This window comes from Mustela putorius, unplaced genomic scaffold, assembly GCF_011764305.1.
Source record: "Mustela putorius furo isolate JIRA1106 unplaced genomic scaffold, ASM1176430v1.1 tig00002131_pilon_pilon_pilon, whole genome shotgun sequence".
In the NCBI taxonomy this organism is placed as follows: domain Eukaryota; kingdom Metazoa; phylum Chordata; class Mammalia; order Carnivora; family Mustelidae; genus Mustela; species Mustela putorius.
The window spans coordinates 97,610-169,698 of NW_025421953.1; the positions used below are offsets into that span (position 1 = coordinate 97,610).

Here is a 72,089-nt window from a genome sequence, read left to right on the forward strand (position 1 = left end):
CGTGAAAATAATAAGAGACCCTATGACAAAGGGATGGGAGGATAGAATATGCTAAATAAGCAGGTCAGAATCAACATCTCTGGGGTGATTACTGAACAGTACTTGTTAATTGTTAAGAGTGCTAGGGTTCAGTGGAAATGGTTCAGGAACTCCTCACTTTAACCAGAGAGCCCCAGTTTATATGATTTGTATTGAATTTCCACAAGTAATTTTATTTGAAGAATAATAAGAATATTAAAACTACTGGCCTAGTGTACCACCAGATGTCGATTCTGGCGTTATGTGTATAACGTAATTATGTATATGGGAGGTTCAGTTTGTTTGTGGGAATAGAATAAAACACTTATTCCCCTCACTTGGTTTTCCCAGAATTAGATGAAATCAGTATATCGCTAGATGCATTCATCTTTTGGAATACAGCATACATTCTGGGATGTTTGGGAAGTGAGAGGTGGATTCCCATGATGACATTGAGCTTACCATGGTATTACTGGGAATTCAAAACTGACTTCTCAATAAACTCCAATCTGTCATCGAGGGTTTCTATGACAAAGCACAGAGGGTGTCCGGAAGAGAAGAGGCCTGAATACTTTAAAACAGAGCAATGACATGATAGAGATTATATTTTCCTTAGATTAAATATTTCTAAATCTCATCCTTAAAAAAGAAACACTTAAAAACAGTAGTTCAATTCTGTAAAAAAAGGAAAAAAGAAAAAGAAATAATGAGGGACAGCTCTACCAAAACTAAAATAAATAAATCCACAGTAATTACAAGTTTGATACAAGTATTGGAAATAGTCTAACAGAACTGGAACAGACAGAGATCTAAAACAGATCTCGCTTTATATAATTAAATATGCATAAAAATATATTTCAAATCACTAAGTAAAATATGAAGTAAAAAATTATTGATATTGAAACAATGAGCTGACCATTTGAAATAATTAGTCTTTTAACTTCATTTGTTGCACTGAAATAAATCCAGATAGTAAAATATATTTTATTTATTTTTTTTAGTTTTATTTTTAAATTTTGATCCCAGTTTAGATAACAGTGTTATGTTAGTTTCAGACAAGCAATATAGTGATTCCACAATTCTATACATTATTCAGTGCTCATCATGATAAGTATACTCTTTAGTCTCCATCACATATTTCACCCATCCCCCACACACCTCCCCTTTCGTAACCATCAGTTTGCTGAGTGTTTCTTGGTTTCTCTCTCTCTCCCTTTCTCTTTTTTCCCATTGCTTGATAGCTTTGTTTCTTAAAATCCACATATAAGTGAAATTATATGGTATGTCTTTAACTGACATATTTTGCTTAACATTATACTCTCTAGATCCATCCATGTTATTGCAAATGAAAAGATTTCATTCTTTTTATGGCTGAATAATATTCCATTGTATATATAAACTACATCTTTATCTATAAATCTATCATGAACACTTGGGTTGCTTCCATAATTTGGTTATTGTAAATAATGCTGCAATAAACATAAGAGTGCATATATTCTTTCAAGTTAGTGTTTTTGTATTCTTTGGCTAAATACCCAGTAGTATAATTAATGGGTTATAGGTTAGTTCCATTTTTAAATTTTTGAGGAACCCACATACTGTTTGCCAGAGGGACTTCAACAGTTTGCATTCCCACCAATGCTGCAAGAGGGTTCCTTTCTATCCACATCCACACCAACACCTATTGTTTCTTGTGTTTTTTTTTTAATTTTAAGAATTCTGACAGGTGTATGGCAATATTTTATTGTGGTTTTAATTTGCATTCCCCTGATGATGAGTGATTTGCATTCTCCTGAAGCATCTTTTCACGTGTCTATTGGCCATCTGTATGTCTTTGTGAAACGTCTGTTCATTTCTTCTGCCCATTTTTAATCAGATTATTTGGAGGGAATATTAGCTTGTGTAAGTTATTTATATACTTTGGATAGTAGCCCTTTATCAGATATATCACTTGCAAATGTCCTCTCCCATTCCATACATTGACTTTCAGTTTTGTTGATTGCTTCCTTCACTGTGCAGAAGCTGTTTAATTTGATGTACTCCGAATAGTTTATTTTTGTTCTTATTTTCCTTGCCTCATGAGATGTGTCTAGAAAAAATGTTGCTATAGTTGATGTCAGAGAAGTTACTACCGGTGCTCTCTTCTAGGATATTTATGGGTTTAGGTCTCACATTTAGATTTTTAACCCTTTTTGAGTTCATTTTTTGTGTATGGTGTAGGAGAGTGGTCCAGTTTCATTCTTTCTCATGTAGCTGTCACATTTTCATAATACCATTTCTTAAAGATAGTGTTTTTTTTCACGCTGTATATTCTTTCCTCCTTTGTTGAAGATTAATTTACCATATAACTGTGGTTTCGCTTCTGAGTTTTCAGGTCTTTTCCATTGACATGATGACTATTTTTGTGAATTACTGTACTGTTTTCATTACTATAGCTTTGTAAGAGAACTTGAAATCAGGAACTGAGATAATTCCAGCTTAGTTATTTTTCTTCAACATTGCTTTGGCTATTTGGTGGTTCCAAAGATTAGGATTGTTTGTTTGAGCTCTGTGAAAATGCTGTTGGTATTTTGATGGGGACTGTATTAAATGTGTAGATTGCTTTTGGTATCATGGTCATTTTAACTCTGTTTGTTCTTCCAATCCATGAGCAAAAGTATCTTTCCATTTGTTAGTTATCTTCAATTTATTTCATCATTGTTTTATAGTTTTTAGAGTACAGGTCTTTCACACCCTTGTTTAAGTTTATTCCTAGGTACCTTATTATTTTTGATGCAATTATAAATGGAATTGCTTTCTTAATTTCTCTTTCTGTTAATTCATTGTTAACATATAGAAAGCAATGGACTCTCAAATAAATAAATAAAATCTGAAAAAAAAAGAAATGAAATGGATTTCTACACATTCATTTTGTATCCTGGAAACTCACTGAATTCATTTATCAGCTTTAGTAGTATTTGGGTGGAGTACTTTGTGTTTTCTTTATAGAGTATTATGTCATCTGAAAATAGGAAAGTTTTACTTCTTCCTTACCAATTTGGATGGCTTTTATTCTTTTGATGTCTGATTGCTGTGGCTAGGACTTCCAGTACTATGTTGAATAAATGTGGTGAGAGTGGATTTTCTTGTCTTGTTCCTGATCTTGGGGGGAAAACTTTCACCTTTTTCAAAATTGAGTATAATGTTAGCTGTGGATTTTTATATGTGACCTTTATTTTGTTGAAGTTTGTTCCCTGTAAACCTGTTCTGTTGAGGGTTTTTATCATGAATGGTTGTTTGTCAAATGCATTTCTGCATCTTTTGAAAGGATCGTATGGTTCCTATCCTTTCCCTTGTTGATGTGATGTATCATATTAACTGATTTCCACACTTGCATCCTGGGAAGAAATCATACTTGATCGTGGTGAATGATTTTTTTAAGGTAGTGTTAAATTCAGTTTGCTAGTATTTTGTTGAGTATTTTTATATTTATGTTCATCAGAGATATTGACCTGTAGTTCTCTTTTCTTGTGGTATCTTTATCTGGTTTTGTATCAGTGTAATGCATGCACTGTACCAGAAATTTGGGAGACTTCCTTTCTCTTCCACTTTTTTGGAATAGTTTGAGAATAATGGGTATTAACTCTGTAAATTTTGATAGAGCTCACCCGTGAAGCAGTCTGGTCCTGCACTTTTGTTGGGAGGTGTTTTTTTATTATGATTTAATTTCATTGATGATAATCAATCCATATACATTTTCAGTTTCTTCCCAGTTCAATTGTGGTAGCTTATGTTTCTAGGAACTTATCCATTTCTTATAGGTTGTCTAATTTGTTGGCATATAATTTTTTACTATATTCTCTTATAATCTTTTGGATTTTTGTGGTGTCACTTTTTCCCCCCCCCAATTCTTTAATTTCTGATTTTGTTTATTTAAATCCTCTCTCTCTTTTCTTTTGATGAGTCTGGCCAAAAGTTTACCAATTTTTTTTATCCTGTCCAAGAACCATCTCCTGGTTGTATTTGTCTGTTGTATTTTTTTAATGCCTATATCATATATTTCTACTCTCATCTTTATTATGTCCTTCCTTCTTTTGGTTTGGAGTCTTATTTCTTTTTCTTTTTCTAGGTCTTTTAGCTGTAAGGATAGGTTGTTTATTTGAGCCTTTTCTTGCTTCTCGGGGCAGTCCTGTATTGCTTTAGACTTCCCTCTTAGGACAGCTTTTTTAGAATCCCAAAGATTTGGGGCTATTTTGCTTTCATTTTTATTTGTCTCCATATGTTCATTTCCTCTTTGATCGCATCCTTGAACCATTTATTGTTTAGTAGTATGTTGTTTACATCTATGTATTTGTGCTCTACCCAGATTTTTTCTTCTCATTGATTTCTAGCTTCATAGTGTACTGAGAAAAAATGCATGGAATGTCTTCCATCCTTTTAAACTTGTAATACTTGTTTTGTGGGCTATTATGTGATCTATTTTGGATTATGTTCCATGTGCACTTGAAAAGAAGGTGCATTTAGCTGGTTTAGGGTGTAATGTTCTGAATATACCGTTAAATCCATCTGGCCCAATAGGTCATTCAAAGCCACCATTTCCTTGTTGATTTTATTTTTTTAATTGTTTTATATAAATTCAATTGGGTTAACATAGCATTTTATTAGTTTCAGGGGTAGAATTTAGTGATTCATCAGTTACATATAACACCTAGTGTTCATTACATTAAGTATCCTCTTCAATGCCCATCAACCAATTACCTCATCCTCCCACCCACCTCCTTTCCAGCAGTCCTCAGTTTGTTCTCTATAGTTAAGAATAACATGATCTCAGTCTTTTTATACCAGTTGAGACCTTATTTATAACCCAGTATGTAATCTATTCTGGAGAATATTCCATGTGCACTGCAAAAGAATGGGTATTCTAATTTAGGGTGAAATGCTCTGTATATATCTATGAATTCCATCTGATCCAGTGTGTCATTCAAACCTCACATTTCCTTGTTGCTCTTCTGTGTAGATGACCTGTCCATTGCTGTGAGAGGTGTTAAAAATCCTCTACTATTATTGTATTATTATCAATGAGTTTCTCTAATTTTGTTACAAATTGGTTTATATAATTGGCTGCTCCCAAGTTGCTCCCAAGTTGGGGCATAAATATTTACAATTGTTAAATATTCATGTTGGATATACCCCCTTTATAATGATATTGTGTCCTTCTTAATCTCTTATTAGAGATCTTAGGGTCTCTGCTCAGCAGAGGGCCTGCTTCCCCCTTTCTCTCTGCCTGCCTCTCTGCCTACTTGTGATCTCTCTCTGTGTGTCTAATAAATAAATAAAATCTTTAAAAAAATAAAAATAAAAATAAAAAATAAAAACTGAAAGACTAAGGAATAATAAGGAAAAAACCCATGAATGTTATGTACTGTTTTCCCCAAGAGCTGGAGTTTGCAGTTCTTTATGATCGGTAAACTTGGTGTTAGCTGGATGTTCCTGCTGGTCTTCTAGGGGAGGGGCCTTTTGCGCTGATTCTCAGGGGTCTTTCCCAGGCCAGAATTGCACCCCCTTTGCCAGAGGGCCAGGCTCAGTGTAAGCAACCCCGATCACACTATGTGATGCTATTTTACTACCTGAGGACTTTCAGCATCAATGGGGGTGATAAAATGGTGGTGTCCCTATCTCTAGACCAGAGCTGAAAGTTTCCACACCCAGTGAGCCCTCACAGAAAAGCAGTCACTCACTCTTGTCTTTCTGGTTACCATCCAAATTCTGTGTTCATCCAGCCTGTGACCAAGCGTTTTTATCTGAGACAGGTGACCCATTTGGAGTCGCAACACTGAACAGAAAGTTGCCGCCTAGCCTCACTGTTTTCAGCCAGCTTTTCAGCCACTCCAGTGCTTGGGAACTCTGTCACTTTTTGTGTCCCATTTTTTTGGTTACTCCATGGACCCTGAGACCACCTCTTCCACCTGCACTTCCACCCTGCTTTGCCACCTGGGGCACCTTAGACGTCTAAAAGTTCTGATTTTGTGCTCCATTCCTTATAACACTTTCCAGTACCCAGTTTATGGGAGCTTCTTCCCCAGCAGTTTATCTTCCGATATATTGCTTTGGAGTCACTTCTCTGTACCTCCTACCCTGCAAAAAGTGGTTGCTTTTCTATTTGTAGATTTGCAGCAGTTCTTTTCTCAGATCTTGTTTAATTTTTCAGACGCTTAGGAAAATCATTTGGAAATTATAAAATCAGATAACTATCTAACTAAATTCCAAGGACCAGACAAACTTAGGGTCCCCTACTCCTCTGCCATTTTAACTCCTCCTAACATTAAATCTTTCTTGCACGTGGTCATATCTGCTTTTGAAGCTTTCTTTTGAATTGTTCAGTTCAATCATTGTGTTTTTTAGCTCTAGAATTTCTGGTTTTGTTGCTTTTATTGATGGTTCCTACTCTTTTTTGTTCATGCATTGTTTACTAATTTTATTTAGATGTATGCTTATTTTTTAGTTTATTAAACTGTGTTTAAGGAATTATTCTGAATCCTTTGTCTAAGAGTTTATAGTCTATTTCTTTAGGAGCTGTTATTAGAGCTTTATTACTTTCTCTTTCTAGTGTCATGTTTACCTCATTTTCATGATCCTTGATCACTATGTTGGTATCTGTGCATTTGAGTAAGTGTTGTTCTCTTCCAGACTTTGCAAATTCACCTTGGAAGAGACAATTGTTCACTAGTCAGCTCAGTGTGGGTTTCAAAAGTGTCTTCTGGGAATGTCCTTTGGCAGGTGGGTCTTGCTATTAGAGTCCGGTTTTGGGCAAAGCAACTGTGAAGTCAGTGGTTGTTGGTGTGCCATTGGCTGCGAACTGTTGGATAAAACTATTGGCTTGGTTCCCTGCCCTGGTGAGGTGTTAGGATGGGCTTTACCGTTGCTTGGATTTTCTGGTCAGGCTTACTACATGGTCAGGACTGAGTACTATGTGTACTCACCAGTAGGTGGGGCTGTGACTTAACTTACCTGCTCTAATTAGGCATCTGGACTGAATCCAGGGTCTGCTGGGCTCTGTCTGGGAAACCAGAATTAGGCAAGAGCTTTCACTGAATATCTTGATCAGATGAGGTTATTAGTTTTGCTTAGTATACAAGAAAAGTCACAGGTTGTGCTCTCTATTTAAGTGTCCCTGTGAGCAAGCTGATGGATAAGCTACACAGTTTCCTGTGTGCACTGGTTAAGGTTCCCTACTGGTGCAGGCTGTATTGCACAATAAGTGGAGTTATGAATTAGCTTTCTTGCCCAGACATGGGAAAAGCAGCTCCAAGGGCATAAGGCTCTTTCTTCTCCTGACTCAAGACAACCCATGCCTCACTTTCCCTGGCTGAACAGTGCCACTGCCATTGCTCAGTGGTCAATTAGTCCTGCCCCCCACCTATTGGTCTAAGTGTTTGGGGTTTTTCAGCAGCTTACAAGTGTTCTCATTAAACTTCCCTGTCAGATGAGACACTGGGAACTATGCTCCACTACAGGTGGGATTATGTCTTGGTTCTCTGGCCTGGGCAGGTCTTGAGACTACTCCCAAATTTTCCTGAACAAACTTTTCAGTTGAGAGAGGCTGAGATCTATACTCAGTAACAGGTGAGGTTATGTGTTTACTACCTTCTTGCATAGGCATAGCAGGAGAATCCTCCATGCCCAGTACTGGCTTTGCTTTGAGGACAAGCAGCTCTTCCCACCTGCTGCTAAGCCCCATGTTTGCCTGATTATACAGATTCCAGGTGTTCTTTCTAGTCCTCCTTGTCAGATGTGCCTGGGCCATCTCTTCTCAGTTCTTATCCCTGGGTAGGAATGGGAGGTCCTGCTTCAGGCAACTCCCCAAACTTCTTGTATAGGTTTTCTAGTTTGAAAGGGCTGGGAGAGAGTCTTCACAGTAGGTGGGACTATAAATTAACTTCCCCACCTGAGTGTAGCAGGGGGATTTGCTATGCCCAGAGAGCTTGGCTCTGAAGTTTATCAGTTCTGCCCACCCTTTTCTTGCCTTGAGTATTGCTGGGTTATGCAACTTACAGGTGTTCTCACCAGCTTTTCCTGCTATATGGGGATGGAGGTCACATTCCACAGTGGTTGGGGCTATGGTTTTGTCTGGCTTCAGTATTGAGGTAATACTGACTTTTTGAAATAACTTAGAAAGTATTTCCTCTGTTTCTATCTTCAGAAAGAGGTTGTAGAAAATTCTATATTTCTTCATTAAATTCTTGGTAGAATTTTACAGTGAATCCACTTTGGCTTGGTGCTTTCTGTTTTGGTAGGTTGATTCAATTTCTTTAATAAATGAAGAACTGTTCTGATTGTCTATTGTTCTTGTGTGAATTTTAGCAGATTGTGTCCTTCAAGGAATTGATTCATTTACTCTGGGTTATCAAATTTATGGCCATTGTGTTTTTCATTGATAATAGTTTTAATGCCCAGGGAATCTGTAGTGATGACCCCTTTTTCATTTTTGGTATTAAGAATTTGTGTCCTTTCTCCTTTTTTCTTAAATTGGTAGAAGTTTATTGATTTTACTGATGTTTTGGAAGAATCAGCTTTTGGTTTGTTTGATTTTCTCTATTGATGGACAACTTTATTTTATTTTGTTTTATTAATTTAATTTAATTTAATTTTTCTCAGTGTTCCAAAATTCATTGTTTACGCACCACAACCAGTGCTCCATGCAATACATGCTTTCCACAATACCCACACCAGGCTCACCCCACCCCCCACCCACCCCTCCAAAACCCTCAGTTTATCTCTCAGAGTCCACACTCTCTCATGGTTTGTCTCCCAATCCAATTTCCCCCAACTCACTTCTCCTCTCCATCTCCTAATATCCTTCGTGTTTTTCCTTATGCTCCACAAGTAAGTGATACCATATGATAATTGACTCTCTCTGCTTGACTTAGTTCACTCAGCATAATCTCTTCAAGTCCCATCCATGTTGATACAGAAGTTGAGCATTCATCCTTTCTGATGGAGGCATAATACTCCATTGCATATATGGATCATATCTTCTTTTTTTTTTTCAGCATAGCAGTATTCATTATTTTTGCACCACACCCAGTGCTCCATGCAATCCAAGCCCTCTATAATACCCACCACCTGGTATCCCAACCTCCCACCCCCCGCCCCTTCAAACCCCTCAAATTGTTTTTCAGAGTCAATAGTCTCTCATGGTTCACCTCCCCTTCCAATTTCCGCCAACTCCCTTCTCCTCTCTAACTCCCCATGTCCTCCATACAATTTCTTATGCTCCACAAATAAGTGAAATCATATGATACTTGACTCTCTCTGCTTGACTTATTTCACTCAGCATAATCTCTTCCAGTCCCGTCCATGTTGCTACAAAAGTTGGATATTCATCCTTTCTGATGGAGGCATAATACTCCATAGTGTATATGGACCGCATCTTCCTTATCCATTCGTCTGTTGAAGGGCATCTTGGTTCTTTCCACAGTTTGGTGACCGTGGCCATTACTGCTATAAACATTGGGGTACAGATGGCCCTTCATTGCACTACATCTGTATCTTTGGGGTAAATACCCAGTAGTGCAATGGCAGGGTCATAAGGAAGCTCTATTTTTAATTTCTTGAGGAATCTCCACACTGTTCTCAAAGAGGCTGCACCAACATGCATTCCCACCAATAGTGGAAGAGGGTTCCCCTTTCTCCACATCCTCTCCAACACATGTTGTTTCCTGTCTTGCTAATTTTGGCCATTCTAACTGGTGTAAGGTGGTATCTTAATGTGGTTTTAATTTGAATCTCCCTGATGGCTAGTGATGGTGAACATTTTTTCATGTGTCTGATAGCCATTTGTATGTCTTCATTGGAGAAGTGTCTGTCCATAACTTCTGCCCATTTTTTGATATGATTGTCTGTTTTGTGTGTGTTGAGTTTGAGGAGTTCTTTATAGATCCTGGATACCAACTTTTTGTCTGTACTGTCATTTGCAAATATCTTCTCCCATTCCATGGATTGCCTCTTTGTTTTCTTGACTGTTTCCTTTGCTGTGCAGAAGCTTTTGATTTTGATGAAGTCCCAAAAGTTTATTTTCACTTTTGTTTCCTTTGCCTTTGGAGATATTTCTTGAAAGAAGTTGCTATGGCTGATATCGAAGAGATTACTGCCTATGTTCTCCTCTAGGATTCTGATGGATTCCTGCCTCATGTTGAGGTCTTTTATCCATTTTGAGTTTATCTTTGTGTACGGTGTCAGAAAATGGTCGAGTTTCATTCTACTACATATAGCTGTCCAGTTTTCCCAGCACCATTTATGGAGGAGACTGTATATTTTCCAATGTATATTTTTTCCTGTTTTGTTGAAGATTATTTGACCATAGAGTTGAGGGTCCATATAGGGCTCTCTACTGTGTTCCACTGCTCTATGTGTCTGTTTTAATGCCAGTATCATGCTGTCTTGGTGATCACAGCTTTGTAGTAAAGCTTGAAATCAGGTAACGTGATGCCGTCAGTTTTATTTTTGTTTTTCAACATTTCCTTAGTGATTCAGGGTCTCTTGTGATTCCATACAAATTTTTGGATTATTTGCTCCAGCGCTTTGAAGAATACGGGTGGAATTTTGATTGAATCTATCTATGAAAGACCCACAGCAAACATCATCCTCAATGGGAAAAAGCTTGCAGCCTTCCTGGTGAGATCAGGAACACAACAAGGATGCCCACTCTCACCATTATTGTTCAACATAGTATTAGATGTCCTAGCAACAGACATCAGACAACAAAGAGAAATAAAAGGTATCAAAATTGACAATGAATAAGTCAAGCACTCTCTCTTCGCAGATGACATGATTCTTTATATGGAAAACCCAAAAGACTCCACCCCCAAACTACTAGAACTCACACAGCAATTCAGCAACGTGGCAGGATACAAAGTCAATGTACAGAAATCAGTGGCTTTCTTATACACCAACAATGAAAATACAGAAAGGGAAATTAGAGAATCGATTCCATTTACTATAGCACCAAGAACCATAAGATACCTGGGAATAAACCTAACCAAAGAGGTAATGGATCTGTACTCGAGGAACTACAGAACACTCACAAAAGAAATTGAAAAAGACACAAAAAGATGGAAGACCATTCCATGCTCTTGGATGGGAAGAATAAACATTGTTAAAATATTTATACTGCCTAGAGCAATCTATACTTTTAATGCCATTCTGATCAAAATTCCACCGGTATTTTTCAAAGAGCTGGAGCAAATAATCCAAAAATTTGTTTGGAACATATCTTCTTTATCTATTTGTCTGTTGAAGGGCATCTTGGCTCTTTCCACAGTTTGGTCACTGTGGCCATTGCTGCTATGCACACTGGGGTATAGAGGGCCTTTCTTTTCACTACATCTGCATCTTTGGGGTAAATACCCAGTAGTGCAATTGCAGAGTCATGTGGTAGCTCTATTTTAAATTTCTTAAGGAATCTCCATGCTGTTTTCCAAAGTGGCTGCACCAACTTGCATTCCCACCAACAGTGTAAGAGGGTTCCCCTTTCTCCACAGCCTCTCCAACACTTGTTGTTTACTGTCTTGTTGATTTTGGCCATTCTGCCTGGTGTTAACGTGGTATCTCAATGTGGTTTTGATTTGAATCTCCCTGATGGCTAACATTTTTTCATGTGTCTGTTAACCATTTGTATGTCTTCATTGGAGAAGTGTCTGTTCATGTCTTCTGCCCATTTTTTGACGTCATTATCTGTTTTGGGCATGCTGAGTTTGAGGAGGTCTCTATAGATCTTGGATTATCAGCCCTTTGTCTGTAGTTTCCTTTGCAAATATCTTCTCCCATTCCGTGGGTTGCCTCCTTGTTTTGTGGACTATTTTCTTTGCTGTGCAGAAACTTTTGATCTTGATGAAGTTCCGGAAGTTCATTTTCACTTTTGTTTCTGTCGCCTTTGGAGACATGTCTTGAAAGAAGTTGCTGTGGCCAATGTCGAAAAGGTTACTGTCTGTGTTCTCCTCTAGGATTTTGATAGATTCCTGCCTCACCTTGAGGTCTTTTATCCATTTCAGGTTTATCTCTGTGGATGGTGTAAAAGAATGGTCAAGCTTCATTCTTCTATACATAGCTGTCTAATTTTCCCAGCACCATTTATCAAAGAGACTGTCTTTTTTCCTCTGTGTATTTTTTTCCTGCTTTGTCAAAGATTAGTTTGCCATAGCATTGACGATCCTTATCTGGGCTCTCTACTCTGTTCCACTGGTCTATGTGTCTATTTTTGTGCCAGTACCATGCTGTCTTGGTGATCACAGTTTTGTAGTAAAGCTTGAAATGAGACAACGTGATGCCCCCAGGTTGTTTTTTTTTTTTTTCAACATTTCCTTAGAAATTCAGATTCTCTTCTGGCTGTTGGACACTTTTAAATTTCATTGATTTCTGCTCCAATTCTTATTATCTCTTTTTTCTGCTTACTTTAGATTTAATTGTTTTTTTTTTATTTTCCTTAGGAGGTAGCTTAGTTTATTGATTTTAGATCTTTCTTTTTTCTTAATATATGCATCCAAATAAGTTTTCTTCTATGCACGTATTACACTGCATCTCACAATTTTGGTAAGGTGTAGTTCCTTTTCAAGTATCTCAAACTACTTTTAAATTTCTCTTCAGATTACCTTGTGGACCCACATATTCTTTAGTTATGTGGTGTTTAATCTCCATGTACTTGGATATTTTCCAAACTATCTTTCTGTTATTGATTTCTACTTCAATTCCATTGTGGTATGAGAGCACATATTGCATATGAATTGGGGGAAGTCGGAGGGGGAGACAAACTATGATAGACTGAGGACTTTGAGAAATAAATTGAGGGTTTCAAAGAGGGGTGGGGGTTGGGGTGGTGGGTATTATGGAGGGCACATATTGCATGGATCAATGGGTGTGGTGCACAATGAATTTTGGAACACTGAAAAGTAAAATAAAAAATAAAATAAAATTTTTAAAAATTTTTAATTCTTCTAAGTTGGGTAAATTGTTTTTTTATGGTTCAGAAATTAGTCTATCTTGGTGTTCCTGTGATCTTAAGGAGAATTTATAGTCTACTTTTGTTGGATTAAGTAGTGTAAAGATGTTCATCATATTCACTTGATTAATGGTGCTGTTGAGGTTAGCCATATCCTTCCTTATTTTCTTCCTTCTGGATCTATTTCTTTTATAAAAATGTTGAAGTCTCCAAAAACAGTAATGGATTTAACATTTTATTTTCTTGTAGTTCTGTCAGTTTTCATCTTATGCATTTGGACTCTTTGCTATTAGGCATATACACAGTAAGAATTGTTAGTGTCTTCTTGGAGATCTGACCCATATATTATTATGTATTGCCTTTTTTGTCCCTGATAACTGTCCTTTCTCTGAAACCTGTTTGTCTGAAATTAATATAACAATTCTAGCTTTCCTTTGGTTAGTATTTATATGATATAACTTTCTGAATCCTTATACCTTCAATGTATATGTGTTTTTATATTTATAATAGGTTGCTTATAGACAACAATTATGTTTCATAAGAACATGTTGGCCATGTGTTTTTATCTATTTTAGCAATTTATGTCTTATAATTAATCTATTTAGACCAGTTACATTTTTAAAAATTTTTAATTGAGTATAGTTGATACATAACATTACATTAGTTTCAGGTGTACAGCATAATGATTCAACAAGTTTATACATTATTCTATGCTCACCACAAGTAGAACTACCATCTCTCACCATACAGTGCTATTACAATGTCACTGAATAGATTTCAGAGGAGTTAAGATGGCAGAAAAGTAGGGGAACCCTGGGTTTTCCTCAGCCCTGGAACACAGCTGTATTGAGGTCAAATCACTTGGAACACCCAGGAAATCAGTCTGAGGATTGAAGTATCTCCATGGTTGGAGGGCGACAGCATGACAGGTGCAAGGTGGGTGGAAGTGAATTGGGGGAGAGAAAAGCTGCTGTGCTGTGGAGGGGAGGGGACCCTTTCCTCAGGGAGAGAAAATGGAGAAAGGGATGGGGGATTAGAAAGATGGTGTCAGGTTTCCACAAGAAGAAACCATCTTTGGCCACAGACTGGAGAGTCAGTGGAACTGAGTGATGCAGGTTGTTTGCAGTGAGTGGAGCTCAAGCTCTGACATTTTGGAAGTGTACAACTTTCAGCAGTGTGGAGCTGTAGTGTTCAGTCCTGGAAAGAAGGAGGGCCCTGGCCAGGGAGTGCACACGAAGTGGTATAGAGATATACTGGGCTGTACTGGGAGAGACAGCTCCCCTTCCTGGAGTACATTTGGAAGACAGTATATTGCTTCTCCAAGGACAAAAGACCCTGCAGGTGCCAGCAAATGACCTTTCATCAGCAGGGGACAAAGGCATGCTCAGAGAATGGGTACCCTGTTTGCTGCCTTTTCAGGTGAATTACCATAGATTCTGTGCACCAAACAGGTGGGAAACTTCTTTTTGAGGGAACAACGGGCATTAGTCAGAACACACCAAGGTTCTCATCCAGAGGAGGGAATGGATCCAAGAAGTGCTGGCACCTTTAACACTTAGCGTTTTGAATCTCAGCCACATGCCAGAGATAAAACACAGGAGAGCTCAATGCTGGGCATGCTGAGGGACCTGGCTTTTCCTGAGGGCTTCCTCAACAGCAGGGAGTGTGAGATCCCCTGTTCAGGGATGAGAGAGTGGGGCTGAACCATTTTACCCTCACTACCAACACAGTCGGACTTCAGAGAGCAGCACAGCCTCCCCCAGTGGAGGTGGGAGCTGCATGCAGCAAACCCTGTTCCCCTGAGCTTGGCAAATTCTTTTTTTTTCCCTGGGGCAAGTTTGACTCTGAACTAACACAGTGAGTCTGTCCCCCAGAAGTGCAATAAAGGCAGCATGCCTCATATACCAAATGTACTGATCATACAGTGCTTCAGAGTGTCCCCTTCAATTCTGATGGAAATAGGATAAGACTATTTTTTTCTTATTCTTTTTTTTCCCGCCCCCTTTAGAATCAGGTTTATAGTTTTTTGATTATTTCATTTCCTTTGTTCCTTTTCCTTTTCTTTCTTTTTGTTTTTGTTGTTGTTGTTGTTGTTGTTGTTGTTGTTGTTGGGGGGATTTCTTTTTTCTCTTTTCTTTTTCTTTCTTTCCTTTTTCTCCCAGGCTTTTTTCAACAAACAAATCAAACACACCTAGATAAAGAACCAAGGACTCTCCACCACGAGTGAGGAGGAACTCTGCAGAAAACTGTGGAAGAGAGCAGCCAAAATGCAACAGCCAGAGTACACACAGCATACACCAGAAACATTTCCCGAAGTGCAGGGCCCTGGACAGTATATTACTTTTTTTTTTAAATATAACACTACTCTGAAGTGCAAGAAACATAAGATTCTTTCATAATATGCAAAAGATAGAAACAGCCAAAATGACAAGATGAAGGAATGTTCCCCAAAAGAAAGGGTAGGAAGATATCACTGCCATGGATATGCTGAAACAGATATAAACAATATATATGAACAAGAATTTAGGTCAATAGTCATAAGACTAATAGCTGTAATTGAAAGAAAAACATAGAGGACACCAAAAAACACTCACTGTACAGATAAAAGACCTAAAAATTAGTCAGGATGAAATAAAAAAATGCTATAATTGAGATACAAAGAGACTGAATATAGGCACAATGAAGACTGAATAAGCAGAAGAAAGAACAGGTGATATAGAAGATAAAATCATAGAAAACAATGAAGCCGAAAAGAAGAGGGAAAGAAAACTCTTGGATCATGAAGGTAGACTTAGGGGAAATTCAGTGATTACATAAAACAAAATAGTCTATCATAGGAGTCCCAGAAAAAGAATAGCAGGTAAAAGGGGAAGAAGGCTTATTTGAATAAATTATAGCTGAGAACTTCCCCAACCTGGGGTAGGAAACAGAGATTCAAGTACAAGAGGCACAGAGAACTCTCCTAAAAAAAAAAAAAAAAAAAAAAAAAAAAAAAAAAAAAAAAAAAAAAAAAAAAAAAAAAAAAAAAAAACAAGGTAAATGATATGGCATATCCCAGTGAAACTTGCAAAATACCAAGATAGAGAATTCTGAAAGCAACTATGGGGAAAAGATACTTAATCTGCAAGGGCAGTCATGTAAGATTAGCAGCAGACCTGTCCACAGAGACCCACCAGGCCAGAAAAGAGTGCCGTGATCTATTCAATATACTAAATGGGAAAAATATACATCCAAGAATACTTTCTCTCTCTTTTTTTTAATACTATGTGGTCTTTTTTTTTTAGGATTTTTTTTATTTATTTGACAGACAGAGATCACAAGTAGGCAGAGAGGTAGGCAGAGAGAGAGGGGGAAGCAGGCTCCCTGTCAAGCAGAGAGCCCAAAGTGGGGCTTGATCCCAGGACCTGGGATCACGACCTGAGCTGAAAGCAGAGGCTTCAACACACTGAGCCACCCAGGTGCCCCCAAAAATACTTTCTCTAGCAAAGCTGTCATTTAGGATAGAAGGAGAGATAAAGAGTTTAGAAGACAAATGAAAACTAAAGGACTTTAGGAGTACTAAACAAGCTGTGCAAGAAATATTAAAGGGGTCACTTTGAATGGGAAAGATAGACCAAGAGTAACAAAGACTAGAAAGGAACAGAGACAATCTATAAAGACAGCGACATTACCAGTAATACAAAGGCACTAAATTCATATCTTTCAATAATTACTCTGAATGTAAATGGACTAAATGCCCCAATCAAAAAATACAGGGTATCAGATTGGATAGAGAAAGGAAGACCATCAACGTGCTATCTACAAGAGACTCATTTTAGACCCAAAGATACCTCCAGATTGAAAGTGAGGTGGTGAAGAACTGTTGATCATGCTAATGACCATCCAAAAAAAATATGGAGGGTGCCTGGCTGGCTCAGTCGGTTTGGACATCTGCCTTTGACTCAGGTCATGATCCCAGGATCCTGGGATTGATCCCTGCATCAGGCTCCCTGCTCAGCAGAAACGCTGTGTCTCCCTCTCCCACTCTCCCTCCTTGTGGTCTCTCTTTCTCTGCCAGATAAATAAATAAAATCATTAAAAAGAGAAAGCTAGAGTACTGGGTGTTATACAAAAACAATGAATCATGGAACACTACATCAACAACTAATGATGTACTGTATGATGATTAACACAACATAATAAAAAAAAGCTGGAGTAGCCATCCTTATATCATACAACATAGATTTTAAAAATACTATAATAAGAGATGAAAAAGACACTATATCATAATAAAGGAGTCTGTCCGACAAGAAGATCTAACAATTGTAAATATTTATGTCCTAACTTGGGAGCTGCCAATTATATAAACCAATTAATAAAAAAATTAAAAACACATTGATAATAGTACAATAATGGTAGGGGATTTCAATACCCCCTTCACAACAATGGAAAGATCATCTAAGCAAAAGATCAAGGAAACAAGAGCTTTGGACACACTGGACCAGATGGCCTCAACAGATACATTCAAAGCATTTTATCCTAAAGCAAAAGAATAAACATTCTTCTCCAGTGAACATGGAATATTCTTCACATAGATCACATACTGGGTTACAAATCATATCTCAACTGGTACAAAAAAATCAAAATTATACTATGCATATTTTCAGACCACAATGCTTTAAAACTTGAACACAATCACAAGAGACAATTTGGAAAGACCTCAAATACATGGATGTTAAAGAACATGCTACTAAAGAATGAATGGATTGACCAGGAAATTAAAGAATAATTTTTAAAAAATACATGGAAATAGATGAAAATGAAAACACAATTCAGAAATATTGGGATGCATTTGTTTCCTTTGCCTTTGCAGAGATATCTTGAAAGAAGTTGCTGTGGCTGATAACAAAGAGGTTACTGCCTAGGTTCTCCTCTAGGATTCTGATAGATTCCTGTCTCACGTTGAGGTCTTTTATCCATTTTGAGTTTATCTTTGTGTACGGTGTAAGAGAATGGTTGAGTTTCATTTTTCTGCAGATAGCTGTCCAGTTTCCCAGCACCATTTATTGAAGAGACTGTCTTTTTTCCACTGTATATTTTTTCCTGTTTTGTCGAAGATTATTTGACCCTAGAGTTGAGGGTCCATATCTGGGTTCTCTCCTCTATTCCACTGGTCTATGTGTCTGTTTTTATGCCAGTACCATGCTGTCTTGGTGATCACAGCTTTGTAGTAAAGCTTGAAATCAGGTAATGTGATGTTCCCAGTTTTATTCTTGTTTTTCAACATTTCCTTAGCGATTGGGGGTCTCTTCTGATTCCATACAAATTTTAGGATTATTTGCTCCAGCTCTTTGAAAAATACCAGTGGAATTTTGATCAGAATGGCATTAAAAGTATAGATTGCTCTAGACAGTATAGACATTTTAACGATGTTTATTCTTCCGATCCAAGAGCATGGAATGGTCTTCCATCTTTTTTGTGTCTTCTTCAATTTCTTTCATGAGTGTTCTGTAGTTCCTAGAGTATACTTCCTTTACCTCTTTGGTTAGGTTTATCCCCAGGTATCTTATGGTTCTTGGTGCTATAGTAAATGGAATCGATTCTCTAATTTCCCTTTCTGTATTTTCATTGTTAGTGTGTAAGAAAGCCACTGATTTCAGTACATTGACTTTGTATCCTGCCACGTTACTGAATTGCTGTATTAGTTCTAGTAGTTTGGGTGTGGAGTCTTTTGGGTTTTCCATATAAAGAATCATGTCATCTGTGAAGAGAGAGAGTTTGACTTCTTCCTTGCCAATTTGGATACCTTTTATATCTCTTTGTTGTCCGATGTCTGTTGCTAGGACATCTAATACTATGTTGAACAATAATGGCGAGAGTGGGCATCCTTGTCGTGTTCCTGATCTCACCAGGAAGGCTGCAAGCTCTTTCCCATTGAGGATGATATTTGCTGTGGGTCTTTCATAGATAGATTTTATGAAGTTCAGGAATGTTCGCCTCATCCCTATACTTTGAAGTGTTTTAATTAGGAACGGATGCTGGATTTTGTCAAATGCTTTTTCTGCATCAATTGAAAGGACCATGTGGTTCTTCTCTCTTATTAATTTGTTCTATCACATTGATTGATTTGTGAATGTTGAACATCCTTGTAGCCCAGGGATGAATCCCACCTGGTCATGATGGATAATCTTTTTAATGTGCTGTTGGATCCTGTTTTTTAGGATCTTGTTTAAAATGCTGGCATCCATATTCATCAGTGATATTGGTCTGAAATTCTCCTTTCTGGTAGGGTCTTTGCCTGGTTTGGAGATCAGGGTAATGCTGGTTTCATAGAAAGAGTCTGGAAGTTTTCCTTCTGCTTCAATTTTTTGAAACAGCTTCAGGAGAATAGGTGTTATTTCTTCTTGGAAAGTTTGGTAGAATTCCCCACGGAATCCATCAGGTCCTGGGATATTGGTTTTTGGGATGTTTTTGATCACTGCTTCAATCTCGTTACTAGATATTGGTCTATTCAGGTTGTCAATTCCTTCCTGGTTCAATTTTGGGAGTTTATAGTTTTTTCTAGGAATGCATCCATTTCATCTAGTTTGCTTAGCTTATTGGCATATAACTGTTGATAATAACTTCTGATCATTGTTTCTACTTCCTTGGTGTTTGTTGTGATCTCTCCCTTTTCATTCATAATTTTATGAATTTGGGCTTTCTCTTTTCTTTTGTATTAGTGTGGCCAATTGTTAATCGATCTTATTGATTCTTTCAAAAACCATCTTCTAGTTTCATTGATTTGTTCTACTGTATCTCTGGTTTCTACCTCATTGATCTCAGCTCTAATCTTGATGAGTTCCCTTGTTATGTGTGGAGTTCGTTTGATTTGTTGTTAATTCTCCAGTTCTTTAAGGTGTAGAGAGAGCTGGTGTATTTTGGATTTTTCAACTTTTTTGAGGGAGGCTTGGATGGCTATGTATTTCCCCCTTAGGACCACCTTTGCTGTATCCCATAGGTTTTGGACCGAAGTGTCTTCATTATCATTGGTTTCCATGAATTGTTTCAGTCCTTCTTTGATCTCTTGGTTGATCCAAGCATTCTTAAGCAAGGTGGTCTTTAGCTTCCAGGTGTTTGAGTTCCTTCGGAACTTTTCCTTGTGATTGAGCTCCAGTTTCAAAGCATTGTGATCTGAGAATATGCAGGGAATAATCTCAGTCTTTTGGTTTCGGTTGAGTCCTGATTTGTGACCCAGTATGTGGGAACGTTTGAGAAGGTTCCATGTGCACTTGAGAAGAATGAGTATTCTGTTGTTTTAGGGTGGAATGTTCTGTATATATCTATGAGGTCCATCTGGTCCAATGTGTCATTCAATGCTCTTGTTTCTTTATTGATTTTCTGCTTTGATGATCTATCTATTTCTGAGCGAGGCGTGTTAAGATCTCCTACGATTAGTGTATTCATATCAATATGACTCTTTATCTTGATTAACAGTTGTCTTAAGTAATTGGCTGCTCCCATATTGGGGGCATAGATATTTACAATTGTTAGATCATCTTGGTAGATAGTCCCTTTAAGAATGATGTAGTGTCCTTCTGTATTTCTGACTACAGTCTTTAGTTTAAAATCTAATTTGTCTGATATCAGAATCGCTACCCCAGCCTTTGAGGCCCATTGGCATGAAAGATGCTTCTCCATCCCTTCACTTTCAGTCTGGGTGTATCCTTAGGTTCAAAATGGGTCTCTTGTATACAACATATGGATGGGTCCTGTCGTTCTATACAGTCTGCAACCCTGTTCCGTTTTATGGGCGCATTTAGGCCATTCACATTGAGGGTGATTATTGTTAGATACGTTTTTATTGACATTGTGTTACCTTTGAAGTCTTTCTTTCTGTAGATTGTCTTTATATTTCTGTTCAATGCTCTTCTTGGGCTTTTTCCTCCTTTAAAGAACCCCCCTTAATATTTCCTGCAGTATTGGCTTGGTGGTTGTATAGTCTTTTAAGCCTTGCCGGTCCTGGAAGCTCTTTATCTCTCCATCCACTTTGAATGTCAGTCTTGCTATATAAAGTATTCTTGGCTGCATGTTCTTCTCATTCAGTGCCCTGAATATATCTTTCCAGACCTTTCTGGCCTGCCAGGTCTTTGAGTACAGGTCGGACGTTATTCTGATGGGCTTTTCTCTGTACGTAAGGATCTTCTTTGTCTTAGTTGCTTTCAAGAGGTTCTGCTTACAATTATAATTCTTCATTCTTACTATTAGGTGTCTCAAGGACTTTTGAGAATCTGTCATCTTGGGGGGAAACCTTTCGGCCTCTAGTACATGAACGCTGGTTCCATTCACGAGATTTGGAAAATTTTCATGAAGAACTTGTTCCACTATATCTTATAGACTTCTTTCTTTCTCCTCCCCTTCAGGGATTCCAATAATTCTGACGTTGGAACGTTTCATGGCATCATTTATTTTCCTGATTCTGTTTTCATGGCTTCTAAGCTATTTGTTCCAGGCTTCCTCCTGATCCTTTCTCTCTATCTGTTTGTGCTCCAGATCACTAATTCTATCTTCTGTTTCAGTTACTCTAGCGTTGAGAGAATTTAGATTAGATTGGACCTCATTGAGACCATTGTGAAGCTCATCCCTGGTAGCTTTCAGCTCTTCCCTAATATTGAAAACATGATCTCTGGTCGTTTTCAGTTCAGCCCTAATAAATTCCGTTTGGTCACCCAGGGCTTTCTCCAACCTAGCTATTGCTTGGATAATTGTTAGCCTGAATTCTCTTTCCGACATATTGTCTATGTTGATAGCCATTAGTTCTGTTGCAGAAGGTCCATCCTCTGTATTTTTCTTCTGTTGGGCATTCCTCCTCCTAGTCGTATTGGTGAGAGATGGCTGAACAGGTGTAGCTGGGTGTATTGACTGTGGTGCAGTCAAGGTGCACACTGGAATGTTTCTGAGCAATCAGGATTCCCCACACAAATGAGAGGAAAAAGAAAAGAAAAAGAAAAAAAGAGAGAGGGAGAGAGACAGGAAAGAAAGGTGTGATAAAAGAGGTTTAGCCCAAATGGGCACCAAGGTAAGATTTATGAAGTATACAAACAGACACAGACAAACAAAAAGACTGACAAAAGTATATGACAAGAGAAAAATATATATATTTGCATATATATAATTTGCATATATATATGCAAATAAAGGAAGAACCTCATCAAAAAGAACCCCGAGTGTAAGATTTATATACTATCAGGACAAACACAAAAACACAGAAATACTGGTGGAAGAAAAAGATGGGAGAGTGGTTGTAAATTCCTAGTGTGGGTGAGGAAGGTTGTTTTGATTCTTCCTGGATGTATCTTGATATATTTGTTAAAGGACTCAACTTTCCTAAGATAAGGGGGGATTAGGAATTGGTTTACCCATAGGGGTGGCATTGATTGGGGAAAGGGGATTACCTTGAAGTTTAACGCTATAAGAATATTAGACAATAAAAATTTAAAAAAAAGAATAAACTAGACTAAACTAAACTAAAATTAAAAAAAGAAATTTAAAAAATAGAAATGCAAAAGGAAAACACAGGTGTATGTATCAGAAAGTTCAGGTTAACCAAAGAGGTAAATGATCTGTACCCGAGGAACTACAGAACACTCATGAAAGAAATTGAAGAAGACACAAAAAGATGGAAGAGCATTCCATGCTCTTGAATCGGAAGAATAAACATTGTTAAAATGTCTATACCACCTAGAGCAATCTATACTTTTAATGCCATTCTGATCAAAGAGTATTCTTCAAAGAGCTGGAGCAAATAATCCAATAATTTGTATGGAATCAGAAGAGACCCTGAATCGCTAAGGAAATGTTGAAAAACAAAAATAAAGCTGGGGGCATCATGCTACCTGATTTCAAGCTTTACTACAAAGCTGTGATCAACAAGACAGCATGGTACTGGCATTAAAACAGACACATAGAGCAGTGGAACACAGTAGAGAGCCCAGAAATGGACCCTCAACTCTAGAGTCAAATAATCTTCGACAAAACAGGAAAAAATATACAGTGGAAAAAAGACAGTCTCCTCAATAAATGGTGCTGGGGAAACCTGGACAGCTATATGTAGTAGAATGAAACTCGACCATTCTCTTACACCACACACAAAGATAAACTCAAAATGGATAAAAGACCTCACCTTGAGACAGGAATCCATCAGAATCCTAGAGGAGAACATAGGCAGTAATTTCTTTGATATCAGCCACAGCAACTTCTTTCAAGATATGTTTCCAAAGGAAAAGGAAACAAAAGCGAAAATAAACTTTTGGGACTTCATCAAAATCAAAAGCTTCTGCACAGCAAAGGAAACAGTCAAGAAAACAAAGAGGCAACCCACGGAATGGGAGAAGATATTTGCAAATGACAGTACAGACAAAAGGTTGATATCCAGGATCTATAATGAACTCCTCAAACTCAACACACACAAAACAGACAATCATATCAAAAAATGGGCAGATGATATGGACAGACACTTCTCCAATGAATACATACAATGGCTATCAGACACATGAAAAAATGTTCATCATCACTAGCCATCAGGGAGATTCAAATTAAAACCACATTGAGATATCCCCTTACACCAGTTAGAATGGCCAAAATTAGCAAGACAAGAAACAACATGAGTTGGAGAGGATGTGGAGAAAGGGGAACCCTCTTCCACTGTTGGTGGGAATGCAAGTTGGCACAGTCTCTTTGGAGAACAGTGTGGAGATTCCTCAAGAAATTAAAAATAGAGCTTCCCTATGACCCTGCCATTGCACTCCTGGGTATTTACCCCAAAGATACAGATGTAGTGAAAAGAAGGGCCATCTGTACCCCCAATGTTTATAACAGCAATGGCCACGGTCGCCAAACTTTGGAAAGAACCAAGATGCCTTTCAATGGACAAATGCATAAGGAAGATGTGGTCCATATACGCTATGGAGTATTATGCCTCCATCAGAAAGGATGAATACCTAACTTTTGTAGCAACATGGACTTGACTGGAAGAGATTATACTGAGTGAAATAAGTCAAGCAGAGAGAGTCAATTATCATATGGTTTCACTTATTTGTGGAGCATAAGAAATAGCATGGAGGACATGGGGAGTTAGAGACGAGAAGGGAGTTGGGGGAAATTTGAAGGAGAGGTGAACCATGAGAGACTATGGACTCTGAAAAGCAATCTGAGGGTTTTGAAGGGGCGGGGGGTGGGAGGTCGGGGTACCAGGTGGTGGGTATTATAGAGGGCACGGATTGCATGGAGCACTGGGTATGGTGCACAAATAATGAATACTGTTATGCTTAAAATAAAAAATAAATTTTAAAAAAGAAATCAATAATATAGAATTCTTTTAATAAAAAGTGGAACAGATCAATGAAACTAAGAGTTGGTTCTTTGAAAGAATTAACCAGATTGATAAACCCCTAGCCAAACTTATCAAAAAGAAAAGAGAAAGGACCCCTCAAAATAAAATCATGAATGAGATAGGAGAAATCACAACCAACACCAAAGAAACCCAAACAATTATAAGTGAATACTGTGCAATTGTATACCAATAAATTAGGCAATCTGGAACAAATGAAAAATTCCTAGAAATATATAAATTACCAAAGCTTAAACAGGAAGAAGTAGGAAATCTGAACAGACCTCTAACCGGCAAAGAAATTGAATCACTAAACAAAAATCTCTAAACTAAGAAGAATCCATGGCTAGATGGCTTCCCAGGGGAATTCTATCAAACATTTAAAGAAGAATTAATGCCATTCTTTTGCAACTGCCCCCCCCAAAAAGGAAACCTTCCAAACTCCTTTGACAAGGCCAGCATTACCTTGATCCCAAAACCACACAGTTCCCCCCCACACACATGCACAAAAGGAAAATTACAGACCAATATCCCTGATGAACACAGATATAAAAATTCTCAAGAAGACACTAGCTAATTAGATCCAAAAGACCATTAAAAGGATTATTCATCACCGCCAAGTAGGATTTATTACTGAGCTGCAGGGTTGGTTCAACATCAACACATCAATCAGTGTGATACACCACATTAATAAAAGAAACTCCATTGAAAACTTCCTTCCCCCTCACCTTTCCCCAACTGCAGGGTGCAGAACCTGCCATCTCTCACAACCCGGGGCAGCAGCTTCCTGCCCACGGATCCTGTCCCCGTGCTTTAATAAACCACCATTTTGCACCAAAAAAAAAAAAAAAAAAAAAAAAAAAGAAGAAGAAGAAGAAAAGATAAGAACAATATGATACTCTCAATAGATGTTGAAAAAGTATTTGACAAAATACAACATCCTTTCTTGAAAAAACCCCTCAAGAAAGTAGGGATAGAGGGAACATACCTCAAAATCAAAAAGGCCATATATGAAAGACCTACAGGTAATATTATTCTCAATTCGTAAAAACTGGGAGCTTTCCCCTAAGGTCAGGAACACAACAGGGATGTCTATTCTTACCACTATTGTTCAACATAGTACTGGAAATCCTAGCCTCTGCAGCAAGACAACAAAAAGAAGAAAGGCATTCAGGGGCACCTGAGTGGCTCACTGGGTTAAGCCTCTGCCTAAGGCTTAGGTCATGATCCCAGAGTTCTGAGACTGAGCCCTGCATCAGGCTCTCTGCTTGGCAGGGAGCCTACTTCTCCCTCTCTCTCTACCTGCCTCTCTGCTTACTTGTGATCTCTCTCTCTTTGTTACATAAATAAATAAAATTTTAAAAAAGAAAGGAAAGAATGGAAGGAAGGAAGGAAGGAAGGAACGAACAGTGGGCATCCAAACTGGGAAAGAAAAGGCAAGCTTTCAGTCTTCACAAATGACATGATATTCTAAAAAGACTCCACCAAAAAAACTACTAGAACTGAAAAATGAATTCTGCAAAGTTGCAAGATATAAAATCAATGCACAGAAGTCTGTTGCATTTATATACTCTAACAATGAAGCAGCAAAATGGGAAATCAAGGAATCAATCCCATTTACGTTTGAACCCAAATCCATAAAATACCTAGGAATAAACCTAACCAAAGGGATGAAAGATCTGTATCCTGAACACTATAGAACAATTATGAAAGAAATTGAGGTAGACACAAAAGATGGGAAAACATTCTGTGTTCATGGATTGGAAGAACAAATATTGTTTTTTGGTTTTTTCCTTTTAACTTTAAAAAAAAAAATGTCATGTTAGTCACCATACAGTACATCATTTGTTTTTGATGTAGTGTTCCATGATTCATTGCTTGCCTATACCACTCAGTGCCCCAAGCAATCCGTGCCCTCCTTAATACCTATCACCAGGTTCACCCATCCATCCAACCCCTTCCCTTCTAAAATGCTCAGTTTGTTTCCAGATTCCATAGTATCTCAAATATTGTAAAAATGTCTATGGTACCCAAAGAAATCAGCACATTCAATGCTATCCCTATCAAAATAACACCAGCATTTTTCACAGAACTGGAACAAATAATTCTCAAATTTGTATGAAAACAGAAAAGAGCCTTAAATAGCCAAAGGAATGTTGAAAAAGAAAACTAGATCTGAAGTAATCACTATTCCAGACATCAAGCTATATTACAAAGCTATAATCATCAAGGCAGTATGGCACTGGCACAAAAACAAACACGTTGATCAATGGAACAGAACAGAATTTTGGAAATGGACCCATAACTCTATGGTCAGCGAATCTTCAACAAAGCAGGCAAGAATATCCCATGGAAAAAGGACAATCTCTTCAACAGATGCTGGTGGGAAAACTGGACAGCCACATGCATAAGAATGAAATTGGAACAATTTCTTATACCATACACACAAAAAAATTCAAAATGGATGAAAGACCTAAGCATAAGACAGACATCCATCAAAATCCTAGAGAACACAGCAAACTCTTTGACCTTGAAAGCAGCAAGTTCTTGCTAGACACATCTCCAAAAGAAAGGGAAATAAAATAAAATAAAATATAAAACAAAATAAAAAATGAGCTATTAGGATCATTAGGATAAAAAAGTTTCATACAGCAAATGAAACAATCCAAAAAACTAAAAAGCAACCCACAGAATTGAAGAAGATAATAATAAATGATGTATCAGATTAAGGGCTAGTATCCAAAACCTATTAAAAAATTCATCAAACTCAACACCCAACAAACAAAAAACCCAGTCACAAATGGGCAGAGGACACGAATAGACATTTCTCCAAAGAAGAAAAACACATGGCTAACAGTTACATGAAAAAAAAGTTCAACAGCACTCATCATCAGGGAAATACAAATCAAAGCCAAATGAGATATCACATCACACCAGTCAGAAAGGCTAAAATAAAAAGAACAGATTTTGGTGAGGATGCAGAGAAAAGGAAAACCTCTTACAATGTTGGTGGAAATACAAACTGGTGCAGTCACTCTGGAAAGGAGTATGAAGTTTCCTTAAAAAAGTAAAAATAGAACTACTCTATGACCCAGCAATTGTATTACTATGTATTTATCTGAAACATAAAAAAGTAGTGATTCAAAAGGGCACATGCACTCCAATGTTTATGGCAGCAAAGTCCATAATAGCTAAACTATGGAAAGAGCCCATATGTCCCTTAACAGATGAATGGAATTAAGTGGATGTCCTTTATGTATACAATGGAATATTACTCAGCCATCACTCATGTTGAAATTCAGAAACAGAAGTGATGAAGATAGGGAAAGGGGAGGAAAAAATAAAATAAAATACTGAAATGAAATAAATTAAACAATAAAAACAGAGAAGGAGTCAAAGCCTAAGAGTCTTAACTATAGGATACAAACAAGGCTGCTGAATGGCATGTGGATGGGTGTTGGGGCAATTGTGTGACGGGCATTAAGGAGGGTGCTTGGGGTAATGAGCACTGGGAGTTTTATGCAACTGATAAATCACTAAATTCTAACCCTGAAAGTAATAATGCAGTAAATGTTAACTAACTTAAATTTTAAAGAAATATTAAAAAATGATCATTGACTATATTTCTTACACTGTACCTTTTATTCCCATGACTTATTCTTTCCACAACTGCAAACTTGTATCTTTCACTCTCCTTCTCTGTTTTTTTCTGGTGTCTTTATTTGATTTTGGTATCAGGATTATACTGGCCTTATGGAATGAAATTTGAAGTTTTCCTCTTTTTTTTTTTTTTGGTAATATTTTGAGGGGAATAGATATCTTCTTTAAATAGTGAAATTCGGGGAGGAGTCAAGATGGCGGAGAAGTAGCAAGCTGAGACTGCTTCAGCTAGCCGGAGATCAGCTAGATAGCTTATCTAAAGATTGCAAACACCTGAAAATCCATCGGCAGATCGAAGAGAAGAAGAACAGCAATTCTGGAAACAGAAAAACAACCACTTTCTGAAAGGTAGGACCGGCGGAGAAGTGAATCCAAAGCGACGGGAAGATAGACCCCGGGGGGAGGGGCCGGCTCCCGGCAAGCGGTGGAGCAACCGCGCACAAAATCAGGACTTTTAAAAGTCTGTTCCGCTGAGGGACATCGCTCCAGAGGCTAAACCGGGGCGAAGCCCACACGGGGTCAGCGTGGCCTCAGGTCCCGCAGGGTCACAGAAGAATCGGGGGTGTCTGAGTGTCGCAGAGCTTGCGGGTATTGGAACGGGAAAGCCGGCTACAGAGACAGAGCTGACAGTAAGCTTGCAGCTCCGTGTTACCTTGAACCGGTCGCAGGCTCGGTGAGCTCGGAGCGCGGCCGGAGGTCAGGCAGACGGGAGTAACTGGGCGCTGTTTCTCTGAGGGGGCGCACTGAGGAGTGGGGCCCTGGGCTCTTCGGCTCCTCCGGGCCGGAGACCAGGAGGCCCCGCCATTTGTATTCCCGTCCTCTGGAACTCTACGGAAAGCGCTCAGGGAACAAAAGCTCCTGAAAGCAAACCCGAGCGGATTACTCACCCCGGCCCCCGGGTAAGGGCTGTGTAATTCCGCCTGGGGCAAAGACACACTTGAGAATCACTACAACAGGCCCCTCCCCCAGAAGATCAACAAGAAATCCAGCCGAGACCAAGTTTCACCTACCAAGGAGTGCGGTTTCAATACCAAGGAGAGCAGCAGAATTCCAGAGGAGGAGAAAGCCAAGCACGGAACTCATGGCTTTTTTTCCTGTGATTTTTTTTTTAGTCTTGCAGTTAATTTAATTTTTTCTTTTTCATTTTTTTTTTTTTTCTTTTTTTTTTTTTTTTTTTTTTCCTCGCCTTCGGGTAAAAATTTTTTTTTTAACTGTTACCTTTTTCTTTTTTAACGATTTTTTTACTAGTTTTTATCTAATATATATATATATATATTTTACATTTTTTTTTTTTCTTAGGTGTTTTTTTTTTTAAAAAAATTCTTTTCTTTTCTTTTTTTTTGTTTTTTTTTTTTTTTCTTTCTTTTTTTTGTTTTTTTTCTTTCTTTCTTCCTTTTTGAACCTCTTTTTATCCCCTTTCTCCCCACTCACGATTTTGGATCTCTTCTAATTTGGTTAAAGCATATTTTCCTGGGGTTGTTGCCACCCTTTTAGTATTTTACTTGCCCCTTCATTTACTCTTATCTGGACAAAATCACAAGACGTAAAAATTCAACACAAAAACAAAGAACAAGAGGCAGTACCGAAGGCTAGGGACCTAATCAATACAGACATCGGTAATATGTCAGATCTAGAGTTCAGAATGACAATTCTCAAGGTTCTAGCCGGGCTCGAAAAAGGCATGGAAGATATTAGAGAAACCCTCTCGAGAGATATAAAAGCCCTTTCTGGAGAAAATAAAAGAACTAAAAATCTAACCAAGGTGAAATCAAAAAAGCTATTAATGAGGTGCAATCAAAAATGGAGGCTCTAACTGCTAGGATAAATGAGGCAGAAGAAGAAAAGAATTAGTGATATAGAAGACCAAATGACAGAGAATAAAGAAGCTGAGCAAAAGAGGGACAAACAGCTACTGGACCACGAGGGGAGAATTCGAGAGATAAGTGACACCATAAGACGAAACAACATTAGAATAATTGGGATTCCAGAAGAAGAAGAAAGTGAGAGGGGAGCAGAAGGTATACTGGAGAGAATTATTGGGGAGAAATTTCCCCAATATGGCAAAGGGGGAACGAGCATCAAAAATTCAGGAGGTTCAGAGAATGCCCCTCAAAATCAATAAGAATAGGCCCACACCCCGTCACCTAATAGTAAAATTTACAAGTCTCAATGACAAAAAGAGAAAATCCTGAAAAGCAGCCCGGGAAAAGAAGTCTGTAACATACAATGGTAAAAATATTAGATTGGCAGCTGACTTATCCACAGAGACCTGGCAGGCCAGAAAGAGCTGGCATGATATTTTCAGAGCACTAAACGAGAAAAACATGCAGCCAAGAATACTATATCCAGCTAGGCTATCATTGAAAATAGAAGGAGAGATTAAAAGCTTCAGGACAAAACAACAACTGAAAGAATTTGCAAATACCAAACCAGCTCTACAGGAAATCGTTGAAAGGGGTCCTCTGAGCAAAGAGAGAGCCTACAAGTGGGTAGATCAGAAAGGAACAGAGACCATATACAGTAACAGTCACCTTACAGGCAATACAATGGCACTAATTCATATCTCTCAATAGTTACCCTGAATGTGAATGGGCTAAATGCCCCTGTCAAAAAGACACAGGGTATCAGAATGGATAAAAAAAACAAAACCCATCTATATGTTGCCTCCAAGAAACACATTTTAAGCCCGAAGACACCTCCAGATTTAAAGTGAGGGGGTGGAAAGAATTTACCATGCTAATGGACATCAGAAGAAAGCAGGAGTGGCAATCCTTATATCAGATCAATTAGATTTTAAGCCAAAGACTATAATAAGAGATGAGGAAGGACACTATATCATACTCAAAGGGTCTGTCCAACAAGAAGATTTAACATTTTAAATATCTATGCCCCCAATGTGGGAGCAGCCAACTATATAAACCAATTAATAACAAAATCAAAGAAACACATCAACAATAATACAATGATAGTAGGGGACTTTAACACCCTCCCCCTCACTGAAATGGACAGGTCATCCAAGCAAAAAGATCAGCAAGGAAATAAAGGCCTTAAATGACACACTGGACCAGATGGACATCACAGATATATTCAGAATATTTCATCCCAAAGCAACAGAATACACATTCTTCTCTAGTGCACATGGAACATTCTCCAGAATAGATCACATCCTCGGTCCTAAATCAGGACTCAACCGGTATCAAAAGATTGGGATCATTCCCCTGCATATTTTCAGACCACAATGCTCTAAAGCTAGAACTCAACCACAAAAGGAAGTTTTGGAAAGAACCCAAATACATGGAGGACTAAACAGTATCCTTCTAAAGAATGAATGGGTCAACCGGGAAATTAAAGAAGAATTGAATTGAAAAAAAATCATGGAAACAAATGATAATGAAAATACAACAGTTCAAAATCTGTGGGACACAACAAAGGCAGTCCTGAGAGGAAAATATATAGCGGTACAAGCCTTTCTCAAGAAACAAGAAAGGTCTCAGGTACACAAACCTAACCCTACACCTAAAGGAGCTGGAGAAGAAAGAACAAGAAAGAAACCCTAAGCCCAGCAGGAGAAGAGAAATCATAAAGATCAGAGCAGAAATCAATGAAATAGAAACCAAAAAAACAATAGAACAAATCAAACGAAACTAGGAGCTGGTTCTTTGAAAGAATTAATAAAAAATTGATAAACCCGTGGGCCCGACTTATCAAAAAGAAAAGAGAAAGGACGCAAATAAATAAAAATCATGAATGAAGAGAGGAGAGATCACAACTAAAACACCAAAGCAAATACAAACTATTATAAGAACATACTATGAGCAAACTCTACGGCAATAAATTTGACAATCTGGAAGAAATGGATGCATTCCTAGAAACATATAAACTACCACAACTGAACCAGGAAGAAATAGAAAGCCTGAACAGACCCATAACCAGTAAGGAGATTGAAACAGTCATTAAAAATCTCCAAACAAACAAAAGCCCAGGGCCAGACGGCTTCCCGGGGGAATTCTACCAAACATTTAAAGAAGAACTAATTCCTATTCTCCCTGAAACTGTTCCAAAAATAGAAATGGAAGGAAAACTTCCAAACTCATTTTATGAGGCCAGCATCACCTTGATCCCAAAACCAGACAAGGATCCCACCAAAAAAGAGAGCTATAGACCGATATCCTTGATGAACACAGATGCGAAAATACTCAACAAAATACTAGCCAATAGGATTCAACAGTACATTAAAAAGATTATTCACCACGACCAAGTGGGATTTATTCCAGGGCTGCAAGGTTGGTTCAACATCCGCCAAATCAGTCAATGTGATACAACACATCAATAAAGAAAGAACAAGAACCATATGATACTCTCAATAGATGCTGAAAAAAAGCATTTGACAAAGTACAACATCCCTTCCTGATCAAAACTCTTCAAAGTGTAGGGATAGAGGGCACATACCTCAATATCATCAAAGCCATCTATGAAAAAACCCACCGCAAATATCATTCTCAATGGAGAAAAACTGAAAGCTTTTCCACTAAGGTCAGGAACACGGCAGGGATGTCCATTATCACCCACTGCTATTCAACATCGTACTAGAGGTCCTAGCCTCAACAATCAGACAACAAAAGGAAATTAAAGGCATCCAAATCGGCAAAGAAGAAGTCAAATTATCACTCTTCGCAGATGATATGATACTATATGTGGAAAACCCAAAAGACTCCACTCCAAAACTGCTAGAACTTATACAGGAATTCAGTAAAGTGTCAGGATATAAAAATCAATGCACAGAAATCAGTTGCATTTCTCTACACCAACAGCAAGACAGAAGAAAGAGATATTAAGGAGTCAATCCCATTTACAATTGCATCCAAAACCATAAGATACCTAGGAATAAACCTAACCAAAGAGACACAGAATCTATACTCAGAAAAACTATAAAGTACTCATGAAAGAAATTGAGGAAGACACAAAGAAATGGAAAAATGTTCCATGCTCCTGGATTGGAAGAATAAATATTGTGAAAATGTCTATGCTACCTAAAGCAATCTACACATTTAATGCAATTCCTATCAAAGTACCATCCATCTTTTTCAAAGAAATGGAACAAATAATTCTAAAATTTATATGGAACCAGAAAAGACCTCGAATAGCCAAAGGGATATTGAAAAAGAAAGCCAACGTTGGTGGCATCACAATTCCGGACTTCAAGCTCTATTACAAAGCTGTCATCATCAAGACAACATGGTACTGGCACAAAAACAGACACATAGATCAATGGAACAGAATAGAGAGCCCAGAAATAGACCCTCAAATCTATGGTCAACTAATCTTTGACAAAGCAGGAAAGAATGTCCAATGGAAAAAAGACAGCCTTTTCAATAAATGGTGCTGGGAAAATTGGACAGCCACATGCAGAAAAATGAAATTGGACCATTTCCTTACACCACACACAAAAATAGACTCAAAATGGATGAAGGACCTCAATGTACGAAAGGAATCCATCAAAATCCTTGAGGAGAACACGGGCAGCAACCTCTTCGACCTCTGCCGCAGCAATATCTTCCTAGGAACAACGCAAAAGGCAAGGGAAGCAAGGGAAAAAATGAACTACTGGGATTTCATCAAGATCAAAAGCTTTTGCACAGCAAAGGAAACAGTTAACAAAATCAAAAGACAACTGACAGAATGGGAGAAGATATTTGCAAAACGACATATCAGATAAAGGACTAGTGTCCAGAATCTATAAAGAACTTAGCAAACTCAACACCCAAAGAAAAAATAATCCAATCAAGAAATGGGCAGAAGACATGAACAGACATTTCTGCAAAGAAGACATCCAGATGGCGAACAGACACATGAAAAAGTGCTCCATATCACTCGGCATCAGGGGAAATACAAATCAAAAACCACAATGAGATATCACCTCACACCAGTCAGAATGGCTAAAATCAACAAGTCAGGAAATGACAGATGCTGGCGAGGATGCGGGAGAAAGGGGAACCCTCCTACACTGTTGGTGGGAATGCAAGCTGGTGCAGCCACTCTGGAAAACAGCATGGAGGTTCCTCAAAATGTTGAAAATAGAACTGCCCTATGACCCAGCAATTGCACTATTGGGTATTTACCCTAAAGATACAAATGTAGTGATCCAAAGGGACACATGCACCCGAATGTTTATAGCAGCAATGTCCACAATAGCCAAACTATGGAAAGAACCTAGATGTCCATCAACAGATGAATGGATCAAGAAGATGTGGTATATATACACAATGGAATACTATGCAGCCATCAAAAGAAATGAAATCTTGCCATTTGCAACAACATGGATGGAACTAGAGCGTATCATTGCTTAGCGAAATAAGTCAAGCAGAGAAAGACAAACTATCATATGATCTCCCTGATATGAGGAAGTGGTGATGCAACATGGAGGCTTAAGTGGGTAGAAGAAGAATAAATGAAACAAGATGGGATTGGGAGGGAGACAAACCATAAGTGACTCTTAATCTCACAAAACAAACTGAGGGTTGCCGGGGGGAGGGGGTTTGGGAGAAGGGGGTGGGATTATGGACATTGGGGAGGGTATGTGCTTTGGTGAGTGCTGTGAAGTGTGTAAACCTGGTGATTCACAGACCTGTACCCCTGGGGATAAAAATATATGTTTATAAAAAATAAAAAAAATAAAAATAAAAATAAATAAATAAATAGTGAAATTCTCCTATGAAGCCATCTGGCTCTGGACTATTGTTAATTGGGGGTTTTTTGATTACTGATGAAATCTCCTTGTGGGTATTCTGTCTGTTCAAGTTTTCTATTGTTTCCTTCTTCAGATTTGATAGGTTTCTAGGCATTTATCCGTTTTTTCTAGATTGATTTTTTTTTGGCATATAGTATTTCAGAATATTCTCTTAAATTTGTTTTTATTTCTGTAATGTTGATTGGTATCTCTCCTCTTTCATTTTTTATTTTATTTGAGTCCTTTCTCCTTGTTTGTCTGCCTGTTTGGTGAGTCCGGGAGAGGTTTATCAATTTTGTTGATCTTTTCAAAGAACAAGCTCCTGGTTTCATTAATCTGTTCTATTGTTCTTTTATTTTCTATGTCATTTATTTCTTCTCTAATCTTTATTATTTCCTTCCTTCTGCTACTTTCTGGGTTTTTTCATTTTTCTTTTTCTAATTCCTTTAGATGTAAAGTTAGGTTGTTTTTTTGAGATTTTTATTGTCTCTTGAGATAGGTCTGTGCTGCTGTAAACTTCTCTCTTATAACTGCTTCTCCTGTACCCAAAAAGTTTTGGACAGTTGTTTTCATTCACACTTGTTTCCATGTAGATTTTTATTTATTCTTTTATTATCTGGTTGATGCATTCATTGTTTATTTTCATGCTATTTAGCCTCCATGTACTTGTCTTTCCAAATGTTTTCTTGTGGTTAACTTCTAGTTTCAGTGTTGTGGTCAAAGAAGATGCATGGTACAGTATGATTTCGATCTTCTTAAATTTGTTGCGGCTTGTTTTGTGGGTTAATATGTGATGTATTCTGGAGTGTGTTCCATTGAAAAGAATGTGTATTCTGCCACTTTAGGATGGAATGTTCTGAATATATCTGTCAAATCCACTTAGTCTAATGTGTCATTCAGAGTCATTCTTTCCTTAATGATTTTCTGTTTCGACATTCTGTCCATTAATGTAAGAGGGAGTATTAAAGTCCCCTATTATTGTATTACTGCCAATTAGTTCCTTTATGTTTCTTTTTAACTGTTGTATGTACCCAATATGAGTACTCCCATGTTGAGTGCATAAATATTTACCATTGTTATATATTTTTATCGGATTTCCTCCTTTATTATTATGTAATGTCCTTATTTCTCTCCTATTACACCCTTGTTTTAAAGTCTAGTTGGATATGAATATTACTACCTGGCTTTCTTTGGTCTTCTATTGCCATAATAAATCATTCTTCAATCCTTCACTTTCAATCTGCAGAAATCTTTATGTCTGAAATGAGTCTCTACCCAGAAGCATATAGATATCCATTCTGTCACCCTATGTCTTTTGATTGTAGCATTTAGTCCATTTGCATTCAAAATAAGTATTAATAAATGTGCATTTATTGCCATTCTGTAATTTGTTTTGTGGTAGTTTTTGCAGTTTTTCTCTGATCCTTTCCTCTGTTTTTCATGGTTTTCTGGTTTTTGTTAGTGGTATACTTGGATTTCTTTCTCTTTGTTGTTTGCATATCAATTAATGCTTTTTTCCCTCTTGCCTTTGGAGACCTGTCTTGAAAGAGGATGCTGTGGCCAATGTCGAAGAGGTTACTGCCTATGTTCTCCTCTAGGATTTTGATGGATTCCTATCTCACATTTAGGTCTTTCATCCATTTCGAGTCTATCTTTATGTATGGTGTAAGGGAATGGTCGGGTTTCATTCTTCTGTATATAGTTGTCCAATTTTCCCAGCACCATTCAGAGAAGAAGCTATCTTTTTTACATTGGCTGTTTTTTTCTTGCTTTGTCAAAGATTAGTTGACCATAAAGTTGAGGGTCCATATCTGGGCTCCCTATTCTGCTCCATTGATCTATGTGTTTTTTGTGCCAGTATGATGCTGTCTTGGTGATCACACCTTTGTAATACAGCTTGAAATCAGGCTTTCTTTTTCTTTTTCAACATTTCCTTGGCGATTTGGGGGTCTTTTCTGGTTCTGTATAAGTTAGGATTGTTTGTTCCAGCACTTTGAAAAATGCCATTGGTATTTTTTTTATCAGGATAGCATTGAAAGTATATATTGCTCTGGGAAGCATAGACATTTTAACAATGTTTATTCTTCTGATCAATGAGCATGGAATGTTTTTCCATCTTTTTATGTCTTCTCCGATTTCTTTCATAACTGTTCTTTAGTTTCTAGAGTATAGATCCTTTACTTTTTTGGTGAGGTTTATTCCAAGGTATCTTATGGTTTTTGGTGCAATTATAAATGGAATCGATTCCCTAATTTCTCTTTCTACAGTTAAGTAGTTAGTGTATAGGAAAGCAACTGATTTCTGTGCATTGATTTTGAATCCTACCATATTACTGAATTGCTATATGAGTTCTAGTAATTTGGGTATGGAATCTTTTGGATTTTCCACATAAACTATCATGTCATCTGAGAAGAGAGGGTTTGACTTCTTCTTTGCCAGTTTGAATACCTTTTATTTCTTTTTGTTGTCTGATTGCTCTTGCTAGGACTTCTAGTACTATGTTGAAAAACAGTGGTGACAGTGAGCATCCTTGTTGTGTTCCTGCTCTTAAGGGGATGGCCCTCAGCTTTTCTCCATGGAGAATGATGTTCACTGTGGGCTTTTCATAGATGGATTTTATGAAATTGGAAGTGTCCCATCTATTCCTACACTCTGAAGAGTTTTAATCAGGAAAAGATGCTGAATTTTGTCAAATGCTTTTTCTGCATCATTTGAGAGGACCATGTGGTTCTTCTCTCTTCTCTTATTGATTTGCTTTATCACACTGATTGATTTGCAAATGTTGAAGCACCCTTGCAGCCCATTACCCAGGGATAAATACCACATAGTCATGATGGATAAACCTTTTAATGCACAGCTGTATCCTATTAGTTAGGATCTTTTGGCATCTATATTTTGGCATCAGGGATATTGGTCTGTAATTCTTTTTGATTGGGTCAATGAAACTAGAAACTAGAAACTTGTTCTTCGAAAGAATGAATACGATCAGTAAACCACTAGCCAGACTTAGACTAAAGAAAAGAGAAAGGAGCCAAATTTTAAAAATTATGATAAAAGGAGAAGCGATCACAGCTAACACCAAGAAAATAGAAACAGTTACCAGAGATTATTATCAATAACTATATGTAAATAAATTAAGCAACTTGGAAGAAATTGATGCTTTCCTGGAAACCTATAATTTACCAAGACAGATACAGGAAGAAATTGACAACCTGAATAGATGAATAATCAGTAACAAGATTGAATCAGTGATCAAAGACCTCCCCAAGAAAAAATATCCAGGGGCTGATGGTTTCGCAGGGGAATTCTACCAAACATTCAAAGAAGAAATAATACCTATTCTCCTGAAACTATTTGAAAAAAATAGAAACAGAAGGAAAATTTCCAAACTCACTCCATAAGGCCAGCATTACCTTGATCCCCAAGGCAGGCAAATAAAATCTTTTTAAAAAGAGCCTCTTGTGATTTGTCTCCCTCTCTGATTTCATCTTATTTTATTTATAATTTTTTAAAAGATTTTATTTATTTATTTATTCATGAGAGACAGAAATAGAGGCAGAAGGAAAAGCAGGCTCCCCATGGAGCAAAGAGCCCAATGTGAGACTTGATCCCAGCATATTGAGATCATTACCTGAGCTGAGGGTAGATGTTTAACTGACTGAGCCAACCAGGTGCCCATCATCTTATTTTATTTTTTATCAGAGATGTTGCTTTGTAAATTTATTTCTTTTTTTTTTGTAGTGTCTATGGTATATGGGTGATTCTGGTCTTATAGAATAAATTTGGAACTTTTTCGTCATCTTCTAATTTTTTGAAATAGTTTCAGAAAGAGGTATTAACTCTTCTGTAAATGTTTGTTTAGAATTCACCAATGAAGCCATCTGTTCCTGCACTTTTGTTCATTGGGAGTTTTTTGATTCATTACAAATTCAATTTCATTACTAGCCATTGATCTGTTCAATATTTCTTACTTCTTCCTGATTCAGATATAGAAGATTTTGTGTTTCTAAAAATTCATTCATTTCCTGTATGTTGCCCAAACTGTTAGCATGTAATTTTCCAACCATTCACCTACACCATCCACAGAGATAAACTTGAAATGGATAAAAAACCTCAAGGTGAGGCAGGAATCTATCAAAATCCTAGAGGAGAACACAGACAAGTTGATACCCACAAGGGTATTAAGGAGAGCACTTGTGATGAACACTATGTGTTGGATGTAGGTGATGAGTTCCTTAATTCTAGGCCCAAAACTAATATTACAATATATGTTTATTAATGGGAATTTAGGTAAAAACTTGAAAAATTTAGATAATAGGGAACATTATATGGATACAAATATAATAATTACCTAAGATTCCTTCCCTGTGATGACTACCAGAGCCATATTAGTGCTTTTTCAGTAAAATGTCTTGTTATGTATATATTAATGATAAATTATTTTTTCTATTCTTTTTTTTAAAGACGTTATTTATTTGATAGAAAGAGAGATCACAAGTAGGCAGAGCAGCAGGCAGAGAGAGAAGGGGATGCAGGCTCGCCACTGAGCAGAGAGCCGGATGCAGGGCTTGATCCCAGGACCCTGAGATCATGACCTGAGCTGAAGGCAGAGGCTTAACCTACTGAACCACCCAGGCGCCCCTATTTTTTCTATTCTTGATGGGTTTTTCTCTTTATTTTATTTGTAACTTCCCTCGCTATGATTATATCCCTACTCTACTCTCTTCCTAGATGGATATTTCCAAAATTTTCTCTATGCTCACATGAGTCTGTACATACTAATATATACATAAATTGTGAGAATGATTCATTACCATTTTGTTAAAAAAAATTTTACACTAGCTTATATACTTCTCTGCATATGTATCCTTAGGTATGTGAAAACTCACACTACACAATGGTTCCATTTATATGAATATTTATATAATACTTAATGTGTACCTCTGGTAGATATATTCCCTACTTGTTATTAATGTGGTTGGTAAAGTAGATAGTATGAGAAAGCTAAACTAAAGGGACAGAATCTTAAAGACACTATCTTTTAACCAGTGTTAGGTTTTCTGGAATTGTTTCTCTAATCTGTTTTAGAAGCACTAATTCCTCTATTTTCAGTGATAAAGAACACATTGGAAATCCATGTCAAGCAATGGTAAAGAGTTCATCAAATTGTCAACTTTAGATACCTGTTATCAGACAGCTATAGAAGGCATGGCTTTAAGAGGTTTTTTTTTTTTTAAGATTTTATTTATTAATTTGACAGAGAGAAATGACAAGTAGGCGGAGAGGCAGCCAGAGAGAGAGAGAGAGAGAGAGGGAAGCAGGCTCCCTGCCGAGCAGAGAGCCCGATGTGGGACTCGATCCCAGGACCCTGAGATCATGACCTGAGCCGAAGGCAGCGGCTTAACCCACTGAGCCACCCAGGCGCCCCTAGAAGGCATGGCTTTAAGTGACTAAGTATTCACTACATTGAAATATTCTAGTCACAATGAATAGTATATGAAGCTGGCTGGTTGCTGGTTGCTCCTAACTGCACTGGCGAAAGTGAGGAAAGAGAAAGCTGAGAGCTTCAATTCTAATCTAATCTAATCTACAAAAGTGACCTGAAAAATTCTGTGTCTTCCCTGAAGGAAACCTTTTTCTTTTGTAGATGCAAGGTTATGATTTCTGAAAATGAAACTCAGGGTGTCATTGTGTGAATGGCTGAATTACAATACAAATTGGTTCATAGGTTCTCTTCTGTTAAAATTAGGGAATTAATTGGAAAGGAATGGAATCTTGAGATTTAGAACAGAGACTTCTGCACAGATCTCAATGAAGGTGGCGATGTTAATGACCTCAGTCCCCCAATTCTGCTGAGCCCTTTTTACTGGTAGAAGTGTTACCCAGTGGTGGGTTGTGGAACTCTTCAGTCTTTGTCTTCTCAAAGGAAAGAATTAAGTGGAGAGACTCTATGGGGAGCTAAAGTAGCAAATGTTTTCATTGAACAAAAAGCAACAGTACATTCCACAGACAGAGGAGTAGGCTGACCCAATGATGGGTGATAACACTGAATTTCTCATTGTGTTTTTCAAGGGAGTTTATTTGATCTCCCTTTCATCTTGATATTTTTGCTCCATGCTCATATTCTCCTTGGTTTCCTCCCCACCAACGTTTATGAGAGTTTGTGTTAGTCATTTTCCCATGACCACCTAAGTACAACCCACCGGGGTTGTGGGGGGTGGGCAAACCACAAAGCAAAATACTATAACAGCCTAATAGGTTACTAGTGAACAAGCTACATGCCCATGTTCCAAAGTTGGAAAAGTCCCTGTGGCCCTTATCTTCTATTTATCAGCCTGTGTTAAGTGCAAAAGTGGTTGGTCTAAAGGAGATGGGATAGTCTCTGGGTGGAAACCAGGTGGTCCTTGGCAATTGTTCATCTGTTACCCTCCTCTCTCCCCTCCTGTTCATGTCTGTATAACTGCTTACTGTAACAAAAACAGCACATCTATCCCTGCCTGCCTGTGTTATTTCCCCTTTACCTGAAGTAGAGGCCTTGGAAGGGACTGCTAATTCTCCTCAGGACCTACTCCCACCACTTCCTCTTTGGTTCTAGACCTGTATTAGATTCAAGCCTCAGTAGGCCCCAATAGATGAAGTACAAAGTGTGACCTGTGAAGATGTGTGATATACACTAAAGGAATGGCATTATATTTTCAATTTATCCAGAAAATTATTTGAGGAGTATGTGTGAGAATGAGTCGTAAGTGTGTGGAATCATGATGGTAGTGATGGTAATATAAAGTTGTATAATATAAGTATAATATAAGTTGTATAATATAAGTTGTATAATATAAAGTTGTATCAAATAAAGTTGAAATGCCATAACTGCCTTTGTATACCAAAGAGGAAAGAATCCAAAGCATTAGGGAGGTTTGGATGTTAGAGTGGATTTATCATACGAGACATGCTTGCCCACTTCAGAAGTGTCCAAAGTACACACCTTTCACCATGATTGTATGAAATAAATTTGTGAGGGGAGCCTCAGCTCTCTAGTTACTATTTCCTGTAGGTCTGATGTTACGCTGGAAACTGTCACCATCAAACAGGGATCCCTAATCTGGATAGGGATGATGAGATTCCTAGATAGCTGGGGCCAAGCTGTAGTGCTTAATTGCCAAAGACAAGGTAAGCCTGGTTAGTGTAATTGACAGCACTGTCAAATCAATAATCAGAGTAGCCTAACTTACAGAGACCTACAGCATTGGGTAATTGTGATTATGGGGTCCTAGAATCTGAAATAGATGGGTAGCTTATGAAATTCTTATTTGATCTGTCTGAGCAGGAGTGATCTAGGTTTAGTGAACAAAATCATCAAATGAGATATAATACCTTGATAAATGTGCAGAATGGAACCAGTTTATAGATGCAAATCCCCTTTGAAAGAATGGGAGGGCATGTTCCATTGAGGAAAACCTCTATTACATTGTAAATAATTTTACTGTTACTCTTTCTGCCTACCTTCCCCAAAGGGATATGTGATCATTAATCAGGGGTTTATGCAGTGAGAACAGAAAATTAATTAGACTTTTAGGGGGTTACTGAACACTGGCTCTGAACTAATTCTTGGAGATTTTAATGTGAGTCTACAGCACATAGAGTAGTGACTTATGGAGGTCAAGTCATCACTAGATATTGGGCACAGATCAATCTCCCTGTGGCTTAGTGGATCCACAAAACTCACTCTTTGGTTATTTCCCCCAGATCCAGAATGCATAATTGGAATAAACACACTCAGCTATGGACATAATGATTTCCTGACCTACGTAGCAAGGGAGATTATAGGAAGATAGTCTAAGTAGAAGGCCCTATTACTGTGTCTACCTACAAGTAGTCAACTAAAAAAATACAACATTCCTAGATGGATTGCCAACTGTAGTGTACTGTCAAAGACTTGAAACATGACAAATTAGTGGTTCTTATCACATTCCCATTCCGCTTGCCTACTTGGCTGGTACAGAAGGCAGATGAGTCTTGGATAACAGTAGATCTTGTAAGTTCAATCAGGTGATGACTCCAAGTGCAGCTCCTATTCTAAATGTAGTGTTATTATTTGAACAAATTAGCACATACCCCAAACTTAGTATGGCATTAATAATCTGGAAAATACTTTTTTCCCTCTAAACATTTGACCCTTGAACAATGCAATGTTTGGGGCCCTGAACCCCTATGCAGTTAAAATTGTTCATGTAACATTTGAATTCCCCAAAACATAACTTCTAATAGTGTGTTTACCAGAAAACTTACAGATAACATAAGGAGCTGATTAACACATATTTTGTATATGTATTATATACTGTATTCTTACAGTAAAATAAGCTAAATAAAAGAAAATGTCATTAAGATTATAACAAGAAAGAAAAATATATTTACAGTACTGTATTGCATTTGTTGGGATTTTTTTTAATCCATAAATAAGTGAACACATACCATTCAAACCTGTGTTGTTCAAGGGTGACCTGTAGTTGTTAGTAAAGACCACCAGAAGTAGTTACTTTGAGCTGGTAAATCCAGCAATATAATTCACTGTCTTAACTCAAGAATATATCAAATCTCCATACCTATGTCATAATTTAGTCAGGGACCTTGACTATCTTTCTCTTCCAAAAGACATCATGCTGGTCCATTAAGTTGATAGTATTGTGCTGATTGGACCTTGTAACAGAAAGTAATACCTACAATAGACACTTTGCTAAGAAACATGTACCAGAGAAGAACAGGAAATCTCACAAAAATTCAGCCACCTTCTACCTCAGTGAAATGGAAAACAGTCACTAAAAATCCTCCCAATGTACAAAACTGTGAGCAGTACATCTGCTGTTCACTTTATTTAAAAGGAGAAATGGTCAGAGGTAGTAGTCTATAGCAGTTGGTAAATTGTGGTCAGTGGTTTGACAGGATAGTCTGGAACTTGGAAGAAACACAACTAGAAAATCAGAGATGAGGAGGTCTGGGGATAAGAAATGTGGATGCAACTCTCCATATCAGCACAGAATATGAAGATATTAGTTCATATTATTAACTTCATAATATGAAAATATTAGCTCATGTGAATGCCTATTGAAGGGTAACTTTAGCAAAGAAGGATTTTACTACTCAGGTGGTTAAGTTGCCCTATTCTTTAGATAACTTAGGCTCCTTTACCAGTCATGCTTCACATTTCCAATGGACTCATGAGCAAAATGGCAATGGTGGCAGGGATGGAGCTATTGATAGATTTTATAATATGTCAGCTTTACCAGGCTGAACATTTCTCAGAATTCCACGTGTTGTATATTTCCGGTTAGGATGGTATACGAGGAAGATTCTACCAAGATTTTGGAGGTGGAATGAAGGCAGCAGGCATATTGTAACATAAACACATTATTGCTTCTCTGTTGACTTAATTCAGGATGAAGCAGCAGCTGAGGTAGTTATGTGTGTATAACTCCAGGACAAGGAGGTCTGGCTTCTACAGTATACTATTACCACTAAACTCAGAGGCATTAAAAATGGACATAGGTTTCAGTCTATTCTGTTGGCTTCAAGTTTGTGTTCATAAGATTCCAAACTTCTCATGATCTTCCCTTTCTGCCTGTCCTGCAGGTTTCAAACATTTGCATCAGATACAGAGAAGACATTACAAGAATTGTTAGCCCCCATCATTATGTAAACCAAATCCTTATAAATATCTATCTATCTACCATCTATCATCATCTATATATCTATTTCTATCTCTATTGATCACCATCTATATTGCTACTAGTTCTACTTTTCATGTTGAAACCTGACTTAAATAGGAGTTGTTTGGAAACCAGGTCCTTTCCTCTGTGCAGTGTCCTTGATTTGTTCTGAGCCTATCTGTACCGTTTTCCCCCAGGGACTACATACAGTGAGTATATTACTCACACATTTAAAAAAAATCATCAGTGTTTTATGGTGTTTTGACATCTTGAGGCTTTGCTGTCCTGGGAGAGACTGCGCCTCCCAGGACAAGCTAATTCCTCTAGATAACATATGACTCCTCTCACACAACAACCAACCAGCCTAGAGCCCATACCATCCAACTTCCTCCTTAATGGAGCTCTCAGTTTGACCCACTATCCCCTTGCCCTAATACCACCTCAGGAACAGGTACCAGGCAATTAGGGAAAGTCCCCACAGCCAGGAGCCTGCTGACATTATTCAAATTAACCAACTTTAGTCAGCTTACTCTATTCTGCTTTGTCTTTTCACAGTAATCCCAATAAAGATTTGTACCCATGTGTTTCTCTTACTCTTGCCTTCTGACCAACCCTAGTGCATCCTTATGTAGCCCTGTATGGCACATCATGCCACCTTTTCTTGGGGGTTGTGAGTAAAAAAACTCTTCATTCAAAATTAGTTATCTATCTCCATGTCTGTCATCTCACCATACCTGTCTCAAACTAACTCTAGTGCTTTATTAAAACAGGGCAAAATTGTGGTCAAAATGGAAGGGAATCCACCCAGACAGATTTTTATGACACTCAAAGTGCTGCTATCTATTAAGCATATTTCATTCACTAACTTTCCATTTACATGTGAATATAGCAACTTACCTGGTAATTTCTCTAACCAGCCCATGACTGGTTAGAGAAATGTCAATGTTTGGGAGAAATGTTGTTTTTATCATAAATTCATAGAACTACATTTTGAGAGGAAAAATTCCATTTATGTGGGACTTCCCAATGATTGCAATTAAGTTGCAAAAATCATATTGAAAATACTGATTTTCAGTCAAGCATTCAGCCTTTACATCTTTTGGTCGTCATGGCTACCATAACAGAACATACATCCAATTGTTGTATTGATGATGTCATTCATGACAAAGTAAAGACATTGGAAGAGTCATACCTGCAGGTTCAGTTTCTATGCAAAACGTGTAGAGGAAAGATGTTTTTTAGTAAACTGTGCTTATTTCCTTTCCTCCCACCATTGGAAGTTAAAACTAAGTTTTATAATTCAGAGAAGAGTGACTTATTTCTTGAAGTCCAAATTCAGAATATTTCATCTTCAACTGTCTTTATACAAAAAGTTTCATTAAACCCACCTGAAATGTACACTGGGGAAGAATTAAATACCATCAATCAGGCTGGTGAAGATGAGTGTACCTTTGGAACAAGAACATTTTTACAGTCAATGGAAGAACGCCAGTATTTGTACTACCTTAAGCTTAAACAGGAATTTTCAGAGAAAGCTGGTATCATTAAGGGACTAACAGAAATGGGAAAATTGGATATAATATGGAAGAGAAATCTAGGTGAAATGGCAATGCTACAGACAATCCAGCTTGAAAGAAAAGCTCCAGTTTATGGAAACATGAAGCTGTCTTTAGAAAAAATCCCGGATACTGTAATTATAGAAGAGCCTTTTCATATTATCTGTAAGATAATGAACTGTAGTGGTAGGAAAATGAAACTGGTTTTGAAGACCTATGATACAGATTCTATTCGTTGGTGTGGAAATTCAGGAAGGTATCTTGGACAGCTGCCCCCAGGTTCATCTCTCTGCTTCACCCTGACACTACTGTCCTTGAAACTGGGCCTGCAAGTTATCTCTAGCATAAAGATAACAGACAAAGTATTAAAAAAAACATATGTCTGTGATGACCTTGCAAAGGTCTGTGTAATACCATCCATGGTTAAAATGAAAAACTGAAGAAAATCTCTAGTGTTATGCTTTCCCTAGAGAAGTTTTACATACATTTGTCAGCATCAAAATGATAAACTAAGAGCAAACATATGGATTATTTTCATTTAATTCTTTGGAGACTGTGAATGCCTGTGAAATTAACCATTTGTTGATTTCAGAAAGAGCAATCTATTGATTTCATCTTCAATTAAGTAGTCTCTAACATTTCTTGTTTTAGTAAAGCTGGCATTGAAAATATAAAATCTTAGTGGTATATTGATATTGATAATTTAAATAATTATTATGGCTTATTTGTCAAGATTTCAACCTACCCTATTTTATTTTTTCCTCTCCTTTTGGGTCAATAGAGAAGTAACTATCAATGATAATGCTTAGTATAATTCAGAATGACTCTCATTATTTAAACATTTTGACATTTGCTACTTAATGGGTATTGAGGAAGTCATGTGCTGTGAAGAGCACTGGGTGTTATACGTAACTAATGAATCATTGAACACTACATCAAAAACTAATGATACGGTGACTAACTGAACATAATTTAAAAAAAATAAAAAGATAATCTTTTAAAATTGTATTCCAAATTATCAGAGCTTACATTTATGTGACATGCTGAACTGGTTCTTTTTCTTTTACTTGTCTTAGTAAGATTTTATGAACTGTTATCATCAGTTGTTATTCCTGAAGGGCCCTTGTGAATACTACTTAGATTAGGCAGTTTGTTCTTACACTTAAAATGTGCCACTTCTTTCTTAAGTAGATTTAGTAGATTTTCAAATTTAGGGATGATATCTGGAACTCTGAACAAAAATGGCCACTTCAGTAAGGGCAAGAACAAGGATTTTCTCCCCCCTCTGTCACCCACAAAACACAGATCTAAAGAGTTAGATCCAGTCAAGTTTGATATGATAAAGAGGTGTGTAATAAAAAAAAATTGTATTGCTATCTTTAAAAAAATTATCCTTTCTTCTATTCAAATATCAGTTTTTTATTTATAAAAGTAAAGTAATCTCAGACATTAGCTAATCATTAACTTTTGAAAATATAAGATCCATTTATTTACCCCAAAGATACAGATGTAGTGAAAAGAAGGGCCACATTCACTGCAATGTTTATAGCAGCAGTGTCCACAATAGCCAAACTGGAAGGAGCCAAGATGCCCTTCAATAGATGAGTGGATAAAGAAGATGTGGCTCATATATACAATGGAATATTACTCAGCCATCAGAAAGGATGAATACCCATCATTTGCATTGACATGGATGGGACTGGAGGGGATTATGCTACATGAAATAAGTCAAATAGAGAAAGACAATTATCATATGGTTTCACTTATATGTGAAACATAAGGAATAGCATGGAGAAGGTTTTAGCAGGGAGGGGGTGGGTGGATGAGTTAGCCCAGTGATGGTTATTAAGGAGGGCATGTATTGCATGGAGCACTGGGTGTTATATGCAAGCAATGAATCATGAAACACTACATCAAAAACTAACAATGTACTATATGGTGATGAACATAATAAAATAAAAATAAATAAAAGGCAAGATATAAAACAGGGTCTAAGTGGAAAGGTTGAAAGATGGCAGTGGAGTAGGAGGACCCTAGGCTCACCTCACTCCATGAACACAACTAGATAACTACCAAATCATTGAAAATACCCCAGAAATTGACCTGAAGAGTGACACAAGAAACTACATAAATAAAAATAGAGAAAAGACCACATTGAAGAAGGTAGTAATTGTGAAGACTCAGTTTGGGAGAAGAACAGATCATTCTATTGTGGTGGGGAGGGAGCCATGGTTGTGTAGAAGGGTGAGAGACAGACAAGCATACCGAGGAGGACATGGGGAAAACAAATCACTATAGCAACTGGCTTGGAAAGTCAGAAGAGCTGAATTTTGTGAGTTCTTGCAAACAGGGGGCTTAAACCTGGAGTTTTAAAGGTCAGTGGGCTTGGGTGTGATAAAGCCCACAGGCAATTGTGTTGTTCTTGGAGAGAAAGGCAACCTGTGAACACAAAGCATGAAAATAGTTATCTGAAGAGCAACTGGAACACACAGTAGCAAGGTTATTCACTCTTCTGGGAACACACTTCAGAGAGATAACATTCATGGAACAAAGAAACTGACAATTTCCCTCCGACCCATAGCATCAACACAAGATCACCTACAGGAACAGCACCAATACTTGCTACCTAACTTGTTTACACCAAGCCCTGTACCCCATGCTCTGGTGGAACTGACCCTCTTTTTAATGCTTGCCTCAGTCCCAGTGAAGCAGGCTTCCTATCCCAGAATACCACCTGCTCACACCACATCTCCCAAGACAGGAGTAATGTAGAGCCTCAGTTCCCACAGCAGTGCTGATAGGTCTCATTTCACAAGCAGACCTGAGCACACCCAGTTAAAACATGTCACACTCAGTCCAGGGACCAAACACTGCTCACAATAGACAGAGCCTGTTACAGACAACTGGCCTGAAAGATAAGGTAGCCAGAACAAAAGAGTAGAGCACATGCAACACACATTGGTGATACTCCCAGAAGTGTCAGGCCCTGGGGAATGGGACATTATACAAAAGGACACTGTAGAGCCTCTCCTTCATAAGGCCATTACTATCAAGAACCAGAGATATAAGTGACAAACAGAAAAACAGAAAAATGCACCAAGGCTTAGAAAAACGAGAACACAGAAATTTATCCCAAATGAAAGAACAATACAAGGCCACAGCCAGAGATCTAAGTAGAAAGTATATAAGCAATATGCTTAATAGAGAATTTAAAGTAATGATCATAAGAATACTCACTGGACTTGAGAAAAGAGCAGAAGACACGAGGGAGAACCTTAACACAGAAGTAATGAATAACATGGCATAAATGAAGGGCTAGATATAGGAAATGAGACTTAAAAACAAAACAAAAGGTGGGGTTATGGACATTGGGGAGGGTATGTGTTTTGGTGAGTGCTGTGAAGTGTGTAAACCTGGCGATTCACAGACCTGTATGCCTGGGGATAAAAATATATGTTTATAAAAAATAAAAAAAATTATAAAAAAAAGAAACAAAGCAGTTTGCACTAATGATAATAGTAAAAAAATAAAAAAAGAAATGAGAAACACACTTGATGAATGAACATTAGGCTGGAAGAAGTAGAGAAATAAATTAATGACCTGGAAGAGAGAGTAAAGGAAAATAATCAAACTGAACAAAAGAGAGAAAAAATAATTAGCAAAATAAGAATAGACAGGGAACTCAGTGACTCCATTAAATGTGTTAGCATTTGTATTACAGAAATCCCAGAAGAAGAAGAAGAAAAAAAAAAAAAGAGGCAGAAAATTTATTTGAATAAATAATAGCTGAGCACTTCCCTAATCTGGAGAAGGACACTGACATACAGATCCAGGAGGTACAGAGAACACTCATCAAAATATATAAAACCAGGCCAACACCAAGACATATTGTAATTAAATTTGCAAAATATAGTGATAAAGAAAAAGTCTTAAGCAACAAGAAAAAATAAGTCCTTAACTTATAAAAGAAAATTTGTAAGACTAGCTGGAGATTTTTAGACAAAAGTGTTGCAAGCCAGAAGGCAATGGCATGATATATTCAAAGTGTTGAAAGGGAAAAATCTGCCGCCAAGAATATTCTATCCAGGAACGCTCTCATTCAGAATAGAAGGAGAGATAAAGAGCTTCCCAGACAAACAAAACTATGGAAGATCATGACCACTAAACCAACCCTGTAAAAAATATTAGAAGGGAAACTTTGAGTTGCAAGGAGAGACCAAAAGAGACAAAGACAAGAAAGGATCGGAGAAAATCTCCAGAAATGACAAAAGAATAATAAAATGGCAATATCTATCAATAATTATATGGAATGTAAATGAAAGAAATGCTTCAATCAAAAGACATAGGGTATCAGAATGGAATTAAAAAAAAAAACAAGCCCCATGTACATGCAGCCTACAACAGTCTTATTTTAGATCCAAAGACAAGCACAGACCAAAAGTGAGAGGATGGAGAAACACTTATCATGCAAATGGATGTTAAAAGAAAGACAGATTACCAATACTTATATCAGACAAACTAGACTTTAAAACAAGACTGTAAAAAGAGAAAAAGGTGGGCATGTATAGTCATAAAGGGGACAATCCATCAAGAAGTGTAACAATTATAAACATTTATATATCCAACATGGGATCACCTCAATAGATGCAAAAAAAATGACATACAATGTCCTTATGTATTAATAACCCTCAAAAAAATTGGGAGGCACAAATAAATGAAAGCTATGTTTATGGATCAGAAAAAAAATTTTAATTTTTTTTATTTAATTTAATTTCTTTTCAGTGTAACGGAATTCATTGTTTATGCACCACACCCAATGCTCCATGCAATACATGCCCTCCATAATACCCACCAACCTCCCACCCCCGCCACTTCAAAACCCTCAGATCGTTTTTCAGAGTCCATAGTCTCTCATGGTTCATCTCCCCCTCCAATTTCTCTCAACTCCCTTCTCCTCTCCATCTCCCATGTCCTCCCTGTTATTTCTTATGCTCCACAAATAAGTGAAACCATATGATAATTGACTCTCTCTGCTTGACTTATTTCACTCAGCATAATCTCTTCCAATCCCATCCATGTTGCTATAAAAGTTAGGTATTCATCCTTTCTGATGGAGGCATAATACTCCATAGCGTATATGGACCACATCTTCCTTATGCATTTGTCCATTGAAGGGCATCTTGGTTCTTTCCACAGTTTGGCGACCATGGCCATTGCTGCTATGAACATTGGGGTACAGATGGCCCTTCTTTTCACGACATCTGTATCTTTGGGGAAAATACCTAGTACAATTGCAGGGTCAGAGGGAACCTCTATTTTTAATTTCTTAAGGAATCTCCACACTGTTCAAATTGGCTGCACCAACTTGCATTCCCACCAACAGTGTAAGAGGCTTCCCCTTTCTCCACATCCTCTCCAGCACACGTTGTTTCCTGTCTTGTTAATTTTGGCCATTCTAACTGGTGTAAGGTGGTATCTTAATGTGGTTTTAATTTGAATCTCCCTGATGGTTAGTGATGATGAACATTTTTTCATGTGTCTGATAGCCATTTGTATGTCTTCATTGGCGAAGTGTCTGTCCATATCATCTGCCCATTTTTTGATATGATTGTTTTGTGTGTGTTGAGTTTGTGGAGTTCATTATAGATCCTGGATATCAACCTTTTGTCTGTACTGTCATTTGCAAATATCTTCTCCCATTCCGTGGGTTGCCTCTTTGTTTTCTTGACTGTTTCCTTTTCTGTGCAGAAGCTTTTGATCTTGATGAAGTCCCAAAAGTTCATCTTCACTTTTGTTTCCATTGCCTTTGGAGACATGTCTTGAAAGAAGTTGCTGTGGCTGATATGGAAGAGGTTACTGCCTAAGTTCTCCTCTAGGATTCTGGTGGATTCCTGTCTCACGTTGAGGTCTTTTATCCATTTTGAGTTTATCTTTGTGTATGGTGTAAGAGAATGGTTGAATTTCATTCTTCTACATATAGCTGTCCAATTTTCCCAGCACCATTTATTGAAGAGACTGTCTTTTCCCACGGTATATTATTTCCTGCTTTGTCAAAGTCTATTTGACCATAGATCTGAGGGTCCATATCTTGGGTGCTCTACTCTGTTCCACTGGTCTATGTGTCTGTTTTTATGCCAGTACCATGCTGTCTTGGTGATTACAGTTTTGTAGCAAAGCTTGAAATCAGGCAACGTGATGCCGCTGGTTTTGTTTTTGTTTTTCAACATTTCCTTAGCTGTACAGGGTTTCTTCTGATTAATATTGATAAAATGTCATATCCTGTGGTATTTTTCATGGAAACAGAAAAAATAACAATCTTAAAATTTGTATCAAATCACAAAGGACCACATGTAGCCAAAATAATCTTGAGAAACAAGAAAAAAATCTTGATTGTGCAATAAAAATAGACACATAATACAATAAAATTATGAGAAACCAGAAATAAATTCACACAGATACAGTAAACAAATATTAGACAAGTGTTCCAAGAATAATTAATGAGAAAAGATATTCTCTTTCAAAACTGTTGCTAAAAAACCTGGGTAACCAGATGCAGAAAAACGAAATTGGACCCATATATTACACAACTTACAAAAAGAGACTGTAAATAGAATGAAGACATAAGTGTAATACCCAAGACTAAATCTAGTGTAAAAATAACAAAGGGAAGAAACTCCCTGACATTTGTCCTGGCAATAATTATTGGATATGACAAAAGCAAGAAAAACAAACATCAGCAGATGGTATAACATCAAAATCTAAAGGTTCTTTAGAGCCAAGAAAAGTATCAATACAATTGAAGGCAACATACAGAATGGGGAAAAATATGCAAACCACTTATCTGATACAGGATTAATATTCAAAATATAAAAGGAAATTATACAACTCAATGGTAAGAAAACAAATATTCCTACTAAAAAGATGTAAGCTCTGGGAATGTAGTGTATAGCATGGTGACTACAATTAACACTGCATTACTATATACTTCAAAGTTATTCATAGAGTAAATCTTAAAAAGTTTTCTGCACAAAAGTAAATGGTAATTATCTGAGATGCTGGACCTCTTAACTAATCTGATTGTGATAATCATTTCACAATGTATGCATGTATCATAACATAAAATTATATAACTTAAATTTACATGTGGTATTGTCAGTATCTCAAAAAAAAGCTAAAACAATATCTCAGTAATTTCTTCCAAGATGGATAATTAAGTAGAGTGAAGATAGAGTTCTTGAGTATGAAGCTGCATAAAATAGATTTTAAGTCCCACATTTCTGCCATGCTCCAGAGGTTAGAATCTTTGCTCTGTTACTTAGTAGACCTGTTAAACTGGCCTTGTTATATAGCTGTGTATTCCTCTGTTTGCTTTTAATGGATATAATAACTACCAAATGCACAGAATTTTTATAACTATTAAATAATTAATATTACAAAGTGCTTATAATTTTTTGAACACAATAAGGGCTATTTACCAAGGAAAATGAACACACTAATTTGAAAAGATATGTGCACCCTTATGTTGACTGTAGCATTATTAGTAATAGCCAAGATAAGGAAGCAACCTAAGTGTCCATCAATAGACAAGTGTGTAACAAAGAAGTTATACACACACACACACACACAGGGATATTACATAGCCATAAAAAAATTATGGGAGCTTGCCATTTGCAACAATGTGGATGAACCTACAGTGTATTATGCTAAGTGGAATAAGTCCAAGAAAGACAAATGCCATAGTATTTCACTCATATGTGGTATCTGAAAACCAAAACAAATCCAAAACAAATGAAAAAAAAAAAAAAAGCAGAATCAGACCAAAAATCAAGAGAACAAACATGGTTTCCAGAGGGACAAAGGTGGGTACATGGCAAAAAGAGTGAAGGGAAGTGGAAGATACAGGCTTTTGGTTATAGAATGAATAAGTCACAGGAATAAAAGACACAGCCTGCTGTGGGCTGCGCGCTGTTAATTGACCATGTCTTCTCACAAGACTTTCAGGATCAAGCGATTCCTGGCCAAGAAACAAAAGCAGAATCATCCCATTCCCCAGTGGATTCGGATGAAAACTGGTAATAAAATCAGGTACAACTCCAAGAGGAGGCACTGGAGGAGAACCAAGCTGGGTCTCTAAGGCGTCCCACATCACGCGATGACCCACCTAACTGGCACCACGTATTTAATTAAGCTACTTGAGGATCATGTGTTCTATTCCATCACCCTGTAAACACCTTTCTGCCTGGCCAATAGATACCATTTATCAGCGAAAGATTTTTCTGTTACTATAGCTCTGCACCAGTGGGTTGGTTTGGTAATAAACATGAGGCCTTTGAGCTGTAAAAAAAAAAAAAAAAGACAGCCTAGGAAATACAGTCAATAGTATTGCAATAATCAATAGTATTATAATGTTGTATGGTAATATTAGCTACACTTGTGGGGAGCATAGCATAACATATAGAGAACTTAAAACATTATGTTGTACAACTGAAAGTACTGTAACACTGTGTTAACTATAGTCAAATAAAAATAATTAATACATCAGTAAATAAACAAATGTTTACATAATACATAAGTATTACATAAATACATAAGCAAATAAAAATATAAACATGTACTCATAATTTTCATAAACCATGGAACTCACTTTAATTGTTGTAATAGAATATTTGTGTTATTGAAGTAGTTTTATTAATACTTGCTTTTTGTTTGATTTACTACAGTATACCATGATCCTCAGTCTGTTTCTAGTTTGACACCATCCTGTCCTTGTTATAATATATATGACTTTTCTTTTTTTTAAAGATTTTATTTATTTATTTGACAGACAGAGATTACAAGTAGGCAGAGAGGCAGTCAGAGAGAGGAGGAAGCAGGCTCCCTACTGAGCAGAGAGCCCGATGTGGGGCTCCATCTCAGGACCCTGGGATCATGACCTGAGCCGAAGGCAGAGGCTTTAACCCACTGAGCAACCCAGGAACCCTGACTTACTCAATTTATTTAAACTAAAAAAAAGTTCAACCACTTCTACCCCTTACTTACCCCTATGACATTTCTTTTAAGAAAAGCTTCTTCAGAGGTGCCTGGGTGGCTCAGTGGGTTAAAGCCTCTGCCTTCAGCTCAGGTCATGATCCCAGGGTTCTGGGATCGAGCCCTACTTTGGGCTCTCTGCTCAGCAGGGAGCCTGCTTCCTCCTTTCTCTCCCTGCCTGCCTCTCTGACTACTTGTAATCTCTGTCTCTCAAATAAGTAAAATCTTAAAAAAAAAAAAAAAAAAAAAAAAGCTTCTTCGGGGCACCTGAGCAGCTCAGTGGGTTAAGTCTCTGCCTTCAGCTCAGGTCATGATCTCAGGGTCCTGGGATCGAGCCCCACATCAGTCTCTCTGCCTGCTTCCCTTCTCTTTCTCTGCCTGCCTCTCTGCCTACTAGTGATCTTTCTCTGTCAAATAAATTTTAAAAAAAGAAATAAAAGCTTCTTTGCCACTTCACTACCAGCTGTGCCACCAGGATGAACTGCTGCATGGAATGTTCAGAGAACTTCTGCTTGTGCCACTTTAATTTCAGCTATCCTACAAAGACACCATTTGTGTAGAGTGCCCCCAAGACCCCCTGGCCTATGTCTACTTCAGCATCAGCTACCCCACCATGGCAGTTCCAGGGCAGAGAGCCCCAGGAAACCCACCCTGCACCCAACGCACATCCAGCAAAACAGCCAAGACCACCAGACTTGAATAGTCTACACAGGAGACATTCCTATACAAGGCTATTCCTTTAATATTAGAAGTAGCTGTTCCATGTAATTTCAGAAATAAATACAGAAATTCAAACAAATTGAGGAAACACAGGAACATGCTCCAAATGAAAGAATGAGAGGAAACATCAGACATCAATCTGAATGAACCAGAAATAAGCAATCTACATGACAAAGACTTCAAGATAACAGTCATAGAGATGCTAATCAGCCTTGAAAGAAAAGAGGATGAATTCAATGAGAGCCCCAACAAAGATATAAAAAATATAAAAAGCAGAGGAGGAGTCAAGATGGAGGAGAAGTAGCAGGCTGAGACTACATCAGGTAGCAGGAGATCAGCTAGATAGCTTATCAAACCATTTCAAACACCTACAAATCCAATGGGAGATTGAAGAGAAGAACAGCAATCCCAGAAACAGAAAATCAACCACTTTCTGAAAGGTAGGACTGGCAGAGAAGTGAATCCAAAATGATGGGAAGATAGACCACGGTGGGAGGGGCCGACTCCCGGCAAACAGTGGAGCAACGGAGCACAAAATCAAGACTTTTAAAAGTCTGCTCCACTGACAGACATAGCTCCAGAGGCTAAACCGGGGGGAAGTCCATGCAGGGCCAGTGTGGCCCTAGGTCCCGCAGAGTCACAGAAGGATCGGGGGTGTCTGAGGGTCTCAGAGCTCACAGGTATTAGACTGGGGAAGCCAGCTACAGAGACAGAGCCTAGGAGTGAGCTCTCAGCTCGGGGTTACCTTGAACCGGTCGCAGGCTGGGGGAGCTCGCAGCACAGCCAGAGACCAGGAAGACGGGAGTGATTGAGCTCTTTTCTCTGAGGGCACACTGAGGAGTGGGGCCCCGAGCTCTTGGCTCCTCCAGTCAGAGACTGGGAGGCCGCCATTTCCATTCCCATCCTCCAGAATTCTATGGAAAGCATTCAGGGGACAAAAGCTCCTGAAAGCGAACCCGAAATAACTTAGCCCGGTCCCCGGTAAGGGTGGAGCAATTCCGCCTGGGGCAAAGAAACTTGAGAATCACTACAACAGGCCCCTCCCCCAGAAGATCAACAAGAAATCCAGCAAAGACAAAGTTCACCTACCAAGAAGAGCCCCAGAATTCCAGTGGAGGAGAAAGCAAAGCACAGAACTCATGGCTTTCTCCTCAGGATTCCTGAGTCTTGTGGTTAATTTAATTTTTTTAATTTTATTTATTTTCTTTCTTCTCCTAATTTTTTTAACTTTTACCCTTTTCCTTTTTTAAACATTTTTAACTAGTTTATCTAATATATATATATATATATATATATATATTCTTTATATTTTTTCTTTATTTGTTTTCTTTTTTAATTTTTTTTCTGAACTTTTTATACCCTTTCTCCCTCCCATGATTTGGGGTCTCTCTTGATTTGATTAAAGCGCATTATACTGGGGTCTTTGCCACCCATTCAGTATTTTACTTGCTCCTTCATATACTCTTACATGGACAAAATGACAAGGCAGAAAAACTCACCACAAAAAAAAAAAAAAAGAACAAGAGGCAGTACCGAAGGCTAGGGACCTAATCGATACAGATATAGAGTTCAGAATGACTATCCTCAAGGTTCTAGCAGGGCTCAAAAAAGGCATGGAAGATATTAGAGAAACACTCTCTGGAGAGATAAAAGCCCTTTCTGGAGAAATAGAAGAACTAAAATCTAACCAAGTTGAAATCAAAAAAGCTATTAATGAGGTGCAATAAAAAGAATGGAGGCTCTCACTGCTAGGATAAATGAGGTAGAAGAAAGAATTAGTGATATAGAAGACCAAATGACAGAGAATAATGAAGCTGAGCAAAAGAGGGACAAACAGCTACTGGACCATGAGGGGAGAATTTGAGAGATAAGTGACACCATAAGAAAAAAAAAACATTAGAATAATTGGGATTCCAGAAAGAGGAGAAAGAGAGAGGGGAGCAGAAGGTATATTGGAGAGAAATATTGTAGAGAATTTCCCTAATACAGCAAAGGGAACAAGCATCAAAATCCAGGAGGTGCACAGAACCCCCTTCAAAATGAACAAGGATAGGTCCACACCCCATCACCTAATAGTAAAATTTACAGGTCTTAGCAACAGAGAGAAAATCCTGAAAGCAGCCCGGAAAAAGAAGTCTGTAACATACCATGGTAAAAATATTTGATTGGCAGCGGACTTATCCACAGAGACCTGGCAAGCCAGAAAGAACTGGCATGACATATTCAGAGCACTAAACGAGAAAAACATGCAGCCAAGAATACTATTTCCAGCTAGGCTGAAAATAGAAGGAGAGATAAAAAGCTTCCAGGCCTAACAGAAATGGAAAAAATTTGCAAACACCAAACCAGCTCTACAGGAAATATTGAAAGGGGTCCTCTAAGCAAAGTGAGACACTAAAAGTACTAGATCAGAAAGGAACAGAGACAATATACAATAACAGTCACCTTACAGTCAATACAATGGCACTAAATTCATATCTCTCAATAGTTACCCTGAATGTTAACGGGCTAAATGCCCCATTCAAAAGACACAGGGTATCAGAATGGATAAAAAAACAAAACCCATCTATATGTTGCCTACAAGAAACTCATTTTAGACCCGAAGACACCTCCAGATTTAAAGTGAGGGGGTGGAAAAGAATTTACCATGCTAATGGACATCAGAAGAAAGCTGGGGTGGCAATCTTTATATCATATCAATTAGATTTTAAGCCAAAGACTATAATAAGAGATGAGGAAGGACACTATATCATACTCAAAGAATCTATCCAACAAAAAGATCTAACAATTTTAAATATCTATGCCCCTAACTTGGGAGCAGCCAACTATATAAACCAATTAATAACAAAATCAAAGAAACACATCAAAAATAATACAATAATAGTAGGGGACTTTAACACCCCCCTCACTGAAATGGACAAATCATCTAAGCAAAAGATCAACAAGGAAATAAAGGCCTTACATGACACACTGGAACAGATGGACATCACAGATATATTCAGAACATTCCATCCCAAAGTAACAGAATACACAATCTTCTCTAGTGCACATGAAACATTCTCCAGAATAGATCACATTCTGGGTGATAAATCAGGTCTCAACTGGTACCAAAAGATTGGGATCATTCCCTGCATATTTTCAGACCACAATGCTCTGAATCCAGAACTCAGTCACAGGAGGAAATTTGGATAGAACCCAAATACATTGAGACAACAGCATTCTTCAAAAGAATGAATGGGTCAACCAGGAAATTAAAGAATAACTGAAAAAAATCATGGAAACAAATGATAATGAAAACACAACGGTTCAAAATCTATGGGACACAACAAAGGCAGTCCTGAGAGGAAAATGTATAGCGGTACAAGCCTTTCTCAAGAAACAAGAAAGGTCTCAAATACACAACCTAACCCTGCACCTAAAGGAGATGGAGAAAGAACAAGAAAGAAATCCTAAACCCAGCAAGAGAAGAGAAATCATAAAGATCAGAGCAGAAATCAATGAAATAGAAACCAAAAAAACAACAGAACAAATCAGTGAAACTAGGAGCTGGTTCTTTGAAAGAATTAATTAGATTGATAAACCCCTGTCCAGAATTATCAAAAAGAAAAGAGAAAGGACCCAAATAAATAAAATCATGAATGAGAGAGGAGAGATCACAACTAACACCAAAGAAATACAAACTATTATAAGAACATACTATAAGCAACTCTACGCAAATATATTTGACAATCTGAAAGAAATGGATGCATTCCTAGAAACATATAAACTACCACAATTGAACCAGGAAGAAACAGAAAACCTGAACAGATCCATAACCAGTAAGGAGATTGAAACAGTCATCAAAAATCTCCAAACAAACAAAAGCCCAGGGCCAGACGGCTTCCCGGGGGAATTCTACCAAAAGTTTAAAGAAGAACTAATTTTTATTCTCCTGAAACTGTTCCAAAAAATAGAAATGAAAGGAGAAGTTCCAAACTCATTTATGAGGCCAGCATCACCTTGATCCCAAAACCAGAAAAGGATCTCATCAAAAAAGAGAATTACAGACCAATATCCTTAATGAACACAGATGCTAAAATTCTCACCAAAATACTAGCCAATAGGATTCAACAGTACATTAAAAGGATTATTCACCACGACCAAGAAGGATTTATTCCAGTGCTGCAAGGCTGGTTTAACATCCACAAATCAATTAAAGTGATACAACACATTAATAAAAGAAAGAACCAGAACCATATGATACCCTCAATGGATGCTGAAAAAGCATTTGACAAAGTACAGCATCCCTTCCTGATCAAAACTCTTCAACATGTAGGGATAGAGGGCACATACCTCAATATTATCAAAGCCATCTAGGGAAAACCCACCGCAAATATCATTCTCAATGGAGAAAAACTGAAAGCTTTTCTACTAAGGTCAGGAACATGGCAAGGATGTCCATTATCACCACTGCTATTCAACATAGTACTGTAAGTCATAGCCTCATCAATAAGACAACAAAAAGAAATTAAAGGCATCCAAATCAGCAAAGAAGAAGTCAAACTATCACTCTTTGCAGATGATATGATACTATTTGTGGAAAACCCAAAAGACTCCACTCCAAAACTGCTAGACCTTGTATAGCAATTCAATAAAGTGTCAGGATATAAAATCAATGCACAGAAATCAGTTGCATTTCTTTACACCAACAACAAGACAGAAGAAAGAGAAATTAAGGAGTCAATCCCATTTATAATTGCACCCAAAACTACAGATACATAGGACTAAACCTAACCGAAGAGGTTAAGAATCTATACTCAGAAAACTATAAAGTACTCATGAAAGAAATTGAGGAAGACACAAAGAAATGGAAAAATGTTCCATGCTCCTGGATTGGAAGAACAAATATTGTGAAAATGTCTATGCTACCTAAAGCAATCTACACATTTAATGCAATCTCTATCAAAATCCCATCCATTTTTTTCAAAGAAATGGAACAAATAATCCTAAAATGTATATGGAACAAGAAAAGACCTCGAATAGCCAAAGCAATATTGAAAAAGAAAACCAAAGTTGGTGGCATCACAATTCCAAACTTCAAGCTCTATTACAAAGCTGTCATCATCAAGACAGCATGGTACCGGCACAAAAACAAACACATAGATCAATGGAACAGAATAGGTAACCCAGAAATATACTCTCAACTCTATGGTCAGCTAATCTTCGACAAAGCAGGAAAGAATGTTCAATGGAAAAAAGACAGCCTCTTCAATAAATGGTGTTGCGAAAATTGGACAGCCACATGCAGAAAAATGAAATTGGGCCATTTCCTTACACCACACACGAAAATAGACTCAAAATGGTTGAAGGACCTCAATGTGAGAAAGGAATCCATCAAAATCCTTGAGGAGAACACAGGCAGCAACCTCTTCGACCTCAGCCGCAGCAACATCTTCCTAGGAACAACGCCAAAGGCAAGGGAAGCAAGGGCAAAAATGAACTATTGGGATTTCATCAAGATCAAAAGCTTTTGCACAGCAAAGGAAACAGTTAACAAAATGAAAAGACAACTGACAGAATGGGAGAATATATTTGCAAACGACAAAGTGTCCAAAATCTATAAAGAACTTAGCAAACTCAACACCCAAAGAACAAATAATCCAAACAAGAAATGGGCAGAAGACATGAACAGACATTTATGCAAGGAAGACATCCAGATGGCCAACAGACACATAAAAAAGTGCTCCACATCACTCAGCATCCGGGAAATACAAATCAAAACCACAATGTGATACCACCTCACACCAGTCAGAATGGTTAAAATTAACAAGTCAGGAATGACAAATGTTGGTGAGGATTTGGAGAAAGGGGAACCCTCCCACACTGTTGCAAGCTTGTTCAACCACTCTGGAAAACAGCATGGAGGTTCCTCAAAAAATTGAAAATAGATCTACCCTATGACCCAGCAAGTGCACTACTGGGTATTTACCCTAAAGATACAAACATAGTGATCCAAAGGGGCACATGCATCCGAATGTTTATAGCAGCAATGTCTATAATAGCCAAACAATGGAAAGAACCTAGATGTCCATCAACAGATGAATGGATAAAGAAGGTGTGGTATATATACACGATGGAATACTATGCAGCCATCAAAAATGAAATCTTGCCATTTGCGAAGACGTGGATGGAACTAGAGTGTATCATGCTTAGTGAAATAAGTCAATCGGAGAAAGACAACTATCATATGATCTACCTGATATGAGGAAGTGGAGATGCAACTTAGTGGGTTAAGGGGCGTAGGAGAAGAATAAATGAAACAAGATGGGATTGGGAGGGAGACAAACCATAAGTGACTCTTAATCTCACAAAACAAATTGAGGGTTGCTGGGTGGAGGGGGGTTGGGAGAGGATGGTGGGGTTATGGACATTGGGGAGGGTATGTGCTATGGTGAGTGCTGTGAAGTGTGTAAACCTGGCAATTCACAGACCTGTACCCCTGGGGATAAAAGTACATTATATGTTTATAAAAAATTTAAAAATATATAACAAGGAACCAATCAGAGTGGAGGAATATAATCAAGCCAATGAAAAATACGTTGGATGTCATCAACTACAGATTAGTGGAAGCTGAACTGATCAGTGACCTGGAAGACATGGTATCACAAAGCACCAAAGCTGAACAGCAAAAGGAAAAACAGAAGGTTTCAAAAGGAGAATAGGTTAAGGAATTTCTTATACAACATCAAGCATACTAATATGTGCGTTATAGAGGTTCCAATAGAAAGAAAATAAGAGAAAGGTACAGAAAAAGTATTTGAAGAAATAATAGCTGAAAATCTCCTTATCTTGGGGAAGGACATCCAGGGCCAGGAAACACAAAAACACCAACCAAAATAAACTCAAGCAGGCCCACACCAAGATATGTAACAGTTAAAATGGCAAAAACAAAAACAAAAGCAAAACAAAACAAAAACGATAAAGAGAGAATCTTAAAAGCAGCAAAAGCAAATATGTACATACAAGAGAAACCTTATAAGGCTATCAGCTGAATTTTCAGCAGAAATCTTGCGGGTCACAGAAAATGACATGATATATATAAAATGTTGATAGGATATAAACTACAACCAATACTTTACCAGAGAAGGTTATCATTCAGAATGAAGGAGAGAGAATCTCCCCCACAAACAAAAATTAAAGGAGTTAATCACCAATAAATTTGTCTTACAAGAAATGTTATATTTTTTAAGCAGAAAGGAAAATGTTATAATTAGAAGTAACATAAATGTAAGTGGAAAAATTCACAAATAAAAGCAAACATACAATAAAAGATCAATCACTTGTAAGGCTAATATCAAGGTTAAAAGACAAAAGCAAAAAATTCAATTCAATTAGATCTAAACTTTATTAAGAGGCTTAAAAATGAAAAGTTAAATATGACATTATATAAATAAACATGGAGGAGGAAGTAAAAATGTAGTATTATTAGAGTATCTTTGAATTTAAATGATGATCAATGTAATATAAACTACCATACTTTTAGTGTGGTAGATAGAACCTCATGGCAACCACAAACCAAAATTTATAATAGATATATAAAAACAAAAATTTAAAAATCCAAGCATAATAGTAAAGAAAGTTATCAATCACGACAGAAGAAAACAAGTTTAAAAAGGAGAAAAAGCTTTTTCTTCTTTCTCGATTCCTTTGACTATTCAAGGTTTCTTTGTTTTGTTTTGTGTTTTGGGTTCCATACAAATTTAGTATTATTTGTTGTAGTTCTGTGAAAACTTCTGTTGGCATTTTGATAGGGATTTCATTAATCTGTATATTGCTTTGGGTAATATCAACATTTTAACAATATTATTTTTTTCAATCCATGAAAATAGAGTACGTTCCCATTTGTTTGTGCCATTTTATATTTCCTTCATCAGTGTTTTAGGCAAAATAGACTTTAAAACAAGACTCTAACAAGAGACAAAGAAAAGCATTACGTAATAATTAATCAATTCAACAAGAAGATATAATTGTACATAGGAGAACCTAAATACATAAAGCAAACAGTAACAGATAAAGGGAGAAATTGACAGTAACACAACGATAGCAGGGAACATGAACACCTCATTAAAAACAATGGAACAGAAAATAAAAAAGACAACAGTGACTTTGAATGATCCATTAGACCATATTTACTTAACAGATATAGACAGAACATTCCATTCTTTTTTTTAAATATTTTATTTCTTTATTTGACAGACGGAGATCACAAGCAGGCAGAGAGTCAGGCAGAGAGAGAGGGGGAAGGAGGCTCCCTGCTGAGCAGAGAGCCTGATGCGGGACTCAATCCCAGGACCCTGAGATAATGACTTGAGCTGAAGGCAGAGACTTAACACACGGAGCCACCCAGGAGCCCCCAGAACATTCCATTTTAAAAGAGCAAAATACACATTCTTTTAAAGTTCTCATTTAACATCTTCCGAGGTAGATCACATGGTAAGACACAAAACAAGAATCAATAAATCTGAGAAGATTAAAATCATACCATGTATCTTTTCCAGCTACAACTGATGAGACTAGAAATGAATTCCAAGAAGTAAAATGGAAAAAAAACCCCACAAACATGTGGAGGCTAAACAACATATTACTAAACAAGAATGGATTAAATAATAAATCAAAAATAAAATTTAAAAAACACATGGAAAAAATGAAAATGAAAGCACAATGATCTAAAATGTTTTGAGGTACGAAACAGTTTTTCAGAGAGAAGTTTACAGTGATACAAGCCTACCTAAAGAAATAAGAAAAATCTCAAATAAACTATCTAGCCTTATACCAAAGGTGATGGAGAAAGAACAAAACCCAAAGTAGTAGGAAGAAAAAAATAATAAAAATCAGGGCAGAAATAAATAAAACAGAAACTCAAACAAAATCAATGAAACCAAAGCTAGTTTTTTGAAAACTGATAAACTTTGAGTCAGACTCATTAAGAAAAAAGGAGAGGTCTCAAAATCAGAAACAAAATAGAACATGATACCACAGAGATATAAAGGATTACAAGGGACTACTGTGAAAAATATCATGCCAACCAATTAGACAATCTGGAAGAAACGGATTAATGCCTAGAAACCTGCAATCATCCAAAACTGAATCAGGAAGAAATAGAAAATTTAAACAGACTGATTAGTAATAACAAAATTAAATTGGTAATCCAATCTCCCAACAAACAAAAGTCTAATACCAGATAGTTTCACAGCTGAATTCTGTGAAATTTAAAGAAAAGTTAATGCTATAATTTAGAGGAGAAAGGAATGTTTCCAAGTTGATTATATGAGACCAACATTATCCTGATACCAAAAAACCAAAGACCCCACTAAAAAGGAGAATTACAGGACAATATCCCTGATGAAAAGGGATGCAAAACTTTCAGTAAAATGCTAGGAAATCAAATCCAAGAGTACATTAAAATAATTATTCAGCACCATCAAGTGTGATTTATTCCTGGGCTGCAAATCTGGTGCAATATTCATATATGAATCAATATCATATACCATATTAATAAAAGAAAGGATAAGAACCATACAATCCAGTCAAGAGATGCATAAAAAGCATTTTATAAAATAATAGCATCCATTTCTGATAAAAACTTCAACAAAGTAGGGGTAGATGGAAGATACCTTAGCATCACAAAGAGCATATATGAAAGACACACAGCTAATATCCTTAATGTGAAAAAATTGAGAGCCTTTCCTCTACAGTCAGAAATGAGACAAGGATTCCACTCTCACCATTACTATTTAACATAGTACTAAAGTTCTTAGCCTCAGCAATAATACAACAAATAGAAATGAAAGGTATCCAAATTGGCAAAAGAAGTCAAACTTTCACTATTTGCAGGTGACGTGAAACTCTATGTAGAAAACCCAAAAGACTCCACCAAAAGAGTTGCTAGAACTCATACATGTATTCAGCAAAGTCACAGGATATAAAATCAATGTGAAGAAGTCTGTTACATTTCTATACACCAATAACAAAGCAGCAGAAAAGGAAATAAAGGAATTGATCTCATTTGCAATTGCACCAAAGACAATATAATACCTAGGAACAGATCTAAATAAAGAAGTAAAATATGTATACTCTGAAAACTATAAAACACTTATGAAAAAAATTGAAGAGGACCAAAGAAATGGAAAATCTCTCCATGCCCATAGATTGGAAAAACATTGTTAAAATTTCTATACTACACAAAGCAATTTATACATTTAATTCAATCACCATCATAATACTACCAATATTTTTCACAAAGCTAGAATAAGAAAATGTAAAATTTATATAGAACCACTAAAGACCCTGAAGAGCCAATGCAATTCCGAAAAAGAAAAACAAAACTGGAGGCATCACAATTCTGGATTTCAAGGTATATTACAAACCTGTCATCATCAAGATACTAAGGTACTGGCACAAAAACAGATACATAAATCAATGGAACAAAATAGAGAAGCAAGACATGGGCCCTCATCTATATTGCCAAGCAATCTTCAACAAAACAGGAAAGAATATCCAATGGAAAAACACACCTTTTCAACAAATGGTGCTGAGAAAACTGGACCACTTTCTTACAACCATACACAAAAATAAATTCAAAATACATGAAAGACCTTAATGTGAGATAGGAAACTAGAGGGGAACACAGGGAAAAACTATCTGTCCTTGGCTGTAGCAACTTCTTCCTAGACATGTCACCACAGGCAAAGGAAACAAGAGCAAAAATAAACTATTGTAAGATAAAAATCTCCACACAGCAAGGTAAACAGTCAACAAAACTAAAAGGCACACTCTGGAAGGGAGAAGATATTTGCAAATGATGTAATTGATAAAGGCATAGTATCCAAAGTCTACAAAGAACTTTTCAAACTCAACACCCCAAAACAACCCAGTTAAGAAATGGACAGAAGGCTTGAATAGACACTTTTCCAAGAAAACACATCCAGGTGGCTAACAGACATGTACAAAGATGCTGAACATTACTCATCATCAGGGAAATACAGATCAAAACCACAATAAGATACCAGCTCATACTTGTCAGAATGGATAAAATTAACAACAGAAAGACAACAGGTGCTGGCAAGGATGTGGAGAAAGGAGCACACTATTGCACTGTTAGTGGGAATCCAAACTCTGAAGAACATTATGGAGTTTCCTCAAAATATTAAAAATAGAACTATACTATGGTCCAGCAATGGCACTACTAGGTATTTACCCAAAGAATAAAAAAATACAGATTCGAAAAGATACATGCACCCTGATGTTTATAGAAGCATTATCAACAATAGCCAAACTATGGAGAGAATACAAATGTCCATTAACTGATGAACCGATGAGGAAGTGTTGGTATCTATAGACAATGGAATATTACTCAGCCATCAAAGAATGAATTGTTGCTATTTGCAACAACTTGAATGGAGACAGGGTGTATCATGCTAAGTGAAAGTCAATTAGGAAAAGACAGATGCCATATGATCTCACACATATGTAAAATTTAAGAAGGAAAGTGGGTGAACATATGCATAGAGGGAAAAGAAAAAAGGGAAGATGGAAAGAAGGTATAAGAGACTCAATGATAGAGAATAAACTAAGATTTGATGGAGGGAGGTGGGTGAACTGTGGACTGATGAATATTAAGGAGACCACTTGTTGGGGTGCCTGGGTGGCTCAGTGGGTTAAAGCCTCTGCCTTCAGCTCCAGTCATGATTCCAGGGTCCTGGGATCGAGCCCCGCATCAGGCTCTCTGCTCAGCAGGGAGCCTGCTTCCTCCTCTCTCTCTGCCTGCCTCTCTGCCTACTTGTGATCTCTGTCTGTCAAATAAATAAATAAAATCTTAAAAAAAAAAAAAGGAGGACACTTGTTATTGTGAGCACTGGGTGTTGTATGTAAGTGTTGAATCACTGAATTCTGTTCCAGAAACTACTATTGAACTGTATATAAACTGCCTAAAATTTAAAAAGAAGACATAAAAATGGCTAAAAGGCATGTGAAAATTTTTTCATCATCATGAGCCACCAGGGAAATTCAAATCAAAACCACATTGAGATACCAATTATAAAAATTGCATTTTGCCAATTAGAATGGCAAAAATTGACAAGGCAACAAATAACAAATGTTTGAGAGGTTGTGGAGAAAGGGGAACCATCTTACACTGTTGGTGGGAATGCAAGTTGGTACAGCCACTTTGGAAAACAGTGTGGAGATCCTTCAGAAATTTAAAAATAGAGCTACCCTATGACCCAACAATTACATGACTACATATTTACCTCAAAGATACAGATGTAATGAAAATAAGGGTCATATGCACCCCAATGTTCATAGCAGCAGTGTTCACAATAGCCAAACTGTGGACGAGCCAAGATGCCCTTCAACAGATAAATGAATAAAGAAGATGTGGCTCATAACATCAATGGAATATTACTCAACCATCAGAAAGAATGAATACCCAACATTTGCATCAATATGGATGGAACTGGAGGAGACTATGCTAAGTGCAATAAGTCAAGCAGAGAAAGACAATTACTGTATGGTTTCACTTATTTGTGGAACAAAAAGAATAGCATAGAGGATATTAAGAAAAGGAAGGGAAAAATGAAGGTGGGGAAATCAGAGGGGGATGAACCGTGAGAGACTATGGACTCCAGGAATCAAACTGAGGGTTTTAGAGGGGAGGGAGTAAGGGGATGGGTGAGCCTGGTGATGAGTCTTAAGGAGGACACATTGCATGGAGCACTGGGTGTTATATACAAACAATGAATCATGGAACACTATAGCAAAAAGTAATGGTGTACTGTACTGTCACTAACATAACGTAATTTTACAAATATAAAAATAAGAATAATAATAGTAAAAACAAAAAATATATTATTAAATACAGAGAACAATCTGGTGGGTGACAGAAGGGAGGTGAGGGGAGTGATGGGTGAAATAGATGAAAGGGATTAAGAAGAGTACACTTATTTTGATAAGCACTGAGAAATGTATAGAATTTCTATTCATAGAAATGTATAGAATTATACACCTGAAATGAATATAACATTATGTGGTAATTATATTTCAATAAAAAAGGAATAGAAAATATAAACAAATCAATAATGAGTAAGATAAAATCCATAATGAAAAACAAACCAGCATAGAAAACCCTAGTACCAGATGGCTTCACTTGTGAATTCCACCCAGACATAACATTAAAGAGGATGAATACTTCCAAACTCGTTTTATGAGACCAGCATTATCTGATACCTAAGCCAGTTAATGGCACTACCAAAAATAAAAGATACTATAAAACAATAACTCTGATATGGATGCAAAAATTCTAAATGAAATATTAGCAAATTCAACAACAGATTAACAAGCTCATACTCCATGATCAAGTGGGTTTTCCTGGTATTCAAGGGTGGTTCAAATACAGAAATCAAAAAAATGTAACATGACACACTAATAGAATCAAAGATTTAAATAATCATATGATTGTCTCAATAAATGCAGAAAAAGCTTTTGACAGAATAAAGCAGCTAAAAAAAATCATTTAAAAATTCAGAATAGAAGGAACATACCACAACATAATAAGGACCACATAGCATAAACCAACAGCTAATGTTGTACTCAATGATGAATAATTAAAAGCTTTCTTTTAAAATCATTGAAAAAATAAGGAAGCTCACTCTCACCACTCATATTTAAGACAGTACTGGAAATCCTGGTTGGAACAATTAGGAAAAGACAAAGAAATTTAAAAAGCTTCCAAATCAGAAAGGAACAGTTGTTGAAAATTTTATTATGTGCATAGGATATGATAGTGTATATAGAAACACTAAAGACTGAAGAAAAAAATATTATAATGAATCAATAAATTTGGAGGGATTGCAGGAGATATAATCAACACAGAAATTGCTTTCATTTCTATACACCATTAGCTAATCATCTGAAAAATAAAGAAAACTATCCCATTCACAATAGCATTAAACTCAATAAAATACTGAGGGATAAATTAAAGGAAGTAAAAGATCTGTACTTTGTAAACAATAAGAATCTGATGAAAGTAATTGAAGAAGACAGATACAAGTGGAAAAATATCTCATTTTCTTGGAGGGGATGAATTAATATTATCAAAACTATTACATTATTATTAAAACTTCCATACCTCACACATCCATCTATAAATGCAACAAAATACATATTAAAATTCCAATGGAATTTTCAAAGAAATAATAAAGGTAGTCCTTGAAATTATATGGGAAGGGAGCTAAGATGGCAGCATGGTAGGACACTAGGCTTCATTTGTCCCTCAAATCTAAACAACTATCAAACCATTCTGAATATCCAAGAAATTGACCTGAGGACTGACAGAACAAACTGGACAACTAGAGGAAGAGATGAGGTCATGCTAAGGAAGGTAGGAAATGTGGAGACATGCTTTGGGGGAGAAATGGATTGCTGGGGCCATGGTGAAGAGAGAGTCCTTGTCACAGGGAAAGACGAGAGAGAGTGGAGTGCACAGGGATATGCACAAAGCAGATACTTCCCCAAAGCCATTACCTGGGAAATGAGAGGGGCTGATTCTTGTGAGTTTTTGCAACCAGCGGCAAAGACTGGAGTTTTAGAGGTCTCTGGGCTTTGCTGTGATAGAGCCCTGAGCATGCTGCTCTACTGCTGGAGAGAAGGCAGGCACGCAACGCTGAGACAGATGGCACAAACCAAGGATCAACTAAGGCACATGGGGAGAGACACTTCACTCTTCTTGGAGTGCTTCTGTGAGAGGTGGTGTTCTAAGTATCACCTCTTTAGGGACAAATGAGCCAACAGATGACATCTCCTTCCTCTGCCCCTCAGCATAGGAACAGAGACACCTGCTGAGGGCATCTAAATCAGACACTGACTGTTTAGTCTGTTATGCCCCAAATCCCACACCACTGAGCTCTGGGATGACAGCCCTTCTTGGTCAAACCTGTATCAGTCCCTACATGATGAGACCCTCCCACAGAAGATCAGTGCAGTTCCCTACCACACCAGGTCCCTAACATTTGGATTTTAAAAGTTGGCAGCTTGGCTGGGAGAGAGTCTAAAGTGCACTGTGCTGCTCCCAGCAGGGAAACAACCTGGAGAAAGACAACAAGAAAACATTGATCTAAAAAATGCTTGGGACACACAAGGAGAAGTTGTTCATTCCTCTGGGAATACTTCCCACAAAGCAGCAAGCACAGAGACACTTCTCCAGGGACAAAGGAGATGGCTGGTGCTATTTCCCTCACCCAGCCATCTGCGTAAACCAACTTTAGTAAACAACTCAGCACTAACACTGCCTGCCTAACCTACTTACACCAAGTCCCACACCCTGTACTCCGATGGCACTGCATTTCCTGGGAAAGTGTGCATAAGGACCAGTGCAGTGGGCCCCATTCCCAGAAGAACAGTAGAAACCCCTGCATGCTCCACATCTATCAACCATAATGCTCTGCAAGTCTTCAGTTCTAGTGGACGTAGTACCAGGTCTCATTTAACAAGCAGACCAGAGCATACCTAGTTAAAACTCACCACACTCTGGCCATGGTCCAAGCACTGCACTCTGCAGGTAAGGAAAAACCCAGCAGATTATTGGTCTGAGGGATAGAGTGGCCAAAAATAGCAGCATGGTACATGAAGCGTACATCAAGACTCACTGAAGTGTCTGGCCCTGGACGATATACAACCCCCTTGTTCATATAGCTACTACTCTTGGAAGCAGGAATCATAACAGACTTTTCTAACACACACAAAAACACAGAGACCTAGACAAAATGCTAAGATGGAGGAATTCATCCCAAAAGAAAGAAGAAGAAAAGGTCATGTCCAAAGATCTAATCAAAACATTATAAGTAATATGCCTTATAGAGAATTTAAAGTAATAATCATAAGGATACATCCTGGGCTTGAGAAAAACATGGAGGACATCAGGGAGACCCTTACCACAGAGATAAAAGAATTTTAAAAACCATCAGGTAGAAATGAAAAATGCAATAATTGAGATTTTACCTACATAGAATGTAATGGCCACAAGGATGGAAGAAGTAAAGGAATGATTAAGTGATATAGCAGATAGAATAATGCAATGTAATGAAACTGAACAAAAGAGAGAAAGAAGACTCAGGCAAGATGAGAATAGACTGAGGGAACTCAGTGACTCCATCAACTGTAATAACATTCATACCATATGAGTCCCAGAAAAAGAAGAGAGGGAAAAGGGGGCAGAAGTTTCATTTGAGAAAATAATAGCTGAAAACTTCCCTTATTGGGGAAAGTAAATAGACATCCAAATCCAAGAGGCACAGAGAATTCCCATCAAAATCAACAAAGAAGGTGA

General features: G+C 37.4%; 2 protein-coding genes across 2 annotated transcripts; both read left to right on the forward strand.

Annotated features, from left to right (window-relative positions):
* Nucleotides 1-45,525: 45,525 nt before the first annotated feature.
* LOC101690474 (trafficking protein particle complex subunit 13-like) lies at nucleotides 45,526-46,686 on the forward strand. Its single transcript, XM_013050512.2, has one exon. The coding sequence runs from the start codon at nucleotides 45,535-45,537 to the stop codon at nucleotides 46,420-46,422; it is 888 nt and encodes a 295-aa protein (XP_012905966.1). The 5' UTR covers nucleotides 45,526-45,534; the 3' UTR covers nucleotides 46,423-46,686.
* A 7,246-nt stretch (nucleotides 46,687-53,932) lies between these two features.
* On the forward strand, nucleotides 53,933-54,251 carry LOC101689433 (60S ribosomal protein L39-like). The gene has a single exon (XM_045088022.1). The coding sequence runs from the start codon at nucleotides 53,961-53,963 to the stop codon at nucleotides 54,114-54,116; it is 156 nt and encodes a 51-aa protein (XP_044943957.1). The 5' UTR covers nucleotides 53,933-53,960; the 3' UTR covers nucleotides 54,117-54,251.
* The last annotated feature ends 17,838 nt before the right edge of the window (nucleotides 54,252-72,089 follow it).

What these genes read in the sequence shown, in the direction of transcription:
- LOC101690474 (XM_013050512.2), top strand. Translation starts at nt 45,535, where the DNA reads ATGGCTACCATAACAGAACATACATCCAATTGTTGTATTGATGATGTC.
- LOC101689433 (XM_045088022.1), top strand. Translation starts at nt 53,961, where the DNA reads ATGTCTTCTCACAAGACTTTCAGGATCAAGCGATTCCTGGCCAAGAAA.